General features: G+C 35.4%; 3 protein-coding genes across 4 annotated transcripts in view; all 3 read right to left on the bottom strand.

Moving 5' to 3' along the window:
- Window positions 1–4,036, bottom strand: part of LOC140168651 (uncharacterized) — an 8,461-nt gene extending 4,425 nt beyond the window's left edge. Inside the window, exons 1-2 of the mRNA XM_072192062.1 lie at window positions 3,248–4,036; window positions 1,055–1,096 (exon numbers count right to left, since the gene is read on the bottom strand). Of these exons, the coding sequence (XP_072048163.1) occupies window positions 1,055–1,096; window positions 3,248–3,305 (100 nt within the window). The 5' untranslated portion in view covers window positions 3,306–4,036. The remainder of the gene's footprint in view (window positions 1–1,054; window positions 1,097–3,247) is intronic.
- Window positions 4,037–5,631: 1,595 nt separating this feature from the next.
- LOC140167841 (uncharacterized) lies at window positions 5,632–13,670 on the bottom strand. Its single transcript, XM_072191132.1, has 4 exons — window positions 13,280–13,670; window positions 11,852–11,893; window positions 6,093–6,322; window positions 5,632–5,640 (listed from the first exon to the last, which is right to left on the bottom strand). Exons 1-4 carry the CDS (start codon window positions 13,341–13,343, stop codon window positions 5,632–5,634), a joined length of 345 nt encoding a protein of 114 aa, XP_072047233.1. The 5' UTR covers window positions 13,344–13,670.
- A 5,131-nt stretch (window positions 13,671–18,801) lies between these two features.
- LOC140168649 (uncharacterized) lies at window positions 18,802–65,320 on the bottom strand. 2 transcript variants are annotated; one of them, XM_072192060.1, is made up of 5 exons: window positions 65,165–65,320; window positions 28,004–28,134; window positions 22,119–22,604; window positions 20,236–20,332; window positions 18,802–20,021 (listed from the first exon to the last, which is right to left on the bottom strand). In XM_072192060.1, the coding sequence occupies exons 2-5, from the start codon at window positions 28,062–28,064 to the stop codon at window positions 19,805–19,807; spliced, it is 861 nt and encodes a 286-aa protein (XP_072048161.1). In that variant the 5' UTR covers window positions 28,065–28,134; window positions 65,165–65,320; the 3' UTR covers window positions 18,802–19,804. The 2 variants fall into 2 exon arrangements, with proteins under 2 accessions (XP_072048161.1, XP_072048162.1); XM_072192061.1 differs by lacking the exons at window positions 28,004–28,134; window positions 65,165–65,320 and adding an exon at window positions 23,511–24,479.
- Window positions 65,321–72,089: the final 6,769 nt, after the last annotated feature.

Here is a 72,089-nt window from a genome sequence, read left to right as displayed (position 1 = left end):
AGACTGTAGCAATATATAATATAATCAGTCATCGAAATCGTGTAAGGTATTGATCATCAAAATTACTAGACTATGATATTGAATTGTCGCGCGGAGCAGGTCGTATGACCAAATTGTCTATCGCATTACATTGATGCATTTTGTAAAATTATTTCAAGATAGACGTAGGGTTCAAAACCCACGTTATAACTTTTTTTCTGTTTCTGATTCTTTATTGATTTCTTTCTCAATCTTTCTCTCTTTTGTTCTATTTGGTTCTCTTTCTCTTTTTTTTCTCTTTATTCGAGTTTTCGGTCCAATTTTCATTTCTATCTATCGTTTCTTTTAATCATATTGGCTAGCCAACCGTGCCATCCTTTGAATATTTATATAATATTGAATGGCTTTGAGTGTGATACAAGAATATTTTTCTATCGAGTGCAATATTATTCTTGTATCACACGAAAATAAGCCATTCAATATTATTATTATTATTATTTATGTTAGGCTTTTGCTATGCGGTAAAATGAAAATTTAAGCTAACCTAACCACCGGGTTTAACCAATGTGTAGGCCTATGCTTACCTTTTGACCTTCTTGTTTTCTGCTCTTTACTCTCCAAAGACAATTGCGGAATAATTATATATAGGCTTTTTTATAGGCCTAGATCTGGATTATACTTCCTAAGGTTATCATCATCCAGAATTGCCAGTTGCATACCTAAAACGTGCAAGTATCATAAATCGTCATTCAGGCAGTGCACTTATTGCATGTCACTCGGGAAATAACATTAATTAGCACTTATTTTGCACCATTTTTACTGATTTAGCAAAATATGGAACAGTTTTTGAAAAAATACTGTGATGTATTAAACATTCTTCAAAACCCATATCTTAAAAAAGTTCTACTTGGTGATTAAAATTGCAAATAATTTTCGATGGCTGGTAGAGGTATAATTTATATTAAGTTATACATGGGACATGAAAACAAACATGGACACTAATATGCAAATATTTAAGCATTGTTCGCTGTACAGAAGTTGGCCGTACTTTTAGTTTTACTTTAAAAAGTAATACCTATTCTAGTTGTCGTAGGTTCCCATGTGGTTGGATCTTGTGCTGAAAATGAATCCAAACAAATAAATGAGTGTTAAGTGGATAATTAAAAGCACATTTTGGTTATAATGATATACGATATGGCCATTACAATTATGCTGAGTATATTGGCATGACATTATAGTGTGGGTAAAAATACACAATTTGGTGGTTGTTTGACCTTCATACCACATTTCCTTCCGGAGATATCGTATATTTCCCGTTTCGGAAATATTAGAGAATTTCCAGAAATCTGAACTTAAAATGAGTTTTGTTTTAATGTATTGATGTATAATAGTAGCCTTGAATATTCTTTAACTGTTTAAACCAAAAGGAACTGTTTGGAGTCACTATGTTTGAAAAAATCATTTTAATTATCAAAAGTTGTAGCTTCGGAATTATTAAAAAAATGGCATTTTGCCAAATTAAATTAAAAATGTATAATTAAAAAAGTAAATGAGATATTTCAATTTTTCTTTTTGATTTTGAAAGCATTAGTCAAGTTACAAAAAGTAGTGCAAAAAATGGGCTCAAATTTGATTGCAAAGGTGGTTTCTAGAAAAGGGGTAAATTTATTTAGTTGCAAAAGGCCTTACATCCCCAAAAGGCTCGATATAAAAGAAATAATAAAATAAACAGGGAGGCTTGAAAATTAAACCAAATCTATTCATTTAGTTTCTGTTCATCAACACCTTATCCAAAACCAAAATGAATCAAATCGAACAAGTAATAATTGCACAATTAAAAACAAAACTGTTTTTCTCAAAAAGTCAAAAATGGCTGTAAGAGCTTTTGCAACTAAGCTCCCAGCAAACACAAAACGTTTTTGACATCATTCGTAAAGGTTATAAAAGGTTGCCAGAAAATGTTTAAATGTCGGGTTATATAAAGGGTATAAAACGTTTTCATAGCATTCAAAAACATTTTTTATGACCTACAGCAAATATTCTAACATAATGTTATTTCAGTATTTGGCAAAAAATATTCGCAACAAAATATTTTACAATAACACTTTGAAAACATTAAAAAAGTATCATTGTAGTTTGTTTTTATATAAAACGTTTTAAAATGTTTTAATTTTAATGTTATTAAAACATTTTTACCTAAACCAAAACCCAAAATATAACCTGTTTAAAACGTTTTAAAAATGTTTTTGGATTTGCTGGGCTCTTCTTATAAAGACAACAATCATGGTTTTCATTGGATTTGTCTTGTTTAACTAGTTGTCAAATGTTGACGTGGTAATAACGAAAAAGCCACTGATTTACGTAGCACAATTACATAAATGATGAAGTTAGTGTTCTCGAATGCACACGTTTGATCATTTTGAACCTGCTTCTTTCGCGGAAGTCGAACATAATGCGTAACCCTCGAAACAAGGCGTGCATGCTCGATCCAATACCGACATGTTTTCTGAAGCCAAACCGGTTTTTTCCTACCATTACACGTATAGTAATGCTTTCATGCATAATGGTTATTTTCCTAAAGATCTGAAGAACACTTTTACATGTTAATAAGCTCCCCCTTAAATGTTAACCAAGGTTATCGAAAGCTTTGCCGTATTAATATAAAAGGACTATTATGCTTCAATGAACCTTTGCAGTTACTCTATTGACATAAACCGCCTTATTGAAAGTAAGTTAAGAATCACTTCTTACAAGAACTTGATAAATGGTACCGATTAAGAAGGTCTCTTGATGAAGATTGCTGCCATCATGTTTTTCTCATTTTGCCCATGGTAACTAGCTGCTTGCTGGCATTAATGAAGCTATAATTGATCCAACTCCAGGGCATTCAGAACAAGGGAGGGAGCACATTGCTGTTTAATCCAAAAAAGTAATCCAAAACCATGCACATTTCTGCTCATTTTAATATTTAATACATGTCTATAACCTTTTTTATGAACTGAAACAGGTGATAGGAAATTTAAGGTCAGTCAACCATATTTCTTTTTGGTGGTGTGAGCTCTGAAGAAATTCCCTATGTTCAGCAACAAATTGCTAAGAACAGAAATTGTCTCAATTCAAATTGCACATTTAGGGTTCATTTCAAGAGATAAACTTATACTGCATGATACATGTCATCTCATTAACCAACAAAAAAATATTGGCAACGGTTACGCTGCATTTAATACTAAATTAACTTTTAAGTACTGTTAAACATTAATTAACTTACAGCGTACAGCTACGGCAGTAATCACCAACACATGCAGCAAACATTGAATCATCATCATTATTTTTACTTAGCAATGTCTACTTTTGTCGGTAAAGGCTAAGAGCAACTCTTAAGATTTTGCAAATGATATACATACGGTGCTGATCTTTACACACCGTATACCGTTTTATGACAAGTAAGTTCCGTCTTTGGTTTTAGTATGTACTAGTATACATAGCCAAATACACTTAGTCATAACATAGCATGGGTCATTGATTTCATTCACCATCTCTAACTTGACATTCAATGATACCAAGGTCAAACCAACATACACTTTTCAAGTTCAGTCTCAATAGTTCAAGTGAATTATATTATCACACTCTATTTAAATAATCACTTTACCTGCTGAATTCACACCATTTCCTTGTAAACAAATTGATAAGCAAATAACCCCTTCATTGTCACTTTAAACTGTTATATAATTTCCAGTTTACTTAAAAGTTGTGTAATATTTTACATTATTTACGAGATTTTACATAATTGTAGTGTCGCTGTGTCTGTCGGACGTTTTACCGGTGTTTTAACGTATCGAGAGACGTAGCGACTAATAAGCCCAATCGCCATTCTAACTTCCGGTTTTTGAGAGCAGTTTTAGGACACTTTGACCTCTGACATATCGGGAAAATTTACGTAATTATTATTAATTTTCTTATTATTGTCACAATTGTGATCATTAAAAATACCAAATAATTAATTTATAAAACACTAATATTTTTTATATTTGTTTTAAATATTGTAAAACATTTTAGATTATATTTTGTACGTACAAAAACCCAATATTCCTGAATTTCCTGAAAGGTCAAAGGACAAAGTGTCCTAAAACTGCAAAAACTGTCCTACAATGCATTGCAAACTTCCAATGCCGATTGGGCTTATTAGCCACAGTTTCTATCTCAATGATATTGTGAATGCTTCCCTACCATCAGTCCTGTACAATGATTTTATATAGTCGATAATATATTTTCGAGTAGAGCTCATGGAGGCAGCCATTAGCAAACCACCCATTGTCAGATGGCTGGATGATTTTCAGCTGCACACACAAATGAAAAGGAGAATTTTGAAAATGAATCATGACTTTTTGATAAACCGCTTACGGCAAAAATTCTGAGCACTGGGTGATTCTAAATTTCACATACAATGCACACAACAATATTTGTAAAATCTTTGTCGAGAGATTTAAAATGTTATCGAGAGAATTTTCTGTAATATTGTTTTAAATTAGCACAAAATACAATGTTCTAAGCAGAAAAATGGCCACAGTTCCTATCTTGCCATTGAAAACTACAGGAAGACCACCCGCAGAGCTTCAAGCCACATGCCAGACAACCTGGCGCCAACTGCAAATGGCTGCGCCCATGTGAGGTAAGTCGATAATATATTTTCGACTTTATAAAATCATTGTACAGGACTGACCATAAAGGCAAAAATATAGTCAGACGTTTATGCGGTCGTTTCTCGTTGCATCAGACGTGGCATTTTTCGTTCTCCGCAGCGATTATTAATTCCAACCCTTGATTCTTTCCGCTCAAATTATCACATTTGTTCGGGGCTTTGTTTGATTATTTGGACGTTTTCTGCAGCGGAAAACGAGACGGTAAGTTTTAGCTGCTACGAAAGATGAACTGCTATGTCTGTCGCAACAGGAAACCGACTTTTTACCGTTGCGACAGACGTATTGGTTTATTTCCAGCTCGAGTCTTCCGCAGGAGGTAAAATGTCCGCAGCGTCCCACCAACATAAGAATCTGCGCGGGGACCATCTGTATGAAATGACTTTTAAGTTCTGTCTCAGAGCTGAAAGTTACAAATAAAGACACCCAAACACTTTTTGTCGGTTGCTATTTTCAAATTAGTTACCTTGGTGTTCAATTACTAAGTGTCATTTCTATAGCAAGTTTTAATAGCTTATGTCACTTAGACTAACGCCCTCAGTCAAAAAACAGCATCACATAATACACATGCGCAGTTTGTAGACGACGTATTTATTTTGTGAAGAATGGAGGAAAGTACAGGGTAGGAGACTTCAACATCTTCAAAGGCATCACTTCAGTCTGTTGTCTTCTTTTCCATGGTTTGAATCAAAATAAATTTCAGTGGCGAAAAGAGTGTTAAAGTTATTTCAATTACTACCTATTAGTCTACTAGTATTACACTGCATGTACGATATTATTTGTCATAAAAGCTAAGATCTGGCGGCTTATTTATATGCCCTGGACCAAAACAAGTATATTTAAAGCACTGTACTTTGAATATGCTTTCTAAACAACATTCCAATGTGCGACATTTGGAACGACGATAAAGTACCTCTAAAGTACACATAAAGCACAATGACCCGAAAAGTACATTTTAAGCATACTGAAAAAAGCACATAAAGTATTGTACTTTATACCAAACAAGCATATTAAAAGTACTGTGCTTTAATTATACTTTATAACCAAAACAAGTATAATCTAAAGCACTGTACTTTAAATATGCTTTCTAAACAACATTCCAATGTGCGACATTTGGAACGACGATAAAGTACCTTTAAGTACAAATAAAGCACAATGACCAGAAAGGTACATTTAAAGCATACTGAAAAAAATCATATTTAAAGTACTGCACTGTAATTGTACTTTATACCAAACAAGTATATTTAAAGTCATGTGCTTTAATACTTTATACCAAAACAAGTATAACGGTATTTAAAGTACTGTACTTTAATTATAGACAACACACCTCTACCGAGGCATGTGCCTTTCATGTTAAAAAAACACACACAAACAAACAAACAAACAAACAAACTTACATTTGTGGGTCACACATACATATACCAATTTCAGTGTCCCCCATCTCCCTGAAACGTGATAAATATTGACGCTGATATGCTCCAAAAATGACGTTCCTTTGACAAACTCGCAATTAAGTGACACTGAGTTCTCAGAACTTGTAATAAAACCAAGACTAAGGTCATCCCGATCTGTTCTCAACCAACTTGTTTCTGGCAGCCGCAATGTGATAAGACCTCCAGTGCTTCCAAATGCATATGTGGCACTCACTAGTATGGAAAGACACAAGAGTTTAAGTGTTTATATGTATATTTTGCAGACAAAGCAATATTCAAATAACATAAAACATATGTCATCAATTGTTTAATAATGTGGATCAAAATAACACAGAACAATTCTGAAATAGGCTAACATAATTTTAAGTAAGGGCTCTCATCAATAGGGCAGCAGAACTGGTGCAAAAAGTCGATTCCTGAAGGGATCTGGAATGAGCGTTTTGAGCGTTTCGACAGTGTTTTTTGTAGGACATGAGAGAGCACATCAGACATATCGAATTGCATTCTGAATACAAAGAATGTCTTTCTGATATAAAATAATTTTCATTTTTTGAAATTCACGATATAATACAAATTTTATGACAAATTATTAAAATTTGATATTTTTTAAATTTTGGATATAATTATAACTGTCCTCGAAGTAAATTTTATAAATCTAATGATATATTCTTAAAGTGTATGTGTAAGACCTAATTTTTTTTTTGGTGTTTTGGGGGAAAAATCCATATCTTCAATACGAAAGGTCAAAATTTTTAATTGATCGTCGGCTTTTCATCCCACCTACATACACTTTAAGTATAAATCATCAGATTGATAAAGTTTACTTCGAGTAATGTTAAAGATCAAAAATATCAATTTTTAATCATTTGCCATAAAATGTGTATTACATTACGAATTTCAAAAAATCAAAATTATTTGATATCAGAAGGACATTCTTCGTATTCAGAATGCAATTTGATATGTCTGATGTGCTCTAATGTCCCACAATAAACACTATCCAAACGTTCATACCCCATCCCTTAACAAAAGTAAATAAAGTACATAAGATATAGGATTTTTTGACCTTATGTTATTCTTGTAAATCTGAGGTATAGCCAAAAGTCTTTACATGTATGGTTGCAGAGATATGATTTAATTAACATAACATTTGCATATCTTTATGTACATGATATAGATTCATTCAACAGGGCATAACAGGAATGTAAATGCCTACATTCATTTGGTGTACTTTAAATTTTAATTTGTACATAAATAACAAGTCTTTTGAAAACTACAACAATTTACCCTTACGGTACATCTAGTCTAATTATTTTTGAATAAGTTATGCAAATTTTTCAATTTTTAACAACTTGACTGACATTTTAGTTATGTTTACATTAAAATACAAAACAGATATAGGCGTTTTTGATCAAGAAAATATTGTCTATGTTGTTATACCACTCTCACAAAAGTTTCATCAACGGGAACTTTCAAATAAGGATATACGTACAAGCGCGTAGCTCAAGTACTCAACAACGTTAATTCTGAAGTGGTATCAGTATACTCAAGCAGAGCGTTGTAGCTGCTTTATTTAACGAGTAACGCCGGCCCCATGTTTGAGCGTTTGGGCCCTGGGGCCCTTATTATGTTACATATGAGGCTCATAATATATACAAATAGCAATATAATGGTGAGGACCTATTAGTGTATCAATTCTGAGCCATGTAATTTCCATTTTTTAAACATATATCTAGTGCAAAGGTCAAAAAATTATCACAAAAAATTCATAATTATTTACAAATATGTGAAAAATTGAACAGGCAATCTTTGAATACGCACCTTTCAGGAAATCAATTTAGATTCAATCCAATGACTGCTTTTCATAACTGATATAGATGTTTTTTAAAATACTTGAAGAAATTTTTTGAAAAAATGGGTCAAAATAGCATGTTTTGGGGTCTCTGTGTCTAAGTTTTTTTTACAGAAGTGGATCTTATTATATATGGCCCTGGACATGTCGTGTACACTTTTCGCTGGATTCGACCATATGTTTCTGATTTAACTGTGTGATATTGCAATGTGCTATGATGAATTAGGTATTATAATTTCAGTTGGATGCACCATTACAAACCAACGCTCAGTAACAATACTGAGCGTGGCCTTTGTTACCGAAATGAGAACAATAGTCTGCATTTTGTTATCCAGCCATGTTGATGGTACAACTCATATCAAACTTGTCACAGTTATTAATAAGTAAATGAGAAACATGTGGTTTTAGACTTAACACGGTTTGGAAAAAGTTTTTCCATTTTTTAGCTCCCTTTCGGGCAGTCAGAACTCCATATTTGGGAGGGCTCGACAACAATCTTCTCAAAATCGCATTTTAATTATTTTTAAATGACCATAGAGGAAAGTAATTGAAGTTTTTTTACAGCTTCTATGGCGAAAATTGGTCAAACCGATCACACGATGGTGTCCGTTCGAAGTTTGAGCTATCGCGAGTCAGCTGTTGAGCACAATTTGCCATTGAAATTACACGTCCGACTTTTATGAAATTTTGGAAGACTCTCTTCGGAAAAACAGCTCGACAACAGCTTTTACGTAACATTTGTTAATTCAAATTGTAGTATGTTAAAGATAAACATTATAATTCACATGTGAGCCTCTATGGCTTTTATTGGGTGAAGGGTTTTCCCACCAGCGCACTAACTAGTATATTGCCTATACCTACAGTACAGTGAGTGAGCTAGAGGTCAATCATCAATTGGAGCGCCATGTGTGCACTGAATAGGAAAGCGGACAGTAACTGCATAATGTGTGATGTTTCAACTTATGCACATATCAAATGCAACCCCGGCCCCTGGGGACCCGGGGGTAGTCCGGGACTTGACATTATGTGACCCGAGATTTGACTCAAAATGTGTCCCGGGGGGAGCCGGGTGTTGGCCGGGACTGGTATAAGACTTGACGTCGGCCAAAACCCCGGGAAATTGGGCTGGGACTTTACCCGGGGAGGGCCGGGATTATGTCGTAACTTACCCGGGGTTTCCAACCAGTAAATTGGGCCGTGCACATTGCCGTGGTTTGCTAGTAAGGATGCCCACATTTATGGGCCGAGGAATCCTATCAATTGGCCGTACTTGAGCCGTGGATGTATATCAATAATCCACTGAGTCGCCACATTAATGTTACTCTTCATTTAAATCCATTCCAAAAACAAAATCTTGGCTGTTGTTTCCAAATTTTGCAGTAAGCCATGTAGTATCTGTTATTTAACGGGGCTCGAAAGTTAGCATGTTTAACCAGACCACACTGGCTTATTGACATGCACGTGCAAACGAGAGCCTGCAATACGCTTATTTATGCCAATGTATTGGTTATTTTTTTACGAGTTTTAACCACCCGCCGAGAGTAAAGTTTTAAATTATTAGGTCTACAAACAAAAACAAAACAGACCGTGATAATAAAAGAATCCACGATACTTTTGTGACATCTGTGATCGTTTTTGGAGCAGTTATCATTAATCACGAATCGTCAAAGGATGTTTTAAATAATATCCAAAATATTATAACTTGTTCGCCAAAAGTTTGATAGATGGTCATTTGATTTTAAAGAATATTCAAGGTAGGCCTATTTGGATGGGGTATGGGCCTTTACAGAATAGCCTCATTGTAATTAGAAGTTGCATTCAAGTTGGATAGACCTACATGTACGTCCTATACACTGGGAAGTCCATTTGTTCAGATTTATTCAAGATTTGGTAATTTTCTTGACTAGTTCTTGACTTTCCTTAACTATTTTTTTATTTAAATTTTAATGAATAGTTAAGAAAAGTCAAGAAATGGTCAAGAAAATGTCATTATCTGAACTAAATCTTGACAAATGAACTTCCGAGTGATATCAATATGATATTTCTGGTTTATTCCCGGCATTTTCCGACCCGCCATTCATGCCTCGTAATATTTAAAACAAGCATGGATGGCACACAGGGATCCCCCACTTGTCCCGTTCCCCCTGCCACTATAAAGCATGAAAAATACACGAAATGACTAAGTGGGAAAGTCGGGTGATTGAGTCCGACATTGATATAATGCAACGTAAAATTCCTTCGACGGTGCGCTCGTCCGAAAAAGGGTCGCTAGATGTTAATAGACGTTAGTCCGAAAGTGGAAACAGTAGGCCTATAACATCTGACATTTCACTTTTGAATGTGAGACATACTTCAATATAGTTCGAATATGAAAAACACTGATAGTCCGAATCTGAAAAATGTATCTAATTGCCTTCTAACCATGCTAACCAACTTTACGTGTATTCATAATCGGACTTACGCCGTGTAAGCAGCGTTTTTGCTGAACCATGAAATGGTTTCAGCCTACATTATTTGCCTTTCTGAGCTCCATACATACTCAGCAACATTTTGGTCGTAAATGGGCATCCAGTTGGGTGCATTAGTCTCCACTGAAACCCACCCAGTTATGCACCACAATCACTGAAATGTACCCCAAAACTGTGGCAAAATAAAGGGGTAACAAATTTTTTGATTCCATGCCTATGATGTAAACTGTACACGTTGAAGCCCGTGCGTTGATACTCAAACAGTAAAGAGTGCACTACACTAAATCCTTCCGCATTTGGTGTAACCCTTCGTAGTTCCGGTAAAAAATAGCGCCTATGCGAAATATATCGGCGTCCCGAGGGAACCAAATTTGAGTGACTCTTGGTTGTTTTGATAAAAACGATAGAATAGGAGCTCAACATTACAAATCTGTTCAGAAAATGTTCCGAATCGAATGGGCATGGGTAATAGGCCCTCGGAACAATATCATGGCCGGAACTGGCAAGGAAGCGAGAGTGCCGGCTGAAATTCGGGATGGCGCTGTTCAGGAGTTCGTATCTTTCAAGTTTGTCTTAACTTGTCCCAAAAAATTAAATTTAAATACAACTTTAATCTTTATTTAGGACGTTGGTTTGATCAAAATATTAAAAATGTTGTTACATGGGGTAGAAAAACAAACTTACGTTCTTGTATTTTCCCGTGTATTTCAATGGGACGATTATTTAGTAGTGTGCGCCCTAAAGCAAGTAGGCCTACACCTAATAGGAAGGAAAGGAAAGAATTACGCTGCTCTGCGCTATTGACGAGAATCTACGTAGCCTAATTACGTTTATCATTTTAGATGTTTTGCAACAAGGTAAGTAACTGACGTATTTGCAACACACATGTTGGCATATATTTGAAGCGTTTGAATCCACCAGCATGTCCAGAGCTTGGCAGTCCATTGAAGACATCATCCCACGAATTTTGAGCCCGCATGAAAAGATTGCCGCGATATTAAAACCATATTAAGATCCAAGCCTATATCCGGTGCTCAGGGCCGGGAACTTGGGCCGAGGAATACCTGGGGTTTGCATCGGTTTGCATCGGATATTCGCCCCGGGGGGCCGGGGAGTGGCTGAGTTTTGCCCGGGTGGGTCCGGGACTGGCCAGGTGTTTACCCGGGACTTGAACTTTTAAACCCCAAATCCACGGCCCACGACCCGGCCATCCCCGGGTCCCCAGGGGCCGGGGTTGCATTTGATATGTGCATTATACAAACGGACATAAAAACCAACATGGATCACTTGTTCTTCAAATCAGTACACGTGTAGTTTGCGCAAAAGTTGACCGACCAACCGATGCCTGGCGTCAACTTGAAATCAAAATAATTCAGTTTGTACAAATTGATGGCATGGTATTTGTTAAAGACTTAAAAGAAATACCTGTTATAGATGTCGTAGGTTCCGATGTTGTTGGATCTTGTGCTGTAAGTGAAAAAAAAGTATAATTATAATATGGTCATTACCATTATGCTGCTTCTATAAAGAAAATAATCCTGATTTTCATTTCATTTGATTGGTTGAAATGACCTTTGCTTGGATCAACTATTCAACTAGCTGTGAACAGAGTTGTAGTCGAGTCATCGTCATCCGAGTCGGAGTCCGAGTCCTTGGTGTCCGAGTCCGAGTCTCTGCCAATTTCTGATGTCCGAGTCCGAGTCCGAGTCCTCAATGTCCGAGTCCGAGACCGATTTCGTGTCCTTATGTATCAAATTCAAGCCCAAATTGAATAATCCCACCTAGTATTGTTTAGGCTGTGCAATAACTTTGCGGAGCCCGGGGAGGGGTAAATTTAAAACCGGCGTGCCAGAAATTGCTTACAACCACCCCCTCCCCCTCCCCGGTCTGCCAAAAAATATGCCATGTATAATCCTATATCAAGAGCTAGAGGAAGCTCCCTCATAATCATGGCATAGTTTGTTTATTATGAATTTTCTAGAAAACCCTCATGACGGCATTAAGAACGTCGTTTATCAAGACTACAATCTCTATTCATATTCTGCCATAATAAAGGCTATTGCAGCATGTCAGATCTGTATCCAGATGATAGTAATTGTAACTTTTTCCATAAAGTCCCCTCGGCTTGTTTGCGCTTTCCCTTTCTGGCCAAAAATTCTTACCCGACAGTTTTACCCTCCTCCAAACTCGGGATCCCCAAAATTTTGGCATCTGCAAGGGGGGGCGATTTTTTTTCGGCAGGCCGAGAGGGGGTGGCAAGCAATTTTTGGCTGGCCTAAAGGGGTGAGCATTTTTTGGAGAGCAATTTGAAAATTTTACTCGTGGGCGGCTCGTAATTATTGCACAGCCCCTTATTAATACGGTATAATACACATACTACCCAGCAAACACAGAACGTTTTAAAAACATTTTAACAGGTAATATTTTGGATTTTTTGTTTTGGTAAAATCGTTTTAATAACATTAAATAATAGGTCATGTAAATTATTTGTATGAAAATACGCTACAAAATACTTTTAAGATGTTTACAAAATGTTATTGTTAAATATTTTTTGGCAAACATTTGCTGCCAAATATTTTGTTGCTTTTTGTTTTGTTATAATATTTGCAATAAGCTATCAAAAACGTTTTTGAATGTTATGAAAACGTTTTATACAAATACCCTTTATATAACCCGGCATTTGAACGTTTTCTAGCAACCTTTTCTAACCTTTTGCGAATGATGTCGAAAATGTTTTGTGTTTGCTGGGTATAAAGGGCCTAATGTAATTGCAGCCACCAACAAAGGAAACACATTGACAACGGATACTGTATTTGTCAATACAAGCTTTAAGTAATACATAACTTTACTTACAGCTTACAGCTACGGTACATGTAGTAATCACCAACACGTGCAAACAAGATTGAATCCACGTCATTTTGTTAGTCGTTCAGTAATGTCTACTTTTCCAGTGATATATATTCATACTTGTGGTCTGTACGCGTAGCCAGCCTTTTTGATGGCAATGAAGTTCCGTCTTTGGTTTGATTATAAACAGTATACATAGCCAGGAGGGTGAGTGTTCATAAGAGCAATGCCGAAACCTCCGGTCACAGGAAGTGATATACGACCTCCATGACCCCGGCGTATTTATTATTTTACCGTTTTACCCACAATGCTAAACAAGTCACTGAGGTACATAAACATGATTGTTATAATCTATAGATGTACCGTACAACAACTATACTGCACCCAAAGGTGTCCAAGCACTATATCTTAAAGACACTAAAGCTTATATTATTGGAAAATAAAGTAGTCAATAGATGGGGACTTTGTTCTGCGTACTTTCATACCTTATTCGGCATGATGCGATTTTATTCCATTAAGCTATCGTGACGGGAACGAGCGGGTATTCCAGCAAACACAAAACTTTTTCGACATCATTCGCAAAAAGGTTAGAAAAGGTTGCCAAAAAACGTTTAAATGCCGTGTTATATAAAGGTTATATATAGGGTATAAAACGTTTTCATAACATTCAAAAACATTTTATGATAACTTACTGCAAATATTCTAACATAATGTTATTCAAGTTTTGACAAAATATTTGGCCAAGATGTTTGCAAAAACATATTTTACTATAACATTTTTAAAACATTTTACAAATATATTTGTAGTGTCTTTTCATACAAAACGTTTTAAAGCGTTTCATGACCTTTATATAACCCGACACTTAATGTTGGTTAAAACGTTTTTACCAAAACAAAAAACTTAAAATATAACCTGTATAAAACGTTTTAAAAACGGTTTGTGTTTGCTTGGTAGGTACTTTTGTAGGATATGGTTTTATTGGCGGGTTTGCCAGAGCTGGAAACCGGCTATACACCAATCCGAGAAGCGTTTACTGTATTTGGCCCTCTATTGACGGTAACACAGATGTACCAGAGCGGGAGATTTAATTCGTAATTCAATACTTATGATCGTGTATTGAATATCACTGTGTTGTACAATTCCCGGATACAATTCTGTGTAGCACGCAATAAATAATGGGTGGAAGGTGGAACCCCCGACCTCGGGACACCGCAGTTTTACATCGGGGACACCGCAGTAATGGCGAAGTCGGATTGGTGTATAGTCTAGTCAAATTAAGACAAATAAGGGGTTAACCCACCACTAATTGCAACAGAATCCATTTAATCACCATTCATTTCAGAAAAGCATATTAACACATCAAAAGTCCCCAAAATTCCAAGCAGTGTAACAGTGCCTGATTTGCATAAATCCAAAACGGGCGCATATATTCGGGGTGAATATCTTGTTAACAACCATACCAATGTATTACTATCATCGTAAGGATTCAGAAAAATATAGTTTGACCGGTATCCGACAGTTCTTAAAATATAGGCAAAAAATCGAAATGATAAAAGTTGCATTGTTTTGGATGCTTTGTTACACAGGTTATACCACAAAATAGGTCAAGGTCAATACTGCTAAATGGGATTTGATCTTCTTTGTCATGTTACCAAGGTAGCAAACCACCTGAGATATGACAAACTATTCTTTTTATTAAATGCCTTTGCAAGTGGAACAATATGAGACCATTTTTATCAAAATCAGATAATTTTTCATTTTTGGCCTCCTGCGGAGTCCAAATTTTGACATTTGACCCTTTCCCGCTATAACTCAAGAAATGTACGTCGGATTTTTTTGCGAACAGCAAATGATTCATGATTCGGCTACTTATATTTCATATGTGCCAATTATATGATTGATTGATTTATCGTCAATATTTGGTGCTCCTGGAGCACAGCAACACACTATGACTCTGGAGCACAGTACTCATGTCGCACAAGAAAAGCATAAGGGTTGTGGTTAGGGAGAGTACTCCAGGAGCACAATGGTTAGAGTTAGATAATGCCCCAGGAGCTTCCACGCTACCGGGTGATTTAATTTAACAATGTCCTAGAAGATCAATTATATGGTGTCAATAATATGACTTTGTGCTCAAGAAGCACAATATAATGCAATGCTGTAGGAGTACAAAGTGTTGGCGATTACTCAATTTTGTGGAATGGAATTATATGACGCATACGTATAATTCACAGAGGTTGATGTACATAGACCTCTCGATCACTTTTACAAAAAAGTTCAAAAAAAGATAACTAAGTCGAAGCCAACCAATTTGCATGTACTATATGAAAGATAATTGTACAAGGATTACTTGGCGACTTCAAAATTTGAAGAAAAAATTCGCCCTCGGTATAAAAATCCGGTAAAACTTGAAAATTTATGAAAATTCAGCTCAAAATCCAAGATGGCGGACGTAAAGTGAAAATTGTCAGAAGAAGAAAACTAAATCGAAGCCAAGCCATTAACATGTCTCACATGATAGGTAATTGCATACAGATTAATTGGGGACTTTAAAAAATGAAAAAAATTGGTCTTTGGTTTCAAAATGCACAAAATGGCAAAAATCCAAAATGGCGGATATACGAACAAATGATCAGGGCCAACACAATTCTGGACGGTTCATTGGTATCTTATCATTCAATATTTTTACCATCAACCAAATCTGATTTCTAGATCAATGTGTGTGTGTTGTCTCTTAGACTCGTCGACAGTGCCATCAAGAGCCAGTATGGACTCGGGATAAAATGAGCGCACGGGCCCCTTGATCAGCGATGACATGCAGCCGGGGTTTCATAGGGGTGTGGGGTGGGCGTGTTAACAGCAGTGTCGTAAAATAATGTCTTTGTGATTGGGGTGAAGGCAAATGAACACCTGTTGAACTTGAAATGTAGCGTGTTTTAGCTGTCATAATTATGTTGAACGAATTCTGTGATCTGGCAACTTTAAGTTAAATATGAACATTGAAGGAGACAAATGCGCGCGAAGCGCAGAAAATCACTAATTTCAAGCTGAAATGATCAAATATGAGCATGTACAATTTGACGGCTATAATATTAGCCTAAAGTTAGTCAGAAACACTCCTTTGCATAACATTTGGGTATGACCATGATGACTGGATGGAAAAGGCCTATACACCGGAATTTCCGCTAGACATGCTATAGGCAGGCTCTTAAGGCCTCGTATCCATAGGCTGTTCCCTTGTGGCGTGTGCCCTTGTTCCGTGTTTACTTTTTCCCATGTGACCTGCCACACAGACAACGAACCTTTGTTTTGCTTAGTGGCCGTATCCATATGTTGTCTGTGTTGCAGGTCACATGGGAAAAAGTAAACACGGAACAAGGGCACACGCCACAAGGGAACAGCCTATGGATACGAGGCCTTATAGACAGGCTCTTTATTCCTCGACTGACATTTTACTTCGGTCTATTACTTCCATGGAGAAATGTGCCCGTTAGAAGGACTAAATTTTGATCAACTTTACACTGAGTATAGCTAATGCCAAAGTAAATTTTCTTCAGAAGAGGGTTGGGTTCTGGGTGTGGGCATATTCGTGCTGAAACACTTTCAGTCTAATCTCATCGTAACGTCTCCCATTTACAAGAATATTCCAATTATTAAGCTGCACCCCGCCATGGAATAATTGGTAGGAAAAGGCACTATCTCATTAGCATGAGCTGCACTGTTATTTAAATAGCGTATTGTTATTTAAATTTGGCCTCAGCTCGTATAGATGGCGCTAGTCATGGCATGCAGACAGGCGTGTTTAATTGATGCATAAATTACTGTTCTGTATATAGGTATAACCTGGTATATTTTGTACACGATTTCTTTATAGGCCTACATCAATGGGGGTGATATTAAATGTATTAAGTTTATAAAATGTGACATTTACGTGCCTTTTTATTGTCTGTAGTGCAGAGCTCCGCCGACTGAAGCAGCTTGAAGCTATAGATGGTGCCAGCGTGGCCGTCCCTGGCTGCATGTAGAATTCAATTCCAATTATATTGAATTATATCAGATTCATTTCAAGCAATGACCATTGGTCTGCTTTTGAAAAGAAATGTTAATTCCCAAAGATGTATAATCGAGTATCACAATGTCATTATATTATGTCAAAACAGCCGTAGATCTTAAAATGTTCAAGGACATTGGTTACGTAATTTCCACAACGGCGTTTGGTGATAGACCTATGAATAAGGGATGAAGTGGTCTTCATTTCTGATCGGTCAGATGTGGTGTAAAATATTTTGACTTGAAATACTACTTGTATTTCATACCTTCTCGAATTTCCATCGCATTATTGACAGCAAGTCCTATAATTTCGACATTGCTATTGTAAAAAGTCATTCCCTTCTCAAATTAGCAGACTTTCAATAAAAAACATATCGCTGGTGCCTAATGGAAATACCAGTCCGCCATTACGGGTGCAGAGGTCAATGGTCTCAGCTCTCATGGCGGGCGCACTTTCAAGCTTGGTACTCGCATTGAACAGACAAAGTTCGCATACTGAATGGCAGCTTTATTTGTCAACCGTAATTAACATGATCAAGGGGTCAAACATGAATATTCATAACCGATCAATAACTGGACTCATTTTCTACCAAGCAAACCAGCGGGATTTGTCATTGCTTTGCGTGTTTAATAGAACAACCGTGAGTTTAGTGTCACCCCCTTGACCCCGCCCCTCTGGTTTCTCAACGTATTCGTTATATCGAGGATGACCATTGTGGCAAACGCAGACAGTAACATAATTCAAGTTAAATATTTATTAGAAAGTACGAACATTGCGGGTCAAAGGCTATCTTTCTTGTATTGTTAATACACGTCTCTTTTCTGTGTTTTTATGGGCCCGCTAATCTCTTTTGTTTGCTTTTTATGGGATGTAAAAGAGATCTTATAATAGAACCGTAAAAGACAAGGAAACGATACCTTAATATCTTGATATCTTAATGGAGCTGTGAAGAGAAAAAGTAAAAAGCAAAGAAGAGATACCTTAATGGGCCAGTAAAAGAAATGAAAAGAGACCTTAGTTGGCCTGTATACGAGGGGCAGTCAGTATGTAATGAGAGTTGCCTGGTAACCCCACATATGAATTATTTTCAATACAGTTCTATGTGATCGTATAAACACTGTATCCTTGTCTTTCAAACAACACATGTAGATATTTTATCACACCTCGCCGCGGGGCCTCGCCTAACGCCCGGCAAAGTCATGTTCGCATTGCTTGTTTGCGTTTCGGCTTAAAATTGATTCAATATCTGTATTGATAATGGAAGCAAAGTGAAAATTTTAAATCATAAATATATATTTTAATCTTTATTATATAAATTACTATTAGGGCTATATCATTACTCAACTGCGCGGACAATCCCCGTAAATAATATATAATAGTTTGATATCGTTGTGGTCCCCGCATATTACCAAAACGCATCAACAATAAACCGTCCACATCTTTCTTTTATTCTGTCTACAGAGGGCGACATGACTGATTTATTTTTTTTCATAGAAAACCCGTTTTTGTTTTGGTCGCTACTCACGCTCGGCGAAACGCGTAAAGCGCTTCACTTACCAGATATGAACTGTTTATTGTAATGTGATGTTCGGCATACATCAGCATAGGCGATGGTCACTATTAAAATTAATCTTAAAATATAAATTTGTCATTAGTAAGATCCATACTGTGTAACTTAACATATTTACATACAATAGCAAAATATTCTGGTTTTTAGAATTTTTAACTTCATCAATCTAGCTAATATCTTAGGCACAAGAGGAGCTAGAGAAAGGTTTGCTTGTTTTCCGCGTCAATTTGTTGCCAAGAGTACACTGGCCACATAACTTAAAGTGTTAACATTTTATGTACAAGAGAGCAGTTAGTGTTACATAGGTATCCAATGGCTTTTCCACCTCCGTTTGTTGCCAATATATCACAAACTCCTTTTTTTCTCTCTCACTCTGTCCACAATCGTTATTTCTGTAATTTAATATAATACATACATTTAATTTAAAAGATAATACACGGACGTTGACTCGGCGTGTGTCACTTAGACTGACGCCCTCAGTCAATAACCATGCAGCATTACATAATATACATGCGCAATAGGTAGACGACGAAAGATTCAGTCTAGTATGTCTAGGAGGAATGCAAAGAAGAACGTGGTAAGAAACAGGACCCAATTTGAACATCTTCAAAGGTACCACCTCAGTCTGGTGTGTTTCTTTTCCATGGATTGAATCAAAATACATTTCAGTGGCCAAAAGAGTGTCAACGTTATTTCAAATACTACTATAAATCTATTATACTGCACGTTCGATATTACTTCTCATGAAAGCTCATGAAAGTCTGGCGCCTTATCTATATATAATGGGGTATATCAACATAAAAATTTCTCCCTAATTTTATTACTTTCTATAAGCCACTTTGTGAATAATTAACCACTTTAAAAGGACTTTCCATTGCTTCAATAGTTTCAATCGCCTTATAAGTTTTTATTAAGAAACCTCTGTATATATTCCCTGGTATATTCCCGGGTCATCTTTGCCTGTCGTATTAACATAACCCTCATTGTCTAGAGTCCCCAGAGGAATCTCATACGGCGTATTGTTAGTATTATTGCGTTGAAGCTCCGCTGATGTAGCATTTGGATCTCTTGTCATGGGTGGCAGATGAGAAGAGTGGTAGGGGTCGTTGTGTTCGTGATTTTGTTTCCTGAAACAAACAACGGATAGATGCAAAAGAGTATTACTCTACTTTGCATGTTAACATATTGTTATGATTATTCTGCTCAGAAGCAGTACTTCTTTGATACAGTTCAATTTACTTATTGTGTATCTTATCAGGCTGCACTGCCTCCTGGTGTATTAACACTAACTTTGCAATATTAACATTAAAAACTGAAATGCCTTCAACAACTTCAACATACCTTTTACAGTATATTGCAATGGCCACGACGGCAATTATCAAGATTACTCCACCTCCTGCACATACAGCAATGACTACAATAGTCGTTACAGTTTTACCTTGAATTGAAAAGTATCGATAATTAGTCCATTACAATGATTTTATACGTCGAACCGCTGACGACAATCATATTAATTGCAACAACAGATTGAATCAGAGGATGATTTAAGGAAGCCCCATCATGCATTGCAAAAGTATTATCACTAGAGTTTCAACTGCCACTTTGCTTTTCAAATCCCATTGAACTCTGTGCAAAAGATGCTGTTGTAAAATTGTTTGTGTGTCATTATTACTTGGTCGATTTCAGAATAAAAGTGATGTGTGTTTAAAGGATAATTCACACCTTCTGTAGATAACATAAAATGTGAAATCGACTGGCATAAAACTGGTGTTTTTATTGTTGACATAACTGTCCAAATTCAAATTTAACCACACTTTTGTGCTTTGTCTTGTCGATTGGCCATTTTTGGTACCCACACTGGGCTAGCGCAGACCTGGTTTTTCTTTCTTCCTCTAGTTTGTCAACTTCATCGGTGACAAAGAACTCCATTCTATCAAGCAGTGTTCTAACCACACCCAATTTTTGGTGGAGGGGGTGTTGCGATGCGAAGTTCAAGTATTGATATGTGTGCGTCTTTTTACGGTAGATCAACAACTTTACCGAACCATCCGTTTTTATGATGATAAGGATGTCCAGGAATGGAATCTGGTTATTCTCTTCTTCTAAGTGCGTGAATTCGTGGGATCAACCGTGTTGAGATGGTCTGTTAGTTGCTGCGTGGTTCCTTTTTTGATGGACTTCAAGGACATAATCAACATATCTTCTACACATTTTGGGCTTACAATCCATGGGAGCGGTGGCCATGGCTTCTGTTTAGAGCCATTCCATAAAGATGTTGGGAATGGTCGCACTACAAGGGCTCCCCATGGCGGCTCCAAATTTCTGCTTATATATACTTCCTCTGAAGGAGAAATATGTAGTAGTTAGCACGAACACTAAGAATTCCATAATGTCATATATGCTCAGATTTGTTCTTTGAGTCTTGTCGTCCGAAAGACGGTTCTTGGCGAAAGCTTGACCAATTTTATATATTTTACGGCAGTTTCCTACTTTTTACTTTTGTATTCATCATCACACTGCCGACGCAGCTCTTTACTATTGGTGACGATACTGCGTGTCTTAGTGATAGGTGTATTTGTGAATAAAGACACGCAGAGCAATTTGGATCAGAAAGAGGGGCACTAAAACTATCAACCATGACGAAGGCATCCACTCTCTAAATCACATGTATGTATCTGTTAAGAGCTGTGCACCCTAGGAATGAGACATTTCGCGGGAGAGTAGGCGAATTATCACATTTCTGAAGAATTCACCCGACCTGGGTGACAACACTGTCTAAACAGTGAGTAGAACTTGGATTTGTCCACATAAATTGAATTTTTTATGACTTTATACAATCCTGATGAATCTATTCCAAGACCCCCCAAAAAGAGTCTGCACCTTGCAAACTATTCTTAACACAAAAATCTAAAATATTATTATAATTATAATTATAATTATAATTATAATTATAATTATAATTATAATTATAATTGTAATTGTAATTGTAATTGTAATTGTAATTGTAATTGTAATTATTATATTGTGATGTGCATGAACATCAATTTAACGAAGGATCAATTTCGTATAGATAATGTGACAAATGGTGTACATTGTTGCGGCGACTTCTTTTTTTCCAAGCACGTTGACATTATGATACAACACAAATTCTTTAATTTAGTTTACTTAGAGAAAACGTTTTGGAAATACCTTTAAATAATTGCTAAAATTAAAGATACTCTTACCTGATACTACTGCTGAAACGGAAAAGGTAGAATAGAAGGTTCGTATTGGAACAAATGTGTAATTTACTGTTGCATCGGTTAAGGATCCGAGTGATTTGTAAGAGAACTGACGACTACCAGTATTGTGGTCAAGATATATTCCATGGCCACACGTGGAAGTAGGTGAAATGCAATTCACTAAACCAAGAACATCTCCTGCTTCAACTGCAATACGAGACAATTCGGGTACATCGTATTCATTAGCCACGCCAAGTGTCACCGATTCCAGAGGAACATCATTAACACCGACGACTTTGTACTCGCTTCCGATTGGTCGTAGAACTAATAGTTTGATAGGCTCTGCTCTCGTTGGAAAAAACGTCCACGTGATTAGAAGTCCATTACATGATATTACGTCAGTCGAGAACACAAAAATATCAGTGCCTGAACCCCGGACAGCTATTTGTGTGGACCCACGCGCAATGATATCTGGTCCATGGAAACAATCTGTAACATGAGAAAAAGTGTTATAAAATTCATGTAGCAAAGTAGCAATCAATTTCAGTTAAACAATTTAAACTTTATCTGCTTTCTCACTGAATATAAATATGATCTTATACACGTCAACCGATTACAAAAAAAAATTATGCAGTTGCACATTGCCCGGGGCACATTGTAATGAATTTAATAAAAATGGAGTTTAGTTTGATGTAGTCTGTTACGCATGCATAAATATGTATTTAATTATTCGATTTTTAAAGAAACATGATGTTCAATTTTCATTGATACCTATGCCTTCAAGTTAACCGATCACGTTAATTTCCAACAAGTATCCAGTTTAACAGTGTACTTCGGGTATACTTATAAATACGCTATTATTAATACGCACGTGACATCTACAAGTCGCCATACCATAGTCAACGATGTAAGGTACCCGGATATACACAAACTCCACATGCAAAAGTATAGGCGAAAATGACAGGTCGCAAAATAGTTGCATTTAGTGCAAAGGGTGAAATAATTTGACTCGAAAGATGAACTTTTTTTTGCGTTTTCCATTACGAAAAAAATTAACGACGGATTAGCTAGGTATAGCTGAGATAAAAACTAATAATTTCATTGATTTGTTCTAAATGGGCATGCCAATTGGCCATATCAATGACGTACTGGGATTCTTACGGGCATTAAGGTCAGAACTGTGTGCTCAAAATTCAAAATTCAAAATACATACAAATAATGAAATTGGGTATCGCAGCAAATAGACTCATACAAATTAAACGATAGTTGCAATTCACTTCATTTTTTCACCGAAGGTGACTATTGAGTGTGGCAATTATAGAAACTTTCAATATTGGTCAACTTGGTTCTTACATAAATATCGATTCTTTGCTCTATTGCACTTTTTTTACTCACCCTGTCGCTGACAACTTCGACACCACATCATTCCATAAACCATTTAACAACAACACAAGGACTTTGCTGCTTAGAAACGCACACCCTAGATATTCCGTAATTTACCGTCGCAGCCATGATCAGCTCCCCGGGTTTCGGGCGGGTTACATAAAGACAATTAGCAGTAAGTGAATCGAACACCTTATCGATTAAGCTAACATTGCGCTTTATAGAAATTTGCTGACCACTTTGACCCAAGACAAACAACATTTAGCATCATTCAGGGACGCAACCCAATAAAGGCACGGAACCCCAATCAGGTCCCCGATCTTCCTACTGGTAGCCCAGGACAATTAGCAGTACGTACCTTGTCCAGGGGAATCTCAGGCTAGCTCAATTTTTACACGAGCACAGAATTATGATACCATACGGTCACGGTTGTGTGACTATTTTTTAGTTTTTCAAACAAAACATGTACAACCCAATTTTAGGCTTAAACAGGCCAAAATACATCCAATATATTCTCTGAAATAAAAAGTAGCCCTAAGGGGGCGCAACACTAAATAAGCGTCCCATAGGATAACGTGTGATTTCGGCCTACTTCGAGCGCCATTCCTGGCGTCCCTGCAATCCTTGGCAAAATAAATTTGGTATCAAATTAAAGCTCTGTTTCTGTAGATTCCAAAACTTTTGTCGGCATATATCGATGACCGTTGATTTTTTCGCTATTTCGCGGTGCAAAAAATATGGCCTAAAAATATACTAAATTCACCACTCACATTCCAAAATCGGAAGTTGTCTTCATCCGCCACAGAGAATTGATTTTGAGATAAAATGTCCGTTTTTTTGCATGTTATCATTGAAGACACTTGTCGAATTCATATGAGCTGATATTGAGTGATTTAAAGTGAACATGTCGGTAGATATGGTCACTACAATCTCATATTCACTATGGACTATATTAGCCGAATTTCGTTCTTACATAAAATGCGGAGTGATTTAGTGTTGCGCCCCCCCCCCCCTAATGCAGATATTCAAGATGGCCGCCAAAATGATCGCTAAAACACGTTTTTTGACTACAAATACACTAAATTAACCTTTAAAACACATCTTATCCTAGAGTAACTCATGAGCTTCTGGGCCATTAGTTAGAACAACTGTCCTTATATTATGAAAATTCAAAATGGTGTCCAAAATGGCATTCAAAATGGCCGCCAAAATGGGCTTTTTGACTAGATTGCACTAAATTATTCTTTCAAACACATATTTTTATGCTAAATTTATGAGTAAGGGCTTCTGGGTCATTGGTTATTTGTTAATGATGATTCTATGCTTTAAAGTCAAAATGGCATCCAAAATGGCTTTCAAAATGGCCGCCAAAAGAGTTTTTGACTAAAGTAATTCGTGAGTAAGGGTTTCTGGACCATTAGTTAAAACAGCTGTCCTTAAATTATGCTAATCCCATGCTTTAAATTCAAAAAAATATAAATGACACTAGAGTTCAATTTATGGTAAATCAATTCAAAATATTATCCACAGTAAGTCAGCATTTGGGTAGCTAAAACTTGAACGAAATTTAATAAAACAAAAGACTCTGTTGTTGCAGTTTGTATTCTTTTGCATTTTTTTAAATTTCACTTTGGTATTGAGAAATTACTAGTACTTGAAGTAGCTTATTGCACTTACATGTACCATTGAGCTGTATGTCTATGCATATTATCTCGGACATATCAACATAAATTTACTTATATTTTATTTTGTTCTCATAATCTACATGGTGGTTACTCTAGCAAGGTAAAAGGCTAGAATTAAATGAGTAAACTAAATGACATAGAAAGTAACCCATCATAAAAATAAATTAATTTTCTTCATTGGGGCAACATCTCATATGACCCATTTAAACTCTATGTACACTCACAATACCTATTAAGATCCAGCTCACAGGATAGATAGATGATTTCCACAAATCGCCTTTATAATGTTGGATATGTATAGATATACAGCCTGTCTCAAAAAAAATTGTGCAAGTAAAAAGCGCCCTCTCTGGCAATTAGAAAATACCGTTGTGACACAACGCTTATATCATCGTCAAGAGCGTAGTCTTAGCTCGCAAATGCCGTTTGTTCTGTTCAATTAGCTTGTCTTAATCTCGAGATATGTTTAGTTAAAGACGAAAGGGTAAAATCACAATTGTGCCACTTTTACTAGGGAAGAGGGCTTTACATGTAACAGTGATAGCATCAAGTTTATCAAGAGTTCCTTCGTGAAATCAAAAGAATGCATCAATTACATAATACAAATTTTTTTGACTGTTTTGACTGTTTTATCATGATGCAGGAATGATGATTCTCTTTTTCCACTTAAAAAAGATTAAAAGATAAATAACTATTTCACATTCTGCTGTAAAAATTAAATACATGTGCATATCAATGATTTTATCATGGTAAATACTGTTCTCTTAGTGACTTAATATTATGTTTAAAGACAAACAAATATTTCGCACTTATACATGTTATAGGTTAATGAACGCGTATTACTTGTTGGGAGAGATATTAGACAAAATAGTGCACGCGTGCTGATGTTGATGCTTCTAATGCATGCACCCCGAAAGGGGGAGTGCATTAGACGCATTAACATCTGCTATCATTGATTTACATGTGCAGCTCTCTTCCCTAATAAAAGTGGCACAATTGTGATTTTACCCTTTCGTTGTTAAATAAACATATCTCGAAATTGGAACAAGCAAATGGAACAGAACTAACGGCATTTGAGAGCTAAGACTGCGCCCGTTACGTAGATGTAAGCATTATGTCACACCGGTATTTTCTAATTGCCAAAGAGGGCGCTTTTCACTTGCACAATTTTTTTTTTTTGAGACAGGCTGTATACAAAAAGAAGCTACACCATTATTTTAAATGCCATCACAGGTGCAATCAGATGTTCGCTAAAACCTTTAGAGTCTAGCATCAATTCTAGCAAAATTTCCATCAACATCAACGTCAAACAGCAATTACGTCATAATCATTGAAGGTGCCAAACCCAAAAGTGTTCCTTATTACAGTGGTTGCTTAAGTTAGGCTCATTCATTTATTTGTTTATTTACTGACCTATTTATGTAGTTGGTAGATTAGTAAGTAATTAGTAATATTCCATGATTCACCGGTTTATTATTGATTGTTGATAACTTGAAAACTTGATAGGTCGATTGATGGCCATTTCACATTATATTCCTAGTTTATAGGCCTATAAGGAACGTCTAATTGAATAGCATCGTACATTAGATAAATATCAGTATTGATTTATTCTATTCAGCAATATCAAGGATTACTATCAAACTTCTCACAGCTAATAGTTAGTTGGCCCGGGTTCGATTCCCAGCTCCACCTATTTTTTCAAGGCTTGAAAAAAAAAGCAATTTCTGAACTGCAAACTTAATTTGCGCGCCATCTGAGCTAGTCCTTTTCTGATGGCTGTGTCTCTTACAGGTACACTCCCTCTGAATTAGAAACCAGGTTCCCGCCCTCTTTACACCCCTTAAAGAAAGTAAACACTTTTTGAGTACACATACCCACACACCGGCACAGTCCCACAGTAAACTAGGGGGAAATGTCAGAATGGCACTTCTTTTTTCAGGATTCATGTTATTTTACAGAATGTATGTCTTCTCAAAAAAGTAAATTATTTTTCCTCATGTCAAGGTCATAACCTTCATCGTTTACCCTTAAAAGCATGTCGGCTTGCTTCATACGTTAAATCGATTTTAATATGTGGAGTTGTAACGTAGCAAATAATTACACAAAAGTTGAATAAATAATATCTGAAAAAATTACATCGTTTAGTTGTACCATATCGCATGATGCGGTTCATATTATGCATGTAACCTTCTTTTGGCACACTAGCCAAAGAAACGTCACAAACGTAGAGGAAAAATTAAAAAAACAAAAGGACACCTACACAATAATTTATAAATTCTAATTTGATATTGGAAAAGTACATTGTTATTACCAAACTTATTGAGGTCTATTTACACATTTTCTTGTTTCGTTTTATCACATTGATAACATAGCAAAATTTAACCATAGGCCTATCTTATTTATTTGTTTGGTTTTTTTTGGGTTTTTTTTTTTATTTTAGCCATTTAACTAAAAACATTGCAGTGTACTTCTACATATTTCTTAGTACATTGATCATGTAGGAAATGAGTCAATAAAGCCGATAATCGCATTTATTTTTCCATCTGTCTTGCGGTTGTTGAGTTAATGCCTATAACAAAATGAATATTTTGGACATCTTCACCCTCCCGGAAAAATCATTTACATGTTGCGGAAATGATGACACTTCAAGCCACGGAGTCTCCTTTATAGAACCCATACCATTCCTCTTGTGTGTCAGCTTTATTTGTCTCAATATGTGAGTACAAACACCGCTTGGTCAATGAAACTCCTCTCAGATCCGCTTTACCCACAGAACATGTTATTGTTTATAGATTTTATAATAAACAAAATAATGCTTACCTTGTGAAGCCACTTGATATGCAAGTAACGCAACGGCTACTGTAGTTGTTAGCAAACGCATTGTGTCTCACATATGAAATTCACGTTTTGGAAATAATTAAGGTCACGAACGAACTTGTGTCTCCTGTCCACTGAAAACAAGTATATGGATTAGAAAGCGATCACTATTTACGTCAGGAGAGAACGGAGGATTTTAGGGTGGGGTGTGGGGTACAAAATATCATGATTAACTAGAGGGGAATTTAACACTATTAGGAACATGTCAATTTCTAAGCGCGTTTTAAGCAAAGTCATTGTTCATTGAATTTACAACCGTATGACGAAACAGGCGAAAATAACAATGAATATGAACTCCTCAACAAAAGTTTGGAAAGCTTTTTCAAGCATCTGCATACCAGATGTGTGACATGTTCATATCGCGTTGCATATCAATGGATAGCTACTTTATTCCCCTTTACAATGACACAACGTTTGAACCAACCACCCTTTTTACGGCTGAGTACCATACTGCAGTTACTGTCCGTTTTCCTATACACAATACACAGTGCTCTCACCATTGACGCGTGACCTCTACAAATGATGTATGTTGGAAGAATGGGCACTTGCCTAGTTAACATCACTGTGTGAAAAATAACCAGTCAATATTTAACTTATTCTCCAAACTTCTAGCAAATATATTTCTCTAACATGACCTAAAATTACAGCTAGGTTAGATGTTCAGAAATAGTCGCACTTTTGTAAAATATGAGTGAGGGCAAGGCATAGCTAGCCAACTCCCCGTGTTAATTGAATGGAGAAAAAATGTTGGTATCGGACCGCTCATTTCTGAAGGATGCCACAAAAAAAAACGGTACAAGCTACATTTAAACTATTCTCTGGCAATCATCATGATGAGTTTCTTATATAGTATGCCGAAATTGGGTACTGTAGGTGATTGACAAAGGGTCGCATTTTTCTGATAAATAAGTGACAGTGAACATGAAATATCAGCGCCCATAAACCCAAGTTAATAGCTAGTTCGTGGAGGCCGTCACGGGACTGATTATTGATTATTGAAGTGCCTTATTAAGGGCTGGGGTATGAACGTTTGGACAGTATTTATTTTGGGACATCAGAGCACATCAGACATATCGAATTGCATTCTGAATACGAAGAATGTCATTCTGATATCAAATAATTTTGATTTTTGAAATTCGCAATTTAATACACATTTTATGGCAAATCATTAAAAATTGATGTTTTTGATATTTAACAGTACTTGAAGTAAACTTTAGAAATCTGATGATTTATACTTAAAGTGTATGTAGGTGGATGAAAAGCCGACGATCAATTGAAAATGTTGACCTTTCGTATTGAAGATATGGATTTTTTTCCCCAAAACACGAAAAAAAATAGGTCTTTTGGGGAAAAAAATCCATATCTTCAATATGAAATGTCAAAATTTTCAATTGACCGTCGGCTTTTCCTCCCTGCTACATACACTTTAAGAATATAACATTAGATTTATATAATTTACTTCGAGGACTGTTATATATCAAAAATTTGAAAAATATCTAATTTTTATAATTTGTCATAAAATTTATATTATATTGTGATTTTCAAAAATGAAAATTGATATCAGAAATGCAATTCGATAGGTCGAGGTAACTCATGTCCCACAAAAATACTGTCGAAACGTAATAAACGCTTCATTTTAGATCCCTTAAGGGATCTAGAATGAGCGTTTATAATGGCGTTTCGACAGTATTTTTTGTGGGACTTGAGAGCACCTTAGACGTATCGAATTGCATTCTGAATACGAAGCGTGTCTTTCTGATATCAAATAATTTTCATTTTTCGAAATTCACGATATAATACAAATTTTATGACAAATTATTAAAATTTGATATTTTTCAAAGTTTTGATATATGACAGTCCTCGAAGTAAATTTTATAAATCTAATGATATATCCTAAAAGTGTACATTTCGATTTGGATTTGGAAGATACCTTCTCTTAAATAACAGTATTGCGAACCACCAGCATACATAACTCGATGTAGAGAGTCTTTCCTATTCAGAGGAAATATTGCAATTACACACCTTATTGCCTTTTAACAATAACCATTGACACTAGCACATATCAGAGAAGAGCTAAGAAAAGGAAGGAGAACAGAATTATATCCTTGAGATAATCCCGTAGGTAATCCTGTTGCACCTATTCATAGTCCTTTATTCTCAAGTGGTGGGTTAACCAACAATTAACAATGAGAGGACATTCGTGAACCTCGTTCAATTGGAGATGATTTGAAGTGACCGCCAATTATGACCATTTGATATTTAATACCAGCAATGTGAAAAAAAAAGAAATAATGTAGTGCCAAAATAATGTACCCTTTTACGGAAGGAGCAAAGTTTAACAAGTTATAACTCCGTTTCTGCAGTACGAATGTCAGCGGCGAATGTCAGGTTATTATTTCTCAGTCTTTAAAAAATTGCAGGGAGAGGTGGGGATCGATCTTGGTACCTCCCGGTTAAACAGCACTGTGCAAAACCACTAAGCCAACTAAATATCTGTTGTGAGATGTGTGACATTAATCTTTGATCAGGGGCTATTTTAACGTGTCTCACCGTCACGTTCGTGCAATGAGATAAAAGAGTTGATGAAGTAGAGAGTGTTTCAAAAATAAAAAAAATGACATTTTTACCTGAATGTGACCGTAAGAAAGGCTCTACCATTGTCTACTATTAAAGAATATCTACACGGATGGTTAATTGTCACTGCACGAATATTTTATCTCGTCACGTACGTGACGGTGAGGCACGTTAAAAGAGCCCCTGTCTTTGATATTGCTTAATGGAACAAATCGCGGAATTAAATCAGTAATAAAAGAAGTAGATTCTTATATAGCGGTCAAATTTGATAAAAGGGGAAATATTTGTCCCTGCTCTAAAGAAAATATAGGTTAGAAAATTATCAAATCAATTTAAATTACAAATTGAGATTTTATATTTATTTCTTTCACGAGGCGGCATTATCACAGACATACACTGTATAAGCTAAAAACTCGACCCTCATCACTGGAAGCTGTCATAGCTCATTGGTAGAGCATCATACTGCTGATATCAATATCGTTGGTTCCAGTCCTCCTGACAGCAATGGTTATATTTATGATTTTAATGCTACGCTAAAATTTGTTCTATTTTTTCGTTTATTTATTTATTTATTTATTTATTTATTTATTTATTTATTTATTTATTTATTTATTTATTTATTTATTTATTTATTTATCTATTTTTGTTTATTTATGTAAATAATTTGATATATTTGAAAGAGGTATTTGAGCAATTCGAAATTTTGATTTTATAATCCTATGGGGTCATTTTGAACCCCCACCCCTCCCAAATTGCCAAACGCACAACACCTATGAGTTTGTATCATGCATAATGATCAGTGCGTCCATGTCATCATCATAAAAAAACCCATTCTATGTGTACCTGACGCCGGCAAGCGATATTTTTTTTCAACATTTTTTAGTCAACATTTGCATCACATAATACATTTACATGATATAGGCCTATGAGGCTGGATTGAGCTGTGTTCAGTTTTATACGGCGGATTTATTGCCATAATTATTACCTTTTACTTAAGGGATCTAAAATGAGCGTTTATTGCGTTTCGACAGTATTTTTTGTGGGACATGAGAGCACCTCAGAACTATCGAATTGCATTCTGAATACGAAGCATGTCTTTCTGATATCAAATAATTTTCATTTTTGAAAATTACAATGTAATACTAATATTTATGACAAATTATAAAATTTGATATTTTTCAAATTTTTGATATATAACAGTCCTCGAAGTAAATTATATAAATCTAATGATATATTCTTAAAGTGTATGTAGCAGGAAGGAAAAAAGCCGACGGTCAATTGAAAATTTTGACCTTTCATATTGAAGATATGGATTTTTTTCCAAAAGACCTAATTTTTTTTGGTGTTTTGGGAAAAAATCCATATCTTCAATACGAAAGGTCAAAATTTTCAATTGATCGTCGGCTTTTCATCCCACCTACATACACTTTAAGTATAAATCATCAAATTTACAAAGTTTACTTCAAGTACTGTTAAATATCAAAAATATCAATTTTTAATGATTTGCCATAAAATGTGTATTACATTGCGAATTTCAAAAAAATCAAAATTATTTGATATCAGAATGACATTCTTCGTATTCATAATGCAATTCGATATGTCTGATGTGCTCTGATGTCCCAAAATAAATACTGTCCAAACGTTCATACCCCAGCCCTTAACAAAAGAAAAACAAATTTATTACAATTAAAATTCTACCAGGGTTCGAACCCACAACCTTTTGATTAACAGTCGAGATCGAATACCACTACGCTGTGAGTGCTTCTGCCAGAAATGCGTTTGTTCATCATACTTATTGATTACGGAATAAATCGCAAACACACGATATATATTACTTGTCTATTACTAATAAATACGTATATAATCTCCAATCAATAATGAACCTTTCCTCCGACTATGCGATTCCTATGCAAATGTTGACTAGTAAATTAATATAGGCCGCCGGCAACTAGACTACTATAAAAAAAAATAGTATCACATCTTTCCTGCTCAATCAAAATAATACTTGCAAATAGATCATAGTTTACTAATCTAATCCTGTATTATATAGACCTGTAATATCACCTGTAATATAGGTGATCATTGTTTACATGGTTTGTTATGGTTGGGATTAGTGTCAGATCTCTGTAATGTAATGTAAATGAAGCATATTGATATGCAGGAAGAATCGATCAGGGCGCTTGCTTTATTGTCCTATGAGATGTAGGGCCTAGTGCGAACTGTCCAAGCTGATTGTTCATTTAGTATCATAATCTATTAGGGAAAGATAAACACTATTCAAAATATCAATAGATAAGACGAAAGGGATTTAGAGATTTGTTATTGAGTCATGCCTGATTTAACAGAAGGTTCTTTCAAAAACCCAAACGTAATGTATGTAGCTGGGAGGAAAAGCCGACGATCAATTTTGACCTTTTATATTGAGGATTTTTTCCCAAAAAGACCTAATTTTTTTGGGTGTTTTGGGAAAAAATTCCATATCTTCAATACGAAAGGTCAAAATGTTCAATTGATCGTCGGCTTTTCATCCCACCTACACACACTTTAAGTATAAATCATCAGATTTATAAAGTTTACTTCGAGTACTGTTAAATATCAAAATATCAATTTTTAATGATTTGCCATAAAATGTGTATTACATTGCGAATTTCAAAAATCAAAATTATTTGATATCAGAAGGACATTCTTCGTATTCAGAATGCAATTCGTTATGTCTGATGTGCTCTTATGTCCCACACATAGGGCCTGCACTTTGGCTCGTTTTTTGCAGGTTTACATGGTCCAATAATCACAAGATGACTGACATGTGGTAACAAAGGAAGCAGTCACTGCAATTTGATTATGTCCCATATGATTGGCCATTCAAGACACCCATGTGAATATACTATAGCGGCCTTTTCAAAATATAATACCTGTTTGCTTGATTGCATTGACAATACCCGGGAACAATAGGCCTACACACAGTATATGCATTGGACAAACTTTTTACAATAAGCATGATAAGTGATGATGTGACCTCCAGATTTATACAGCTCAACTGATCATACTTTTCCTACATTCGACCTTGCATGATTTTTGAGCTGACACAGTCATGAAAATAACTATAGATACTTGACAGACCTAATAGTAGCCCAGTTCTGAACCTTTTCATTGATCATTCATAACAATAGGTATCTGATGGATCAGTGAAGATAAGAAGGGATTATAATATATCCGTAACCTTGATATTATAGTACATCTCGAGGAAAAAGTGCAATGGACATGTTTTCATGTTATGTTTCAAATATCCCGCGCATGAAAATTGAGTATTTAACCCAAAATGGAAAATGGAACAATTTATTGGAAATTTGTTTTAACAGATTTTTTTGACATCTTTTTCTGCACTGTATTATACCTAAATTAAGAAATTTGATAAATATTCAAAGAAAATATAGGTCATCCAAAAATGTTGATTTTTACACATTTTGGGGCAAAAAAAAAATAAGCAAAAATATCAAAATATGATAAACAGCTTCATCCATCAAGTCATAACAAACGGCCTACATGCTTAATTTCTAATAAAATATTGAAATTGTGAAAATATAGGTATTTATTGATTTTCATGTTTTTTCTTGCAAATATGCTAATAATATGCAAATTATGAAATTGCAAAATAAAGTTTCTACATAGCATACATCTTTCAAGTGTGATGTTCAAAATGACAGACATCAAAAAGAGATTAGATGAAATGTAAAGGTGTAGTAACAATTTTGGCATGGACTGTCTGGTTAGGCTGAGTTCACATAGAAGTATACGGTATACGGTATTCGCTATACGAAATACGCTCATTCGATCAGGCTGAGTTCATATAGGAGTATACTATGTGAACTCTGCCTGATCGAATGAGCGTATTTCGTATAGCGAATAGCGAGTATGTCAGTTTACACATTTTCTTCGTCTTATCAAATGCTTGTAACTTTACTTCTTGAGGTCACATTGCATTCAATGAGGTGTCATAATGTGCAGAATTAGATAGTGCATCTATTAATAAAATGGATTTGCCTACATATGGTTTAGGTTTTTAAAATTTGGACGGTATACGCTGCACTAAAATCGAACACGCGCGATTCCCACTATACTATACTATACTATACGCAGGTATACGGCCTTTTCGAATAGCTCTTATGTGACCCGGTACTATGAAATTACCTTGCTCGATTTAATCTATACGCGTGCACCTGCAAAACGTGCATCGTATACCCGAATAGTATACTTCTATGCGATCGTAGCCTTATGTGACCCGGCACTATGAAATTGCCTTACTCGATTGAACTATATACGCGTGCACCTGTAAAACGTGCACCGTATACCCGAATAGTATACTTCTATGTGAACGCAGCCTTAGGCAAAGTACGGTAAGTTGAGCTGTACATCGTTCGTCTCGCACACTGACAACATTTGATTGAATGGACTGTAGGCTACTGCGCCGTGATTACGGTGAAGGACACTTTTCAAATCCTTTGTTTGGAGCCAATCAATAAAAGCATGCAGGGCCTCTATACCCATGGAGCTATTATAAGATGGAGAGGAAATAGATTACGTAACGCATTGAAAGCTTGTGCCGATTTGAAATCTGACAAGCTATTCATCGAAAGGTACCTTTGTTTTGGGACAAAGGGCTTCCGGCATTAAATCGGTAAGCTGACCCGATAGTGTATTAACGCTTTACCTAGCAGGCTACTGTCAATAAGTGATCAAATGAAAGTCGCGTGAAAGCGCTTAATGGAACGAAAAGTACCTATTGTTATACATAAACCCAAGGGTGTGATTGAGTAGCCGTAAGCACAAAAGGCACACATTAGCCGATAATGTATAGTTCGTTGTCACCCAACTGACATTAGGTGCTTCATTTAAATTAATTGAATGCGCTTGCTGAATGATTACGCATCAAGGCTGCCATGTCTTCATTTTTAGTACAATAATGGTATCAAATAGCTACGTCCCGGGAGCTACGTATACATGTAATATATAATAAGTATACCGGTATAGGCCTATATAAAACATTTCGATTTGGATTTGGAAGATACCGCCTCTTAAATAACAGTATTGCGAACCACCGGCATACATAACTCGATGTAGAGAGTCTTTCCTATTCAGAGGAAATATTGCAATTACACACCTTATTGCCTTTTAACAATAACCATTGACACTAGCACATATCAGAGAAGATGTAAGAAAAGGAGGGAGAGAACAGAATTATATCCTTGAGATAATCCCGTAGGTAATCCTGTTGCACCTATTCATAGTCTTAAGTGGTGGGTTAACCAACAATTAACAATGAGAGGACATTCCTGATTCCTGAACCTCGTTCAGTTGGGAATGATTTGAGGTGACCGCCAATTGTGACCATTTGATATTTAATACCAGCAATGTGAAAAAAAAAAAGAAATAACGTAGTGCCAAAATAATGTACCCTTTACGGAAGGAGCAAAGATTAACAAGTTATATCTCCGCTTCTGCAGTACGAATGTCAGCGGCGAATGTCAGGTTATTATTTCCCAGTCTTTAAAAAAAGGCAGAGGTGGGAATCGATCTCGGTACCTCCCGGTTAAATAGCACTGTGCAAGAACACTAAGCCAACAAAATATATATTGTGAGATGTGTGACATTAATCTTTGATATTGCTTAAGGGCTGGGGTATGAGCGACCTTGAAGTACCGGTATCTGGAGAGGGGAAGCAATGAGTTACCCCAAATCACAGCGGCAGGTAGTGACTGGGCCGCCGAGTGCTAATATATATTTTTTGGGAGGTTCGTGTTTGTTTTAAATTTTGGGGCGTTTTTCCAAAATTTGATATTTTTAGTGATATTTCAAAAAGCGACATGCCAAAGACAACTCTTTGGGCACATAGTTTGTTATTGTTATTGCAGTTCTTTTCCACATACCTAGTACGTTAACATTCGATTGGGTGATTTACTAATATTATATATTTTATGACTGCAATTTGGCGTTTTCAATGCGTTTTACACGTATCATGAAATTAACGCAAATATCTAGTCACGCTGCTTTTAGAATTTTTACCTGATCGTCGGCTTTTGCAGGCAACAGAATGCAGATCGGCTCACGATAGATGTCGTATTCCTCTATGTGGTTCACTTATTGGTAAAATGAGTTTGTATTCCTTGTAACAACACACACATTGCCGTCTGGTAACCGGGTCTGGTACTGATTTTGGGACAGCCATAGACTTCAGCGCCGTATCAAATCTCATAAAACCACACGACTGACGACTATGTGTTTATGTTTCCCGCACGAAAGCTTGTGTCTACATCTATTACTATACTTCTTTGGAAACGTTGACCTTTGACCATTCTTTGTATAACGCCCTGATATGACCTTGATATGTTCGCTTGATTGGGTACGTTATAGCATCCATTTCTTTGAGGTATTAGGACTTGGTCAGTAGATAATACTATACAGGAGACAATAGTTTAACATGGTGTGTGAGCATGGTGAAAGACTCATTATTGATTAGGCGCGGACATATTAAAGGTACATGTCCTTTGCGTGTATAGCAGAAAATTATAATAGAATGTGTGAATAGAATGTTTGGAATTTTGCAACTAAAATACTAACTGCATTCTGCATTATGTATTTATTTATTTAGGCCTATGCCTATTTATTTATTTACTGACTTATTTATTTATTTTATTTATTTGGTATATTAGTTAGTAGGCCTAGTTTAATAGTAATATTCCATGATAGGCCTACGTCGGTTTATTATTGATTGTTGATAACTTGACAACTTGATTAATTGATCGATTGATAGTCATTTCACATTATATTCCTAGTTTATAGGCCAATTTGAATAGCATCGTACATATAAATAGACCTATCAGTATTGATTTATTCTATTCAGCAATATCAAGGATTACTATCAAACTTCTCATAGCTAATTGTCAGTTGGCTCAGTGGTAACGCAGTAGGTTTTACAACACGGAGGTCCCGGTTTCGATTCCCACCTCTGCCTATTTTTTGCAAGGCTGAGAAAAAAATGAAATTTCTGGACTGCAAACTTATTTGGCGCGCGATCTGAGCTGGTCCTTTTCTGGTGGCTGTGTCTGTTACAGGCACACTCCCTCTGCATCCAAACCAGGTTCACGCTCATTAGACCTCCCTTAAGGGAACAAATCGCGGAATTAAATCAGTAATAAAAGAAGTAGATTCTTATATAGCGGTCAAATTGGATAAAAGGGGAAATATTTGTCCCTGCTCTAAAGAAAATATAGGTTAGACAATTATCAAATAAATTTAAATCAAAAATTGAGATTTTATATTTATTTCTTTCACGAGGCGGCATTATCACAGACAAACACTGTATAAGCTAAAAACTCGACCCTCATCACTAGATGCTGTCATAGCTCAATGGTAGAGCATCAGACTGCTGATATCAATATCGTTGGTTCGAGTCCTCCTGCCAGCAATGGTTATATTTATGATTTTAATGCTACGCTAAAATTTGTTCATTTTTTTCGTTTATTTATTTATTTATTTATTTATTTATTTATTTATTTATATTTATTTATTTATTTATTTATTTATTTATTTATATTATTATTATACAAATGAAATTACCACATCGCAATACAAATTTGTTTCGTATGGATGGTTTGACCCATCCACACTCGTCAGTTGCAATGTGTAAAATGACAAAGAATATGTCTTGAGTTTTGATGCGCGCGCAAGAGGAATTAACGCAACTGCGTATCTTAAAGTTACGCAATACAATACGCGTCTTAAGTGCGTATCCATGTCTTGGCCTACTTATTGCTAAACATGCTAAAAGAGCGACTTATTTATAGTTACACAGTAAATGTTTTTTTCTATGCCTGCAGCCACTTGTTAGTTCGTTTCTGTGGTTCAAGGTTGACATTTGTGGTTTAGTTATAATAAAGTATTTCTCAGTAATGCATAGATTGCATTTTTTGCTGCTGGTAGAGTACGATTTACTTCGAGCAATAATTTTCCATTTGATGGAATATGAAACTTTCTTATCATTAAGGTTCCAGATGTAATTGCTCAGAGCGGTGGCGTATTTTTGATTTACATTTTTGAAGGTACTGTTATGGACATTGAATCGTGTTTTAAATGGGCCTTCTGTAAGTCCAACATATGTCTCTTCCTTGTGGTTGTCTGCCCTTGTGACCGTCGCTTGGTATATTACTCCCGATATCAGGCAATTTCCATCAAGAGGGCACAATTTGTTTTTGCAGTTGCAATTAGTGGTGTTTTGTGTCGAAGCCAAAGATGTTTTCGTAGATTGCAGCACATATTTGTTGTGTCCTGATATAAGTTGCTGCATGTTGGGCATGCAACTATAACTTATCTTTACGGTGTTTCTATTTAGAATCTTGTTGAGCTGGTGATCTGGAGGAAACATTTATCTAGTAGGCTGAGAAACTTCTTTCCAACATTGGTAGAAACGGTATCGCTGTACGGCGGATTGAACCATGTAATGTTCCGTTTACGTCTGTGTTTATTTGCTTGCTGATTGCTATTTTGGGTAGCAGGGTTGTATTTCAGTTCGTAATTGTATCCACTCTTCTTTAGGGCTTCCTGGTATGGTGGAGTTGCGGCGTTAAAGATATCTTCGGTGGACGATATATTTGACAATCTTTTGCTGATGCTTTCGGGGATATTCCTTATTACAGAAGGTGGGTGATTACTTTCTTTGTGGACGTATAAGATGGTGTTGTTAGGTTTCATATAAGGTTTGTAGGTACTTGTTCTTAGGTCCATTATGATGTCTAAAAAGTCGACGGATTTCTTGTTAGCTTCGATGGTGATTTTAAGGCCATTGTTTGCAAAGATTCTGCATATCTCTTTCTTGATTAGTTCAACCTGTCGGGATGTTTTTGAGCAGGTTGCTAGGCCATCGTCTCCATATAGTCCGACTTCGATATCTAGATGTTGTAGTTGGGATAAAATGTATAATCCTACTAGCTCACATGTTTCTGCACCATCGAAGCTACCCATTGTAACATCGAATTTAGTGTTACTTCGTTTGCACCAAGGGATTTTGTCGTCATACAGTAAATCAAAGATACGCCACCGCTCTGAGCAATTACATCTGGAACCTTAATGAAAAGAAAGTATCATATTCCATCAAATGGAAAATTATTGCTCGAAGTAAATCGTACTCTACCAGCAGCAAAAAATGCAATCTATGCATTACTGAGAAATACTTTATTATAACTAAACCACAAATGTCAACCTTGAACCACAGAAACGAACTAGCAAGTGGCTGCAGGCATAGAAAAAACATTTACTGTGTAACTATAAATAAGTCGCTCTTTTACCATGTTTAGCAATAAGTAGGCCCAGACATGGATACGCACTTAAGACGCGTATTGTATTGCGTAACTTTAAGATACGCAGTTGCGTTAATTCCTCTTGCGCGCGCATCAAAACTCAAGACATATTCTTTGTCATTTTACACATTGCAACTGACGAGTGTGGATGGGTCAAACCATCCATACGAAACAAATTTGTATTGCGATGTGGTAATTTCATTTGTATAATAATAATATATTTCGCTCCTATATTTTATAGTTGAGCACTGTATCTAGTGATGGTTTCACTATAATTTTTTTACTATTTATTTATTTATTTATTTATTTATTTATTTATTTATTTGTTTTTGTTTATTTATGTAAATAATTTGATATATTTGAAAGAGGTATTTGAGCAATTCGAAATTTAGATTTTATAATCCTATGGGGTCATTTTGAACCCCCACCCCACCCAAATTGCCAAACGCACAACGCCTATGTCAAAAAAAAAAAAAAAACATTCCATGTATACCTGACGCAACTAGACTACTATAAAAAAAATAGTATCGCATCTTTCCTGTTCAATCAAAATAATACTTGCAAATAGATCATAGTTTACTAATCTAATCCTGGAATATATAGACCTGTAATATCACATGTAATATAGGTGATCATTGTTTACATGGTTTGTTATGGTTGGGATTAGTGTCCGATCTCTGTAATGTAATGTAAATGAAGCATATTGATATGCAGGTAGAATCGATCAGGGCGCTAGCTTTATTGTCCTATGAGATGTAGGGCCTAGTGCGAACTGTCCAAGCTGATTGTTCATTTAGTATCATAATCTATTAGGGAAAGATAAACACTATTCAAAATATCAATAGATAAGACGAAAGGGATTTAGAGATTTGTAATTGAGTCACGCATGATTTAACAGAAGGTTCTTTCAAAAACCCAAACGTAATGTATGTAGCTGGGAGGAAAAGCCGACGATCAATTGAAAATTTTGACCTTTTATATTGAGGATTTTTTCCCAAAAAGACCTAATTTTTTGGGGGTTTTGGGAAAAAATTCCATATCTTCAATACGAAAGGTCAAAATTTTCAATTGATCGTGGGCTTTTCATCCCACCTACACACACTTTAAGTATAAATCATCAGATTTATAAAGTTTACTTCGAGTACTGTTAAATATCAAAAATATCAATTTTTATTGATTTGCCATAAAATGTGTATTACATTGCGAATTTCAAAAAATCAAAATTATTTGATATCAGAAGGACATTCTTCGTATTCAGAATGCAATTCGATATGTCTGATGTGCTCTTATGTCCCACACATAGGGCCTGCACTTTGGCTCGTTTTTTGCAGGTTTACATGGTCCAATAATCACAAGATGACTGACATGTGGTAACAAAGGAAGCAGTCACTGCAATTTGATTATGTCCCATATGATTGGCCATTCAAGACACCCATGTGAATATACTATAGCGGCCTTTTCAAAATATAATACCTGTTTGCTTGATTGCATTGACAATACCTGGGAACAATAGGCCTACACACAGTATATGCATTGGACAAACTTTTTACAATAAGCATGATAAGTGATGATGTGACCTCCAGATTTATACAGCTCAACTGATCATACTTTTCCTACATTCGACCTTGCATGATTTTTGAGTTGACACAGTCATGAAAATAACTATAGATACTTGACAGACCTAATAGTAGCCCAGTTCTGAACCTTTTCATTGATCATTCATAGCAATAGGTATCTGATGGATCAGTGAAGATAAGAAGGGATTATAATATATCCGTAACCTTGATATTATAGTACATCTCGAGGAAAAAGTGCAATGGACATGTTTTCATTTTATGTTTCAAATATCCCGCGCATGAAAATTGAGTATTTAACCCAAAATGGAAAATGGAACAATTTATTGGAAATTTGTTTTAACAGATTTTTTTGACATCTTTTTCTGCACTGTATTATACCTAAATTAAGAAATTTGATAAATATTCAAAGAAAATATAGGACATCCAAAAAATGTTGATTTTTACACATTTTGGGGCAAAAAAGCAAAAATAAGCAAAAATATCAAAATATGTTTTAACAGCTTCATTCATCAAGTCATAACAAACGGCCTACATGCTTAATTTCTAATAAAATATTGAAATTGTGAAAAATATAGGTATTTATTGATTTTCATGTTTTTTCTTGCAAATATGCTAATAATATGCAAATTATGAAATTGCAAAATAAAGTTTCTACATAGCATACATCTTTCAAGTGTGATGTTCAAAATGACAGACATCAAAAAGAGATTAGATGAAATGTAAAGGTGTAGTAACAATTTTGGCATGGACTGTCTGGTTAGGCTGAGTTCACATAGAAGTATACGGTATACGGTATTCGCTATACGAAATACGCTCATTCGATCAGGCTGAGTTCATATAGGAGTATACTATGTGAACTCTGCCTGATCGAATGAGCGTATTTCATATAGCGAATAGCGAGTATGTCAGTTTACACATTTTCTTCGTCTTATCAAATGCTTGTAACTTTACTTCTTGAGGTCACATTGCATTCAATGAGGTGTCATAATGTGCAGAATTAGATAGTGCATCTATTAAAAAAATGAATTTGCCCACACATGGTTTAGGTTTTTAAAATTTGGACGGTATACGCTGCACTAAAATCGAACACGGGGGATTCCCACTATACTATACTATACTATACGCAGGTATACGGCCTTTTCGAATAGCTCTTATGTGACCCGGTACTATGAAATTACCTTGCTCGATTTAATCTATACGCGTGCACCTGCAAAACGTGCATCGTATACCCGAATAGTATACTTCTATGCGATCGTAGCCTTATGTGACCCGGCACTATGAAATTGCCTTACTCGATTGAACTATATACGCGTGCACCTGTAAAACGTGCACCGTATACCCGAATAGTATACTTCTATGTGAACGCAGCCTTAGGCAAAGTACGGTAAGTTGAGCTGTACATCGTTCGTCTCGCACACTGACAACATTTGATTGAATGGACTGTAGGCTACTGCGCCGTGATTACGGTGAAGGACACTTTTCAAATCCTTTGTTTGGAGCCAATCAATAAAAGCATGCAGGGCCTCTATACCCATGGAGCTATTATAAGATGGAGAGGAAATAGATTACGTAACGCATTGAAAGCTTGTGCCGATTTGAAATCTGACAAGCTATTCATCGAAAGGTACCTTTTGTTTGGGACAAAGGGCTTCCGGCATTAAATCGGTAAGCTGACCCGATAGTGTATTAACGCTTTACCTAGCAGGCTACTGTCAATAAGTGATCAAATGAAAGTCGCGTGAAAGCGCTTAATGGAACGAAAAGTACCTATTGTTATACATAAACCCAAGGGTGTGATTGAGTAGCCGTAAGCACAAAAGGCACACATTAGCCGCTAATGTATAGTTCGTTGTCACCCAACTGACATTAGGTGCTTCATTTAAATTAATTGAATGCGCTTGCTGAATGATTACGCATCAAGGGTGCCATGTCTTCATTTTTAGTACAATAATGGTATTAAATAGCTACGTCCCGGGAGCTACGTATACATGTAACATATAATAAGTATACCGGTATAGGCCTATATAAAACATTTCGATTTGGATTTGGAAGATACCGTCTCTTAAATAACAGTATTGCGAACCACCGGCATACATAACTCGATGTAGAGAGTCTTTCCTATTCAGAGGAAATATTGCAATTACACACCTTATTGCCTTTTAACAATAACCATTGACACTAGCACATATCAGAGAAGATGTAAGCAAAGGATGGAGCACAGAATTATATCCTTGAGATAATCCCGTAGGTAATCCTGTTGCACCTATTCATAGTCTTAAGTGGTGGGTTAACCAACAATTAACAATGAGAGGACATTCCTGATTCCTGAACCTCGTTCAGTTGGGGATGATTTGAGGTGACCGCCAATTGTGACCATTTGATATTTAATACCAGCAATGTGAAAAAAAAAAAGAAATAACGTAGTGCCAAATAATGTACCCTTTTACGGAAGGAGCAAAGTTTAACAAGTTATATCTCCGCTTCTGCAGTACGAATGTCAGCGGCGAATGTCAGGTTATTATTTCCCAGTCTTTAAAAAAAGGCAGAGGTGGGAATCGATCTCGGTACCTCCCGGTTAAATAGCACTGTGCAAGAACACTAAGCCAACTAAATATATGTTGTGAGATGTGTGACATTAATCTTTGATATTGCTTAAGGGCTGGGGTATGAGCGACCTTAAAGTACCGGTATCTGGAGAGGGGAAGCAATGAGTTACCCCAAATCACAGCGGCAGGTAGTGACTGGGCCGCCGAGTGCTAATATATATTTATTTTGGAAGGTTCGTGTTTGTTTTAAATTTTGGGGCGTTTTTCCAAAATTTGATATTTTTGGTGATATTTCAAAAGCGACATGCCAAAGACAACTCTTTGGGCACATAGTTTGTTATTGTTATTGCAGTTCTTTTCCACATACCTAGTACGTTAACATTCGATTGGGTGATTTACTAATATTATATATTTTATGACTGCAATTTGGCGTTTTCAATGCGTTTTACACGTATCATGAAATTAACGCAAATATCTAGTCACGCTGCTTTTAGAATTTTTACCTGATCGTCGACTTTTGCAGGCAACAGAATGCAGATCGGCTCACGATAGATGTCGTATTCCTCTATGTGGTTCACTTATTGGTAAAATGAGTTTGTATTCCTTGTAACAACACACACATTGCCGTCTGGTAACCGGGTCTGGTACTGATTTTGGGACAGCCATAGACTTCAGCGCCGTATCAAATCTCATAAAACCCACACGACTGACGACTATGTGTTTATGTTTCCCGCACGAAAGCTTGTGTCTACATCTATTACTATACTTCTTTGGAAACGTTGACCTTTGACCATTTTTTGTATAACGCCCTGATATGACCTTGATATGTTCGCTTGATTGGGTACGTTATAGCATCCATTTCTTTGAGGTATTAGGACTTGGTCAGTAGATAATACTATACAGGGAGACAATAGTTTAACATGGTGTGTGAGCATGGTGAAAGACTCATTATTGATTAGGCGCGGACATATTAAAGGTACAGGTCCTTTGCGTGTATAGCAGAAAATTATAATAGAATGTGTGAATAGAATGTTTGGAATTTTGCAACTAAAATACTAACTGCATTCTGCATTATGTATTTATTTATTTATTTATTTAGGCCTATGCCTATTTATTTATTTACTGACTTATTTATTTATTTTATTTATTTGGTATATTAGTTAGTAGGCCTAGTTTAATAGTAATATTCCATGATAGGCCTACGTCGGTTTATTATTGATTGTTGATAACTTGACAACTTGATTAATTGATCGATTGATAGTCATTTCACATTATATTCCTAGTTTATAGGCCAATTTGAATAGCATCGTACATATAAATAGACCTATTAGTATTGATTTATTCTATTCAGCAATATCAAGGATTACTATCAAACTTCTCATAGCTAATTGTCAGTTGGCTCAGTGGTAACGCAGTAGGTTTTACAACACGGAGGTCCCGGGTTCGATTCCCACCTCTGCCTATTTTTTGCAAGGCTGAGAAAAAAAATGAAATTTCTGGACTGCAAACTTATTTGGCGCGCGATCTGAGCTGGTCCTTTTCTGGTGGCTGTGTCTGTTACAGGCACACTCCCTCTGCATCCAAACCAGGTTCACGCTCATTAGACCTCCCTTAAGGGAACAAATCGCGGAATTAAATCAGTAATAAAAGAAGTAGATTCTTATATAGCGGTCAAATTGGATAAAAGGGGAAATATTTGTTTAGCATGTTTAGCAATAAGTAGGCCCAGACATGGATACGCACTTAAGACGCGTATTGTATTGCGTAACTTTAAGATACGCAGTTGCGTTAATTCCTCTTGCGCGCGCATCAAAACTCAAGACATATTCTTTGTCATTTTACACATTGCAACTGACGAGTGTGGATGGGTCAAACCATCCATACGAAACAAATTTGTATTGCGATGTGGTAATTTCATTTGTATATTAATAATATATTTCGCTCCTATACTTTATAGTTGAGCACTGTATCTAGTGATGGTTTCACTATAATTTTTTACTATCTATTTATTTATTTATTTATTTATTTATTTATTTGTTTTTGTTTATTTATGTAAATAATTTGATATATTAGAACCCCCACCCCCTCCCAAATTGCCAAACGCACAACGCCTATGTCATCATCATAAAAAAAACCATTCCATGTATACCTGACGCAACTAGACTACTATAAAAAAATAGTATCGCATCTTTCCTGTTCAATCAAAATAATACTTGCAAATAGATCATAGTTTACTAATCTAATCCTGGAATATATAGACCTGTAATATCACCTGTAATATAGGTGATCATTGTTTACATGGTTTGTTATGGTTGGGATTAGTGTCCGATCTCTGTAATGTAATGTAAATGAAGCATATTGATATGCAGGTAGAATCGATCAGGGCGCTAGCTTTATTGTCCTATGAGATGTAGGGCCTAGTGCGAACTGTCCAAGCTGATTGTTCATTTAGTATCATAATCTATTAGGGAAAGATAAACACTATTCAAAATATCAATAGATAAGAAGAAAGGGATTTAGAGATTTGTAATTGAGTCATGCATGATTTAACAGAAGGTTCTTTCCAAAACCAAAACGTAATGAGTTGTTTTACAAATTGAGAAGGAGAATATCATAATCAGTGGCGTATTGAAGGGGGCAGCTCTTCTGTGAGAGGTCTTGGGAGGGGATGAGGGTGGAGGAGGAGATATGAAGAATGAGAGGGGACTGGAGAAAGAGAGAAAGAGGAAGAAATAAAGAGAAATAAATAAATAGACGTAAATAAATAGAAAGCTAAGGAAAATGATAGGAATGAGAGGGGACAAAACGTAAGAGGGGATGGAGAAGGGAAGGGAGATAAGAAGAGGGAGTGATACTTTAGCAAGTACAGAGAAAGGAAAAGAAATGAATGACAAATAAATGTAGGCCTTATAATAATTATTATAGAAACTAAACACAGCCCCCCCCACACACACATAGGCCTAACATTAACAGCACTATAGGCAGCCATTCGATGATGTCAATGCCTTTATGGGTTACGTATTTAAAACGCCCAGTCAGATGTATTTTACACCTGCAAAGCACAAGTCACCCAATTTCGAAAATTGGACGTTGAATGTACACTCTCATGAATATTGATTGGCAACATTTTCCAATATGTCAGCGCTCAAATCGGACACAATAGAACAATAGACCATTCAGTGCGTTGTCTATACCCATGTACAATAATTATCCCTTACATAACCTATGTCTTGAATACGCTGGCAAAGTTATGTAATAATCGGATTAATACTATATATATAGCAGTAGGTAAAAACAAGTTTTGAATAATCCGCGCTACAAAGTCCCATTCAGTGATCCCAAAAAAAAAAAAAAAAAAAATCAAATTGTTACGTTCATAAATTTTTTTAATGAAAAACAAATGGCAAAAAAACAAAACAGGAAAACGACAGTATTGACGAAGTTGAAGCCCCATTCAAATACATGTAGCTAATTTGTATACTGTCAGTACCGGTATATAAATTACAGACTCACGTAAATGCATTATTTTTTGCCTTAGACACACGGCTTTCTAGTAATAATTATCGGGAATGGTTTCTGTTAATTTTGAGCTGAAATAATAAGGTAAAGTGAAAGAAACACTGCTTGTTATTTTGGCCGTTTAACACGCAGTTCTATGGGAGGACATTATGACTTTATGTCGAACTTTGCTCTATTTACCTATATACAAACACAAGCAATTTGGCTGATTCCATTTAGGTCCAAGTTGTAAACATTACAAATATGCTAAAAAATCAGGTTTGAAAAAATTAACCAAATCCATATTATAAGATCGTACATTATGACTTTAAGGGATCTGGAATGAGCGTTTTGAGCGTTTCGATAGTATTTTTTGTGGGACATGAGAGCACATCAGACATATCGAATTGCATTCTGAATACGAAGAATGTCTTTCTGATATCAAATAAATTTCATTGAAATTTATGATATAATACAAATTTTATGACAAATTATTAAAATTTGATATTTTTCACATTTTTGATATATAACAGTCCTCGAAGTAAATATCATAAATCTAATGATATATTCTTAAACAGTCCCTGGCATACCATACATGTATAGTCCTATGTATAGTAATTTTGCTTTATCTGTTTTGTGCTGTTTAAACAAATAGTTAAACATAATTTCCATAAAATGTAAGCTTTTACTGTCAGATATGTCCCCTTTTAATTTTGAGCAGAACAAGTGAGGTAAAGCAAAGAAAATTGGAATTTACTACTACTACTACTAGCGCCAAAGAATGTTATACGATTGTAAAACGGTACGATCCTTTGGGTGTGTGTGTGTAGGTGTGTCCTGCACGCGTATTTTTTTCTGTAACTATAATGGGACGCAATACGATACCGGTATGTTATCAAACTTACAAGAAAAATGGCTCTTGTCAAATCCTACAATTCTATCAGAGAAAATATGCATATTTGCATTAAATTTTTAATTAATTGACATAATTGATTAATTAATAAATATTTTATTTAATGATTTACTATAATTCCAAACATGTCAAACAATGTGTCAAATTAAAGCTAATGAAATGCTTAATAAATTGGTCAGATAGAGCACATTTTGCAGAATACACTTTTAAAATCTATGGCCTACTAGAAGAGTTTAAGTCTATCAAAAGAATGATTGAATGATTTTGGAGATTATCCCCGTAGTGTAATAATTCTGAGCCGGGGGAAGGGGATTTTTGCACATATTCATGGTAGGCCTACGCCTAAATAAAACGCTCTAAAAAGGCTTAGGATAACAGTACGCGTCCGGAAACGCTTACATATGCAAATTGTCTTAACAAAACCAAATGCTTCGCCTATTTAATTGGCCTATGGTGATAGTCAATAATGAGTAAAAAATCGGTCTATAGGAGGGCCTATCCACCAATCTGATGAATCTATTTAATTTAAGGTTTGCGGGATCGGATCCCAATAATTTGAATGTTAACGAGGGGGTACACAATTTTATTTGCAGATAAGCGATTTTTGGCAGGCCGGTTGGGGGGGGGCATTTTTTGACACGCCGTTTGGAAATTTTAACCCCGGGGACCCATAATGAGGCCCCGGGGTAAAATTCCGAACAACCCGCCAAAATCGCTCCCCCTCTCAGCCTGCCAAAATCGCTTGCACCCCTCTCGGTCCGCCAAAATTCTTAGCCCCCCCCTTGCACATGCCAACTTTTTGGGATCCCAATTTGCGGGTATCATGCACCCCATGGATGTGTGCCAAAAATCGCTTCCCCCCCCCCCTCGGCTGGCCAAAATTGCTTGTCCCCCCCCCTTGCGGCTCGCCAAAATTCTTGCCCCCCCAATTTTACCCTCCCCAGGACTCATAATTAGGCCCTATGTCACTTGATCGATAACGCAAAGTATCCTTAAAAAACCAAAATATTTTAGAATATCTCCTGAAATTCAGTGTTACCTTAGAATATCTACTGATATTTTCCGTTATTTTAGAGAATGTTGTGCATTTTTGTGTTTTTTTACAATATTCTGGTCTTTTCTTAGGTTTTATTAACGCGGCTGTGTACTATAGACATTGTTTCTTTCGCGAAATTGAGTTTTTTTGATATTTTTGTACTTTGTTATGTTTTTTATAAATACAAAGAATGAAAATCCAGATTTGTAAACTCCAACTGCAATATTTTAAGGATTTTATTTCACTATCCACTCGTGTTTGAAATTGAAAAGGAAAGAAAATCTTTGTTGTACCAGCCAGGGTACACGCGCGCAACAACGCATCGCGTTGCGTATCACGCAATTTGTTAACGCACAAATACGCTACGCATACGCGACGCTTATCTGCATGCGCGGCGCATCTTATGGAAACAACACGGAAGCGCTAATTTCACAAAAACCTAGTGGTCAAATGGCTCCGTTTTAGCTGATAAAATGTGGGTTTTTTCAAGTTCTTTCCCCGATTTAAATATCAAGTTATGAATGGATTTCGCTCAAACTTCTCAAGGGGCCGTGGATTTACCCGATGTTTATGTAATGTAAGGTAGAAAAATAAAAACTGCCGCATTCTCCTGCGAGATTCGATGAAAGTGCAAAATGTGACCACTTTAAACTTCAACGGCCATTATTTCAATGTTCATTTTCTCGGCAATATGACGATTTAGGTACACGATAACTCAATAAATACAGCATCTATAGGTTAGCAAATATGATCATCGTAAAAAGCATGATCGACTCAAGAAACGGTTTTCTCATTTTTTTATATTTTGGTCTATTTCCGATTTTAGGCATCATTTTGTGCAAATAGGCGTTTGTGAATTTTAAAAAGTTCAATTTGATGCCTTATATGGTCAATATCTCAAAAATAAGCCAATATCAAAAAAATAAAAAAAACGTTTTTGGAATGGAGCCTCAAGATTGAGCTAAAAACAGAATAAAATATTTTGGAAAGAGTGTTTTTTTGTTATGATGTACCTAACAAATATTGCCAAAAACTCACCTTTTTGTGATTTTCTTCATAATTGTTGTTTTTACCCCAACTCTGTATTTATATTAAGATTTATTGATGTCTTGCCTTCATAAAAATGTATACTTTTATATGTTTTGCGCGAATAATTACAAAGTTATTGCACTTTTACTACATGCATGTCTGAGAGTACACAGCCTCCTTAAAATGTTTCGTTATTTTGCGTTATCGATCATGTGACATAGGGCCTCTTCAATGCGCAAAAATTGAAAATTGCTCAAATGATGGGGGGGGGCATTTTGGGTGGGTTTTTCGGGTATGTGTATGTATCAGGTACACAGCAAGTAACTTCCACCCTGCCTGCCAGGTGATTTGACATGGAAATTCACTCGCGCATCTCAAGCAAGAGCGCTTCAATGATCAAAATTGAAAATTGCCCAAATGATGGGGGGGGCATTGTGGGTGGGTTTTTCGGGGGCTGAAAAATAATATGTTCGAAATTGGCCATATTTTTACTCCCATGAATTTCAAAGCACTGAAAATTAAGGAAAGTGCCAATTTTGGGCTTCAACTTTTCAATTGTGTACACATTTCAATGGAGAATGAAAAATGCAGGTACACAGCACAGAACTTCCACCCTGCCTGCCAGGTGATTTGACGCGGAAATTCACTCGCGCATCTCAAGCAAGAGGCCCTATGTCACTTGATCGATAACGCAAAGTATCCTTAAAAAAACAAAATATTTTAGAATATCTCCTGAAATTCAGTGTTACCTTAGAATATCTACTGATATTTTCCGTTATTTTAGAGGATGTTGTGCATTTTTGTGTTTTTTTACAATATTCTGGTCTTTTCTTAGGTTTTATTAAAATGTTTCGTTATTTTGCGTTATCGATCATGTGACATAGGGCCTATAATTATTGCACAGCCCCTAATGATTTCAAAAGAGAAATAGGCCTACAACAATTTTATGAAAAGAAAACAAATATACAGATAGAATCAGCCCTAAACGAAATGGGACATCTATTGCATTGATTTTTCTTGCACAACTTTTATTTATTTATCTAATAATTAATTAGTTAATTAATGAATGAATGTATGAAATAATTACTTTATTTATTTATTTATTTATTTATTTATTTATTTATTTATTTATTTATTTATTTATTTATTTATTTGCTTGTTTATTTATCTATTTAATTTAGGCCTATTGAAGTAACTCAGTTCTTAAACATTTCACGTACTCACTTGCAACGGCTCAACGAATTAATCAATAAATCAATTCTTCAAGTTATCAATCAATCAAACAATAACAATATTAATAATTATATAATAGTCAATTTCGATCAATAGACTTATCAAACCATCAAACAATGAAACAATGAACTGATCGACCAATCAAGTTGTCGATCAATTTTAATTTTATGACTTGTGATGACGTGAGACTAAATGACTGACAGATTGACTGATTGATATGTTGATGTATGGATTGATTGATTGATGAATTGATTGATTGATTGATTGATTGATTGATTGATGATTGATTGTTGGAATAAAGTGTGAATGTATAACAGGTAAATGAATGAATGCAAGAGTGATTGAGAGGAGGGAGTTGATTGGTTGATTGATTTACTGAACACATTATTTCACACAATAATATTTTGTAAGATGGATGATTACTGAATATGTCATTATGTATAGGATAATGGCCGCGGATTAGAACGTGAGTGGGTAAGAATGGCTGAGCCGCGGAGCGGCGAAAGCCATTCTTACCCACTCACGTTCTAATCCGCGGCCATTAACCGACTTAATACACACCTATGACGTCGCGCTATTGTTTTACCGCTCCATTATTTTTCACGAATGGAGTGTTATTGAAATAGGTTGCTCTTTACAAATTGATCAATTACTCATTGATGCCGGACAATACACTAATATAATGATCGTACTAAATTTTAGGTGCGAGTGCAAAAATAGTCCGACTCAGCTTTATGTAAAATTTCTATAGAAATACCCATCATATCACGATCCAGGTGTTTAGTTCAAATCATCCGTAACCACCTTCTTGAATTATAAAGATTTAAAATGTTTGTTACACAAATTGAATAAACGTAGATTCGTAAAATCATTAAAGTGATTAGACCATCAATAGTTCTTTATGCCCACTTCGAATGTATTAACTGTTGAAGTAGTTGCGTCATGTTGCGTTTAGGTCTCTATTTTGCATAAGGCCGTATAAAATTAATGTTTTGGTTCTCGTCCAGAAGATTTTCATGAATTGATGAGGGAGGGAGGTGTTTTTTTTGTGTGTTTTTTTTTTCAATGTAAAATTAGCCTTGTCAGTAGTTTTTGGTCTTTTCCAACAGTGCTCGAGGAAACGATGAGGCTTTTTTTCAAATGTAAAATTCTGAGTGATTAACGCCTAAAAAAAAAAAAAAAAGACTTGGAAGTGATGCTTGTTCTCTAATAAACTTATTTATATGTATGAAGATTTCATAAATCATTCCAAAGTCTAAAAAAATGAAAAATCTAAAAATAAAAATAAAAATCTGACAAATCCCAGAAACTGAGGAGGGAGGGGACGAGAACCAAAATATTAATTTTACACGGCCTAATAAGGAAAATTGGCAAAAAGGTCATATAGCATGTATAGGCTCATATGAAATGGTCATTTGATCTTGACTTGCTTTTCACAGATTGCATTGTAAGGGCTCGGATAGCGACGTTTTTACGTATTTTGTTTGTGGCACCTAAGAGCAAATCAGACACATCCTTCTGATATCAAATAATTTAGATTTTTATTAAATTCGCGATACAATACACATTTTAAGGCAAATTATTAAAAATTGATATTTTTGAAATTTAACAGTCCTCAAAGTAAATTGTATAAATCTAACGATATGCAGTAAATAGTAGGAAGTTGGGTTGAACAGCCGTCAATCATATGAAAATTGTGACCTTCATTATTAAAGATATAGATTTTTTCCTCAAAACACTAAAAAATGTAGGTCTTTTTGGAAACAAATGTTTAAGTTCTATATGAAAGCAGGTGGTGTATGACGTGCAGTCCCTAAATTCAGTAAATTTTCATCGTCAACCGTGTAATTGAATGGGATTATTTTGAAATTTTAAAACGCTTGAAATATCACAAACAAATAGGCCTATGTTGATAAATAATATAAATACAAGCTAAAACCGTTGGGGTTCGATAATGAACCCCACAAAACTAACCGAGTATATTGAAAATGCCATACGGCCGGGCGGTTTCACGAGTTGCCGGCTCGATCATGTCATCCGCCGCCTGTATGAAAGGTCAAATTTTCAATTGAGTCGGCCTTTCATCCCAGCTACATAGGCCTATAGTTTAATTACATATCATTAGATTTATAAAGTTTACTTCGAGGACTGTTACATTTGGAAAAATATAAAAATATGAAATTTTAATAATTTGTATTATATCGCGAATTTCACAAAATCAAAATTATATTATTAGATATAGGGACAATCCTCGTATTCAGCATGCAATTCGATATGTCTGATGTGCTCTCAGGTCCCATGACAATACTGTGCAAATGTTGCTATCCGCTTCCTCAATTTATTGTATTAATGAAAATCATTTTCTTCTTGTTTTTCGTATCATTGTTTTGCATGAATGAAGTGATGATAACAATACCGCACTTTTCGCAAATACTTGCTTTTCAAAAGTGCAATTGATATTAACGTTACATTCGTAAATGCCAGTACTTTTTCCCTGAAAAGTATTTGCTTTTCAGAGAAAAGAGAAAGGCATTTACGAATGGCGTGTTATTAGGATCATCGCTCCATTCGTGGAAAATAATGGAGCGGTAAAACAATAGCGCGACGTCATAGGTGTGTATTAAGGTAAAATAGACAGTGGTGACGGTAGATTTCTTGGCATTGGTGGATGAATTAATTTTTCTGAAATAAATGCGAGCAATAAATTGCCATTTTGAAGTTAAAGTGAGACAGGTGTCAAGAGAAATCAAAAAATCATCATTATATCATTGTGTTTTTCATTATTAGACACATTAACATAATGCACTTTTGATAATACATTAAACACAATTTTAAAAGTTATGCAATTCGGATAAAAAGATTTAAAAACAACTTTTTTTTTTTAATTTTCAAACGCGTTTTTTACACATTTCATTTTTTCATCATATTTCGACCTGAGATAAAATGTAGCTCCAAAATTATACCCACCATAATGGGCCTTAAACTTTGCATATTGTCTTTAAACTATTTTCTACTGCATGCACCTACAATCAAATTGATCTATCTGGGACATTTATAAAAAATATTTGGTCAAATTGACAAAATTTAAATAATTTAAATAATATTGTTCATGATATAATTAATGGGGTTGTTTTGTCATCAGAATGAGATTAATTTTAAGTGAGTGAATGATGAAGTGAGTATAAATGTTAGTGATAAATAAATAAATAAATTAATTAATTAATTAATTAACTAAATTATAGTATAGACAAGTTATTGTAATATATTTTTTTCTAATAGAGGCGTAACATTCTGTTTCAAAATATTTATTTAAATTTATTTGATTATTTTCTAACTTAAATATTTTCTTTAGAGCAAAGACAAATATTTTCCCTTTTCTCTAGTAGAGCTTTCTCCAATTTGAGCCCTAAATAAAACTCTGCTTCTTTTATTATTGATTTAATTTCACGATTTATTCCATTGAGCAATATCAAGGATTAAAATCACACGTCTCACAGCAGATAGTTACTTGGCTTAGTGGTTGTACGCTGTGCCTTTCAACCGAGAGGTACCGAGATCGATTCCCGCCTCCGCCTACTATTTTGTTCAAGACTGGAAAGAATGAAGCTTATTTGACTTTACAACACTAAATTATTAATGGCTTACCCTACGTGGTGGTGTAAAGTGCTACCGGTAAACATGAATATGAATTTATAACACAATGGCTAATTTAAATAAGAATGCGGCCTCATGCTAATTAGGGAGTGCCTCTTCCTATCAATTATTCCATGACTCAGTCTTCAATGATATAGACGAATCCAACGAGCCAAGTCATGGTCAGGATTTGGTCGGCCATCTTTGGGTCCCCGTAACACCAAAAAGCCGCTTAAAAATCGATGTTAGATTCATTTGTGTTGTAAACTGTCATCATTCTTTTGTCTACGTGTAACACGGGTGATAAAATGCAGTTTAAAATACCCTCCAAGGCCGCAATTTTTCACATTTTAGGTGAGATTAAGCCGACGGGGACCCAACTTTGGCAGCCATTAAGGTATAGGAATGCATGAAATTGGATTCGTCTATAGTCAGTAATAATCTTTTGGTCATTATATGACTATCATCATTTGACGACTGAATTCTTATGATACATCATTCGAAGAGCAGTTTCAGACAATTGCTTGGGATTGTTGGGGCAGAGCAGAGAAGGTGTAAGGAAGAGGGGGTTAACGGAATTATACTTGAGATAATCCCGTAGCTAATCCGGTTACACCTATTCATAGTCCTTTATTCTCAAGTAGTTAGACGTCCACTTGCAGTAGCCTTTGATGTGATGTGTGAGACCGCTCATGGTCGACCGATTTTCACTCCAGAATTTGAAATATTTCGAATGTTTCTATAGAGAGTTTGTTGAAAAGTATGAAACGCGTGTATTAAGGACCTCCTGCTTGGATGGGATACCACAAGTGGATAATACAAGATAGATAGATAGATAGATAGATGTATTATTATCTTTTCACTCATTACATGATACAAGAAAAATACATAAGAATAATATATTATAAAGATATAAATAACAATACAAATATAATAATTATGGAAATGCATAATACAACGATGAGTGAAGGAATTACAGTAAAGGCCCAAAGGCCTGTAGCTCTGTAACCCCTTGATACAGGTATATGGCATTTATTTGACATGGCAGCAGGTTGGTAGACAGCAAAAATGCCGAGTCCAACCAACCAGCTGTCATGTCCATCAATGACATATCCTATGTTAACATTTAAGGAAAAAACAAAGAAAAAACAAAAACAAAATGCACATATCAAAAACTAATTATTGAAGTAAATTAATGAAATTAATGAACAAAATATTGGTGAGGTACACATGATTGAAAGACTAAGAATAGCTTTGCATAAGATGTTGTTTATACTTTTTCCGGAATTGCTTCACTGATGACGAGCACTTGATATCAGAATCAATAGCATTCCAAAGCTTTATACCTGCATATTTAATAGATTTCTCACAAAAGACTTTCTTGACTCGAGGTAAGATGAGATTGTTTCTATATCTAGTGTTTATAGCGTGAATTTCAGAGTGCTTTGTCAAAAGGTCGTCAAAAACATTGGGTAATAAGCAATTTGTATGTTTATACATGAATGTCCCAAGCTCTAGAGCGTACATATCTTTGATGCTTAAAGTATTATATTTAAGTAATAGAGGATTAGTTCTAGATCTGTAATTACTGTTACTAATAATACGCAATGCTCTTTTTTGAATTTTAAACAGATTATGAATATATGAAGAGCAGGCACATCCCCATGCTAAAATACTATAATTCATGTACGGCAAGACTAACGAACAATATAATGTATACAAAGCTTCACTGGGTAGAAAATGTTTAACTCTGTTAATGACGCCGACATTTCGAGAACAAGTTTTAATGACATTTACAATATGCTCCTTCCAAGTAAGATTTTGATCAATTTGAAGGCCTAGAAACTTTGTGCTGGTGACTCTTTCAAGAGGGGTGACTTCACTATCATTTGAGTCTATAGAACGATTCAAATTCGTTTCTAGTTCCGTCATTTTCTTCATAAGGCTGTCCAACGTTGACTTCACAAATTTTTGAAACTTGTCAAACGATTTGTGGATGTGATCTGTTAATTCTGATACAGTATTCGGCTCGCCGGCAGGTGGGGTGAGCGCCCTCACATCCATATTTGGACGTAAAACAGCCATTTTGAGAAAACGACAACTCCAATTTTTATGCAACTTTCATAAATGGAATTCTAGACATCAATTACATTCAAATCAGCACCAACTTTAACTGAATTAGGCATATAATAATGATTATTGTCAAAAATATTGATTTTCATACCCCCTAACAGACCCCCCTGTCCAAATACTTGTTTTGGCCGGCACCAACTCATTTTTTGGCCGATTTGGATGAAAATGGTGTCAAAATGCTCAGGAGATCATACTGCATCAAATAAGCCTGTTCCCTAAGAAATATGAAACATCACCCTTTTTAAAAGGCTGTTTAACCTACCCCTAATTGAAGAATAATTACGATTTTATCTTGTTTAAATGGTCATTTTCATAGTTGGTCGGAGACCAGTTTTGTGGCGTGTTGTTGCTAAGCCGCCATCTTGAAAGAAAGAAATCGAGTGTTGTAAAATTTCCCCCCAAGTCTGTCTTTTTTTTGTTGTTAATATTATACATTTCTAAAGAAATAGCACTAAATGGAATGATTCAAAAAAGTTTATGGTACCTGATGTTCTACGGCTTTTTATAAAAAATCGCGGGAAAAGACCAAAATTGAAAAGAAATGGGCTTTTAAATCGAACTTTGGAATTTGAAAAGTTAAAATCACATTGGGTCTAAGGCTGTGCTAACACTTTTCTTTGATGACTTTGACCAAAATTGTTTATTTTTTCAAATATATTAAAAATACAAGAATCTAAGCTAATTGAACAGACAGTAACAGTATATATAAATTAGCTACGTGTATTTGAATGGGGCTTCAACTTCGTCGATACTGCCGTTTTCTTGGGGTTTTGCCAATTTTTTCATTAAAAAATTTATAAAAGTAACAATTTGATTTTTTTTCATTTTTGCTGGTATCACTGAATGGGGCTTTGCAACGCGATATATATTCAAAACTTGTATTCACCTACTGTTATAGCATTAATCCGATTATTACACAACTTCGCCAGCGTATTCAAGACATCCAATGCAAATAGATTATGACGTATCATACCGTAAATATGGCGGAGTACTCAAATTCATTCAACAAAAGCATTATTACAAGCTATTGCAATCTACCGCGACAGCTCGTCTCACACACATAACAAATTCACTATAGAGGCATTGCATGTGACGTATCATCCCGTAAATATGGCGGACTACTCAAATGCATTCAACAAAATCATGATTGCAATCTACCGTGACAGTTCGTCTCGCTCATATAACCCTGCACTACGATCGAATAGGTTGATGACAACATTTGATTGAATGGACTGCACTCCGCCATAACTACGGTGAAGGACACCGGTTCAAATCCTTTGTTTGGAGCCAATCGATAAAAGAATGCAAGGCCTCTATACGATCAAATAGGTTGACGACAACGTTTGATTGAATGCACTGCATTGCGCCATGATTACGGTGAAGGACACCGGTTCAAATCCTTTGTATGGAGCCAATCAATAATTCCACGCACATCCTCTATTATTGCCCAATTATTGCCCGGGATGATTGCACACTGTAAAAGAGCTATTGTTATAATGTTTGATGAAATCGTGTTTAACTATTTGCTTAAGAAAGGCTCAATACAGATAAAGCAGACAGATTTACTACATGTGGTACATGTATATACATAGGGAATGTGTGTGAGTATTACCAGAGAGTTGATATTCTTGAGAGGGCACTCTATTCCAACGCTAAAAGATCACGAATTTTGGTGGTTTGCAAATAAAAAGTGTCCGCACTATCGATTGATTACGTAACTGTTATGAATAATTTATTAGGTTTTTCAATGCAATCGCCTCGACCCATTAATACATATTATCTGTATTATCAAAGTACTTGGAATAGCAATCCGGTGAGTTCACTGAACTACGCCCTAATACTGATGGCGTTTTAATGGCGTTTAATGGCGCTAATCCTCTCCATACACAGATGAACAAATACAATAGATGAAGGTCAACACGTATGACCTCCTATGTGACATGTTATATGTGATGTACAAAACCTGAATATCATAAAGATCAGTATTCGTTTGTGCATATGAACTGCACATTTACGTTGCTAGATATTACTCATTATATATAATGACAAATATTGGTATTATGACAATACGGTATATACATTGTATATAAAACGACTAATAGATCCTACTATCATGGCGTCAGGTCAATGTTCATCATACCCCGTATGTTTCTTAAAATTCATTCATATTTGAGACAAATTGCTGTGCCAATTTTATTGGTGCACAAGTAGATCCGTGTTTTTTTTAATTTTCATTTCCTTTTAATGAAAAAATTAAGATTTTCCACTGCACGGTGGCCACAAGGGTGATACTAATTTTAATGCTATATTTTCAAAACGAATACGTGCTCCCGGTTGGCTCTAAAGCGATTTCACAGAAAAGGTATTTCTAGTGCAATGCAGCGTCGGACTCTAGCTGAGAGCGTAGCCTAAGTCATTCCGGACTCCAAAAGGGCTCTCCATACACAAATGAACAAACACAAAGGAGGGTAGTCTCCTCCGTGACCGGCTTGATTTCGATGGAGCGGAACCAAATTGGCTGCGGAGGAGACGGGTCATTTTTCCATGCAAATTTTTCAGTGTCAGCCGCCTGGGTATTACCTAATTATAATAGGGGCGTATCCAAAAATGAATTCACGCCCCTTTCAAATGTCGAGACAAACTGCGTGCCTTATGATAAACACTGTCCAAACGTTCATACCCCTTCCCTTAATAGATACGCACGATTTAGGGCAAGAAAAACCGAGACACTTTTGGAGACATCATCATCATCATCATCATCATCATCATCGTCATCATCATCATCATCATCATCGACATCATCATCATCATCACTTTCTACATTTTTTCTAAACAACATAGGGCCTACCGTTTTAATAAGATATTTTCTTGAAATGCATGTAACTATAATTATTGTTTAGAGCGTGATGAAATAAAACATCACGATTTTCATCACAAAACAAATATAATGCATAAGAAATCGTTTGTTTTAGAGCGTGATGATGAAATAAAACATCACGGTTTTCATCACGAAACAAAGTAATACATAAGAAATCAATTTTTCGTGAGTGATGAAATAAAACATCAAAATTGTCATCACGAAAGAAAGTAATACATGAGAAATCGTTTGTTTTAAAGCGTGATGAAATAAAACATCATGATTTTCATCACAAAACAAAGTAATAGGCCTACAAAAGAAATACATTTTTCGAGAGTGATTAAATAAAACATCACGATTTTCATCACGGAACAAAGTAATACATAAGACATCGTTTATTTGATTGCAATCAACCGCGACAGTTCGTCTCACACACATAACAATGCACTGCGATCAAATAGGTTGATGACAACATTTGATTGAATGGACTGCACTGCGCCATGATTACGTGCACCGGTTCAAATCCTTTGTTTGGAGCCAATCAATAATTTCACGTACAGCCTCTATGCAAATTAGAGTTTACACACGCTGCAGCTGGTAATCGACCGAAGCTGGTTGCCGTTAGTGATCGAATGCATGAGCTTATTTGCTTTACTGAATCGATTTACTGGATTAATTTCCTGTTAACTGTGTTTAATGCCACAAAGGTCGAATCGGGCTTGCCATGGACCATAAGTGCATCATGCACGTCCAAAAAAGTCCAATACGTAACAATTTCATACGTATTGGGTTCTACCTAGAACAACCACTGGTAACAAATAAATCATCCCGGCCAATACGTAACAAAACTAATTTAATTAAAATTACTTTATTCATACCCTCCCTCTGTAGTATAAAGATTGGTTTTGTTACGTATTGGGCTCTGGGTTATTTTCTTTTCAACTTGTAAAAAAAGTAAAGCATCCTGCCCAATACATAACAAAACTAAAAAAATAATATCAAAATTACATTATTTATACTCCCTCTGATTCTTTTTAAAGCAAATTATAGGGGGTATGTGGATGTGTTTGCTGTTGAAATATTTTATATTAACCCAGTAATTCATTTTGAGTAATTTTGAATCTTTCTAGAACAAATTTTTTGACTGTGTTTTCCTTTGGACGTATTGTTACGTATTGAGCTCTATGTATTATTAGTTATGTATTTAGCGCTGGTTGTTTTTAACATGGTATTGGATGCATTTTCTAGAAATTAGGAAATGCTTTGAACATGTTTTAAACAGATTAATTGAGTATGGTAAAGTACACTGATCAATATGCCTTTTGTTTGGAGCAAATCGGACATACGGTTTCCATAATACATCAATATTTATATGTTCTTTGTATCCTATTGTTTTTGTCAATAATCAATATAGTTAATGAGCTAAAAGATCTGCAAAGGCTCATTTATATGTAATTTTGCCAATATTTTGCTAAAAATCAATGCATATAAATGTTCATGGAACTTTTATTTTGCATACTTTTGCCCTGAAACTTGGACAAAGTGTTTCTAATATGTTCTAATGTATCATATAGGGAAGCCGCCCTGTAATTTGCATATTTGCATTATTAATGAGCTAATTTACATAAATGCAAATTAATTATGCAAATATGCAAATTAGGAGGCGGCTTCATTATACATTAGAACACATTAGAAACGCCTTGACCAAGTTTCAAGGCAAAATTATACAAAATAAAAGTACCCTGAACATTTATGCATGAATTTTTATCAAAATATTGGCAAAAATTATGTTAATGAGCTTCTCCGGTCATTGTACCTCATTAACTATATTGATTATTGATAAAAACAATAAGATATAAAGAAAATACAAATTGATTTATTTTGACAACCGTATGACTGATCTGCCTCAAACGAAGGGTATGTTGATAAGTATGCTTTGCTCTGCTCAATTAATCTGTTTAAAACATGCGTAGAGCACAATTATCGTTATTAGGAGCATGTGTTATTATATAATTACTTTATATTGACCCAGAAACTCATTTTGAGTATATCTCGAACAAATTTTTGACTGTGTTTTCTCTGGACTTTTTTGTTACGTATTGGGCTCTATATATTCTTTGTTATTTATTTGGCGCTGGTGGTTTTTAACATGGTATTGGATGCATTTTCTAGAAATTAGGAAATGCTTTGAACATGTTTTAAACAGATTAATTGAGTATGGTAAAGTACACTGATTAATATGCTTTTTTGTTTGGAGCAAATCGGACATACGGTTTCCATAATACATCAATTTATATGTTCTTTGTATCCTATTGTTTTTGTCAATAATCAATATAGTAAATGAGCTAAAAGGTCTGCAAAGGCTCAATAATATGCAATTTTTGCCAATATTTTGCTAAAAATCAATGCATAAATGTTCATGGTACTTTTATTTTGCATTCTTTTGCCCTGAGACTTGGGCAAAGTGTTTCTAATATGTTCTAATGTATCATATAGGGAAGCCGCCTTGTAATTTGCATAATTAATGAGCTAATTTGCATAATGCAAATTAATTATGCAAATATGCAAATTAGGAGGCGGCTTTGTTATATAGTAGAACACATTAGAAACGCGTTGACCAAGTTTCGAGGCAAAAATATGCAAAATAAAAGTACCCTGAACATTTATGCATGGATTTTATCAAAATAGAACAAATTATTTGACAGTGTTTTTTTTTTCTTTGGAGGTAGAATGGAGTTGGATTTTTTAAGTACCCAGTACAGCTAACCTTATGGTACAAATGCGCGCAAAAATTTTAACATGGGCCTATTGAAACTAAACTGGTGAAATATGGGACAAAAGTGGAATAAATTCGCGCGAAGCTCTAAAAAATGACATTTTGTGGCTATAAAATGGCCAAATATGAGGCTTATTTCGACAGAAACCAATACACATCCAGGCGTCAATATTGGAGGATGATTATATTGACCACCCCCCCTGGCAAAATATTGGGGGATTTGTCCCCCAACCCCCGATCTACGCCTATATAATTTAGAGCCCTATGACTCCATCGCTCTCCTTCTCACTCTCTCTCTCGCTCGAGTAGGCGCTTTCACGTGACTCTCGTTTGATCACTAACATAAATAAAGACTTCAGAATATTACCTCTTTGGTTTAAAAACTTTGAATAATTAACAGATTTTCAAAAAATTAATTTAGTGCTTTGGAGTGAGTAAACGTTTGTCAGCTGAGAAAGCATGCAAAGGTTTACTCACTCCAAAGTATGCCCTCTCCTTTTATGCCCGCCATACTTCAAGAAGGCTTATGTATTTTAATACAAATATTTGTGGGATTCTGGTGGTGATCATTATCTGGATCAATTGTGAGTATGTTACTATAAACACCTCATTCGAAGCTCGACCCCTTCATGATAATTCTAAATATCGCAAAATGGGGTGCCGTAACAGTGAGTTGTATAAAGTGTTTGCAATACTAACCGGAACGGTATTGCAATTGCAATGTTGCAGCACAGTTTTAAGATGACAGAGGCACAGGTCTCTCGATCGATTCCACATTCAGTCATGCATATTACCTGTTTTAGTGACATGATCAAGAGGAATGAGTCGAATGTCGCTAATATTGTTTTTTGAGATATTAACGAAACATTGTTTAAATTCTTTTGTTTTATATTGTATTCAACCATTGATACATTGCTCATAACTTGGTAACCAGATGTCCGATTTTGATGAGGTTTGCATCAAAATATAGCAGTCATACACTGCCAGAAAATGATGTAAAAAACTTCTAATTAAAAATTGCCGACATGTGACTCATTCCTCTTAATTTATTCATTCGAATTGTCCCGTAGTGGCTGATGGAGGACAGAATTTTATTTAAATGAGTCTGTCATGAGTGACGTCGTATTGAATAGCCTCAATATTTTTGTTCTCTGTCGTTCAAAACTCGGTTTTAAACTAAGCAGCCATTAGTATTTTTTTTAAATTCTTTTAGCGGCCCTGCTGACAAACTAGGGATATGAATAACAAAAATTACTGATCCCAATTTTCATCACCTAACTGTTCTCAACAACAACTAGTTCTCAATCCATTAAAGGCTCCGTAGCTAGAAAGATCACTGACGGAGCCTATAATAGATTGAAAACTTGTTGTTGTAAGCAGTGGTGAAAATTGGGATCAGCAATTTTATGTTAAAAACACCAAAGAAGGAAAAAAATGTCAAAAGTATTAACAAAGAGTCCACTCTTTCATGTTAAACCATTAAAATTATCAGTTTGTCAATGTTTAGGGCCTAAAGACGTAAGACACATAACAATATGCACACAGCTTATACGTTACTGATTCAATAATTCAATAATATACTCATGTTTAGCCACCACTCGATCGGTGAAATCTTTCACATGGTATTTTAGTACACCATTAACCATAACTTCTTTTGTAAAAAAATACCAGATTTGCAATAAACAATGGTTACGTGCCTAGTTGTTTATGTACCAATACAGTATTTTAAAAGAGCTATTATCAAATATCAAATACATGTACATGTTTCAGAACCCGTGTCAGTTAAATTACTTTATTTTTTAAAATGCTGCTTGTTAGATACTGCATGACACACACAATGTCATACTAAATTACATGGATTGCAGCCACCAACACGGTAAGACATTAAAATGACAACAGGTTACATTACTCTATAAGTAACACTTTAATGTTACATTTATTTAACATACAGTTTACGACTACGGCCGTGATCCCCAGCACATGCAGAAAAGATTGAATCCTTATTATTATTTCACTTAGCAATTTCTGCTTTTATAGCTTAGAGCTAAGAGTAAGTCTGAAGATTTGGCCAATGAAACACATTCGACTGGCGGTCTGTGCACCTTCAATTTTTATGACAAGGAAGTTCCGTCTTTAGTTTTATTTTTTATAAATTTAGTTCCGTATTTTGTATGTACATAGCCAGCTGGGTTTGCCAAATGTCACATGGATGATTACCCCCATTCTGTCTATTCCTGTCTTTTTGTAAATACATTCATATTACATCCTTTATTTGTCTGTTTCTACCAGTTTACCGAAACGACCAATTTTTTTTGTTGCTGATTTTGGGACAAAAATGAAAAATATTTGATATCAGCCATTTCTGGTTTTCAAAATGCAAATCTATATGTCTGATGCGCTCTCGGGTCCCCCAAAAAATACGTGAAAACGTCGCTATCCGAGCTCTTAATGTGTGTCATATATGCCATGCGATCAAGCAAAATCAGTCGGAATTCGGAAAGTTAAATTTTCAGTTTCTTATAATAGTAAAAAGCAATTACAAAGCTGCATTTTGCAGAAAACCCTACTAAAATTGAACAGCCAGTTCCAAAAATGTGAGCAAATAAACAGTTTCCAAAGCAACAGAAAACAAAAGGAAATATTTCCTTTGTTTGGCTATATCTCAAAATCAATACTTGCGAGTTCCGACTGATTTTGCTTGATCGCATTATATTCGTTTCTAGTTTTGCATTTGAACTATAGAGTTCGCTACTTCTTACATGCATGAATTGGTGACAAAACAAATAAATTGTATGGAAATTTTGAACCCTTCGATGACCTTTATTTTTTACGACCAAAAGACTGTCAGAAATGATGTGATTTCAACCAAAGCGGAAAACCGTACGCCATTTAACAGGCCTGGGATTTCTTGTATCAATCAGTTTCTCCATAGACAATACGTGTGTGAGTGCACGCACACAGTAAATGAAAAATCGTTCTAGTGGAAACTGTATTGACAGTGGGTATCCCTAATACTAGTACTCATGTTTAGCCACCACTCGATCGGTGAAATCTTTCACATGGTATTTTAGTATACCATTAACCATAACTTCTTTTGTAAAAAAATACCAGATTCTGGAAATAACGCAACCTCCCCCTCCCCTCTGCAATAAACAATGGTTACGTGCCTAGTTGTTTATGTACCAATACAGTGTTTAAAAAAATAAAAGAGTTATTATGAAATATTCAATACATATGTTTCAGAACCGTGTCAGTTAAATCACTTTGTTTTTAAAATGCTACTTGTTAGATACTGCATGACGCACACAATGTCATACTAAATTACATGGATTGCAGCCACCAACACGGTAAGACATTAAAATGACAACAGGTTACATTACTCTATAAGTAACACTTTAATGTTACATTTATTTAACTTACAGTTTACGACTACGGCCGTGATCCCCAGCACATGCAGAAAAGATTGAATCCTTATTATTATTTCACTTAGCAATTTCTGCTTTTATAGCTTAGAGCTAAGAGTAAGTCTGAAGATTTGGCCAATGAAACACATTCGACTGGCGGTCTGTGCTGCCTGTGCACCTTCAATTTTTATGACAAGGAAGTTCCGTCTTTAGTTTTATTTTTTACGACCAAAAGACTGTCAGAAATGATGTGATTTCAACCAAAGCGGAAAACCGTGGGTAACAATTACACCACATTTCGCCATAATACATTCTAGAAACGCTTGCTGTTAGAATAAGAAAAATTTTAATGCTAATTTATTGCACATTCTAGGGAAGCGTGGTTACCTTTTAAAATAACCGAGTGAGAGGGTTTTCAAGAAAATATTTTTCCTGTCAAAACTGAAGCATCCTCTGTATAAAAGAAAATATGAATATTAACTGCACATCATTATAACGATTCGTGATACCCAATTGTGGCACATTTGATGTCGTTTAAGAAGCAGAGAATATTATTTCAATTTTATATACGCCAAAATATTTTTTTAATTGAGCAAAAATAAGGATAGAAAAAACGTTGAAAATCCTATGTGAATATTACATTAGACCCAACCAAAGATTACTGTTTCGTTTTTATGGTAATCTAATCTTTTATTTCCTGAAAAAAACATTTTGGGTCTAATGTCGAATATTCACATACTTGATCAAAACATCGAACGTGTATACAAGAAAATGGTAGGTTTTCCTCTATAGTATTTTACTGACCATGGAAATGTACTGAGACACAAGCACGTGTCAAAATCGATATAATGTATTGTCCATATAGACGCCCAGTTATCATGTTTATTGTTGGTTGTTGTTTTTTCTATAAAACACGCAGTTAACAATAATTGAGCGCTAATAATACAAATAAATGTATTTAGGCAAATAAAATTCCAAAATATGGTACGTTTTCTGCCTTTGCTTGTCACGTGGTAGGCCTATGTTGAAGTTGCGATTATATCTTCAAATAAGTTTCAAATGAATTCCAACAAGACAAGTGGCCGAGTTGTCTAAGGCGCTGGGTTCATAGTGTGTCCAAAGCAGTCCGCCGCCGTGAGTTCGAACCCCGCCTCCGCCAAACTTTAATGAAGTAATATTAAAATTAAAATTTTACTTTTAAAAAATTTCATATTTGGGAAATGTGACTGACAGAATTTATGTATGGCGTGGAGTGGTGTGGGTAACAATCAAACAATTATACCGCCAATGAATTCAGTTAGGGACCGTTCACAAACACTTGTTAGGGGGAGTCTGAAAATGTTTTTACTTTCCTAAGGGGGGGGGGCTGAAAAAAATGACTACAAATTTTCCTGGGAAAATATATGGGTTGACCCATAATTTTCATGTCAAAAAGGGGGGCCCTGAAATTTTTGAGGCTGTAAAGGGGGCCCCGACAAATATTCGCGATGAAATTGTTTTGCATCAGGCCCCCCTTACAAGTGTTGGTGAACGGTCCCTTATGTTAGTCCAATTTGTCTAATTGCGTTCAATATTAACAACACAGCAGTGTTTTTAAAGAAAAATACCCGAATTTAAAAGTTGCAGCTATTTGTATCGATTTGAAGTCAGCGCGCAGAAAATGGAGAGCTTTGCGTGCAACAATGCTTGCAAATAACCATTGATCGCTGTAAACAGCAACTTTTAAAATCGGGTATTTGTCTTTAAGGGGGTACCCCTGGCCAATTTTGTGCCTATTTTTGTATTTTTCTCAAAAATTATAGCGCATCGGTGATAAGTAAGATATGTATATTATAGGGGCAAGGACTGCAACTACTGCACTGAAAATTCAGCAATTCAAGGCAAGTAGTTATATTGATTTATTGATCAAATATTGGTTTTCCCTCATTTTTGACTGTAACTCCACAACTGTTGTTGTCTGTGCTGAAATAAAATTTCCAGTGCAGTAGTTGTAGCCCTTGCCCCTATAATATGCATATCTTACTTGTCACCAATGTGCTGTACATTTGGAAAAAAATGCAAAAATAGGCACAAAATTGGGTAGGGGTGTAGAACCCCCTTAAAAGTACTACTGTGTTGTTAATATTGAACGACATTTAACAAATTAGGCATAAAAATGCGGGTAAATAAATCATCCTTCTTTCTATGTAGAAATGTCGTGGAAACATTATTATTAGTTCTGAAGCTATAGGCATATTTATAACAGCTGCGTTACTTTTTGTGCAGACTTTACATAAAATACAGGCATTTGAAAAAACATAAGCCAAAGCATGTAATACCACAAGATAATTTAAGCATATTCAGACTTAAATAAACCAAGATTATTAACATGATGCAAATCAGTGGGAATTCCGTTTCAAAGATGTGGAAGGGAAACAAACATATAATTAAAGAAAGATTAAGATTGGGCGGCGTGAATTCAACAAATGCAAAGACTACTACTTTGCTCAAATACAATTCTTAGATATTCGTCTTCTTGCAAACCGTGCTCATGTTTAGGCCTTTTATGTTTGATTGTACTTTTTGTAAGTCATGGTTAAAGTACAATTACAGGAAGAACATCCCAATACAATCTTCCTGGTTGGTCTATATATAGTACGACAGGTTTGTTGCCTTATATTCAGTGGGATTTCAAATACCTTAGAAATGTATCTATTCAAATGTATTATAAAAATTAATCAAAATGATTATGATAACAATAACAACAACAACAGCAGCAGCAACAACAACAACAACAACAATAACAACAACAACAACAATAATAATCTTACTATAAATAGGGAAATGTTGTATGTATCTATGTATCTATGTATCTATGTATGCCTATAAAGGTTCCGTCAGTTTCGATCCAAATGTCGCCAAATTCATACGGGAGATCGATGAATATACGGGAACGTGTTTAAACTTTATTTGGTTGAAAACGGTCAAGAATTGGCTGCAAAAACAGTGAAAATATGGGTAAAAACGGGGTTTTTGTTATGAAAATCGGTTGTCGGCCTACGCGTCACTGCAGCTGGCCGGCAGCGCGTCGGCGCCTCGTGCGTAACGCGCACTACGCCAATGGGCGCGTAAACGGCGCAGAGCCACGCGACTGCGAGCCAGAGACCAGTGGACATGATAATACGGAAAGAAGGAAAAATAAAGGCCAAAAAGGTACATATGGACGGGTCACGGGATTATACGGGTGAACACGTCCGCAGACACGCTATATGAGAGGACGTAATAAATAGGCCTAAGGGAAAAAGATGTTTGTTGTATAAACAACATGAAGCGGTACTATAAAGAAAAATTAAATTAAAATGAGGACAAAAAAGTACGAATAATAGGCCAACGGGTTAAAGTAATAAAATGAAACGGGAACGAAACAAAGAAGGAAAGAAACTAATCAGGAAATGTAAGAAAAAAGAAGCTAAAATAATGAGAACAGAGATAAATAAAAAACATGGAAACGGGAAATCACAAGCAGCAAATAAACAAAGAAGCTAAAGGGAAATGTAAGAAAGAACAGATTTAGAAAAATAAAATTTTTTAGCTAAGCAGCAAAATGTTTTTAAAAAATGGAACAAAATTGGCCCATGTAGAAGAAACTAAAAAGAAAGAAAGAAGCTAAAATGGAAACTTAGGCTTAACGAGGGTCAGACTCAGATAAATGAAATTTACCTTTTCAATGATTCTACCTGTTCAGTAATTCCTCCCGTTTTAGTGAACGCTCCCATTTACTCACCTAGCGGGGACCCGCGCGTAGCGCGGGTGTCCCGCTAGTAATAATAATAATAATAATAATAATAATAATAATAATAATAATAATAATAATTATAATAACATTAGTAATAAAAAATAACAATAACAACAACAATAATAATAATAATAATAATAATAACAGTAACACTAATAATAATAATAACAGTAACACTAATAATAATCATAATACAGACTTGACATTTAATATGGAATATTTTTCGCAAAATTCCAAGACTGGTCTGGACGGAGTCTGCATAGACCGTACGGGCTAAATATTAATAGGGGTTTGTCGGGAGATGGTGTAAAATAATTGTTTGACAGAAAATGTGCTTTCCATATGTATACATTAGGGTGCTCATAATGTAGCGAATTTGCCTAAAATGGCGGATTTAGGGAGGCTGAATTTGAGCTTTTGGGGGGACACAATTTTGGATTTTATGCAACACGGTTCTGTTATTATGAAATTTATAGGGGTTTTGAGGTGATATTTCTTAAACATCATCAGCAACTGGCATTCATCACAGCTGAAATACACTTACAATGTACCAAGTGTTTGAACAGGGGAGGAGCTTAAAAATAGGGCTCTTAAAAGCTGTACGTACTCAGAAAGTTTGAATGGCCCCTGGGGTCAAATGTTATAAACTTACGGTACAAAAACATCTATGCGGATTCCTGGTTGTCCAATGAACTCACACTGTTTCTTTGTGCACAGTAAGTTTAAAACATTTGGCTCCAGGGGACCATTCAAACTTTCTGAGTGCGTCCCACTTTTAAGAGCCATAATTTTTAAAGCTCCTCCCACTTTCAAAACTGGTAGATCACAGGTGCATTTCGGTTCTGACGAACACTTATTGGTATTTAGGTTCAATGAAATCACCTCAAACCTCAATATATTTGATAATATCAGAATAATGTTACTCAAATTCAGGAATTTCACTCCTACAAATATCAAATTCGGTGTCCTTAAATCTGCCATTTTAGGCTAATTCACTACATTATGAGTGCCATAATGTAAACTAATGGAAAGCACATTTTCTGTCAAGCCATTATTTTACACCATCTTCTGACACACCCCAATTAATATTTAGCCCGTGCCGTTTATGCAGACCTCTACCAGTCCATTCTTGGAATTTTGCGAAAAATTATTCCATATTAAATGTCAAGTCTGTAATAACACTAATAATAATTGTAATGCCCAATGGTGTACTAAAATACCATGTGACAGACTAAGCCTATAATAGTGCTTAATATTATTAACAGTAAAATTTAAGTTTTTATAATAAATCCAATGATCTCCGAGTTCATCGATCGACTGATGGCTGCACGTCTATTGCATGTATATCATTTAGGTGGTACTACATCCCTGGATAAATTTGTGACTATTTTTGTGCATTTTTCTCAAAAAATAATAACACACTGGTAAGAGAATTTGTGTATATTATAGGGGCAAGGAATCCAGTTGTTACACTGTAATTTCAGTGACTGAAGACAAGCGGTGCGTTATTTATGATAAGAAAAGAGGTACCGCTAGAATGTACCTCATTTCTTAACATATATAATGAACCACTTCTCTTGAATCACTGAAATTTCAGTGAAGTAATTTGATCCCTTGCCCCTATAATATACATAACGTTTGTTACCAGTGTGTAGTTATTTTTTGGGAAAAATGCAAAATTAATCACAAAATTTA

The sequence above is a fragment of the Amphiura filiformis genome, chromosome 13 (genome assembly GCF_039555335.1).
Source record: "Amphiura filiformis chromosome 13, Afil_fr2py, whole genome shotgun sequence".
NCBI lineage: Eukaryota > Metazoa > Echinodermata > Ophiuroidea > Amphilepidida > Amphiuridae > Amphiura > Amphiura filiformis.
Note: the sequence above shows the minus strand (reverse complement) of the source record. Positions and strands in the feature narration are given on the sequence as shown.

What these genes read in the sequence shown, in the direction of transcription:
- LOC140168649 (XM_072192060.1), bottom strand. Translation starts at nt 28,064, where the DNA reads ATGCGTTTGCTAACAACTACAGTAGCCGTTGCGTTACTTGCATATCAA. An exon ending in ATATCAAGTGGCTTCACAAG is followed by an intron (nt 22,605 to 28,003) that starts GTAAGCATTATT and finishes CTCATGTTACAG; the next exon opens with ATTGTTTCCATGGACCAGAT. An exon ending in ATTGCAATATACTGTAAAAG is followed by an intron (nt 20,022 to 20,235) that starts GTATGTTGAAGT and finishes TGTTTGTTTCAG; the next exon opens with GAAACAAAATCACGAACACA.
- LOC140167841 (XM_072191132.1), bottom strand. Translation starts at nt 13,343, where the DNA reads ATGACGTGGATTCAATCTTGTTTGCACGTGTTGGTGATTACTACATGT. An exon ending in ATGTACCGTAGCTGTAAGCT is followed by an intron (nt 11,894 to 13,279) that starts GTAAGTAAAGTT and finishes TTTCACTTACAG; the next exon opens with CACAAGATCCAACAACATCG. An exon ending in ACCTACGACATCTATAACAG is followed by an intron (nt 6,323 to 11,851) that starts GTATTTCTTTTA and finishes TTTCCATACTAG; the next exon opens with TGAGTGCCACATATGCATTT.